This window comes from Falco biarmicus, chromosome 7 (genome assembly GCF_023638135.1).
Source record: "Falco biarmicus isolate bFalBia1 chromosome 7, bFalBia1.pri, whole genome shotgun sequence".
NCBI lineage: Eukaryota > Metazoa > Chordata > Aves > Falconiformes > Falconidae > Falco > Falco biarmicus.
The window spans coordinates 61,288,183-61,360,271 of NC_079294.1; the positions used below are offsets into that span (position 1 = coordinate 61,288,183).

At 45.3% G+C, this 72,089-nt stretch overlaps 1 protein-coding gene across 4 annotated transcripts; it reads right to left on the bottom strand.

Moving 5' to 3' along the window:
* Positions 1–21,262: 21,262 nt before the first annotated feature.
* MINAR1 (membrane integral NOTCH2 associated receptor 1) lies at positions 21,263–55,138 on the bottom strand. 4 transcript variants are annotated; one of them, XR_008823141.1, is made up of 6 exons: positions 54,982–55,138; positions 46,029–48,373; positions 44,289–44,543; positions 35,868–40,472; positions 26,695–34,926; positions 21,263–24,976 (listed from the first exon to the last, which is right to left on the bottom strand). XR_008823141.1 is itself a non-coding variant. In XM_056347143.1 (4 exons), exons 2-4 carry the CDS (start codon positions 48,324–48,326, stop codon positions 40,275–40,277), a joined length of 2,751 nt encoding a protein of 916 aa, XP_056203118.1. In that variant the 5' UTR covers positions 48,327–48,373; positions 54,982–55,138; the 3' UTR covers positions 21,263–40,274. The 4 variants fall into 4 exon arrangements, 1 of the variants encoding a protein (XP_056203118.1); XR_008823140.1 differs by having other exon boundaries at positions 35,034–40,472; XR_008823139.1 differs by having other exon boundaries at positions 26,695–40,472.
* Positions 55,139–72,089: the final 16,951 nt, after the last annotated feature.

Consider the following 72,089-nt stretch of genomic DNA (forward strand, 5'->3'; position numbering starts at 1 on the left):
AGCTCTGACATAACATTTAGTCAGGCATAGCATGAGTTAGGCAGCAAACCAGCAGAATCAGCGTATTTTCTTTTGTTTCTCTTACAAACTCTCATGTCAACAGTCTCAGCAGTTGTTCTTTGGAGGGCGTTTATACTGTTGCACATTGCATTACACTGCTATTTATTCTTCCCTGGCTTTGTGAGAGGAAAACAGAACAGCAGACAAAGGCATGTGGAATTAACACATCCAAGAGAGCAATTCAGGGAGTGAATATTAAAGCAGAAGAGGTATGCAACACATCATCACCCTGAAGCTGTAGGTTTTTCCACTGAGGTAAAAGTGCTGCTGCCTGCGCGGAATTCATGCACTGGCATTAACATGATGCTGGTGGCATGTTAATTTGATGAATGCTCAAGCAAAACTGGTGGTCTCCCTGGCTGTCTTAATTGCACAGCATAGAACAGAATCAAGACTGGCTTTATGAACACAGATCGTTGGCTGTGTTGGCACAGACCTACCATTGCAACCACACTGAAAGGTTTCAGCTTGCACCGCCATCACATACCCTGTCTGGTACAGCTTCCACCCACCTGGTTAATAAAGTTTGTTTATACACGTTTGGCCTCCAGGACTGGCTTTCACATGAGCACAGCAAAGCTTGGAGGCTCCCTTTCCAGGGATTTTTGTTCTGGGGTTTTGTCACATCCACACCATACAAACCACACTGTTTTTGTCAGCTGCTGGCCCAGTATTCCCAGCTGGACCAGTACTGGCCAGCTTGGGATGCTCCTGTTTGGCTGACGGAGTAGGTGATTTCTTTCCAGCTCCCAACAAAGCTTCGGTGGCTGCCACTACACAGCCAAGCACTGCACCGCTACTCCTGGTCACAAAAGCATGAGAAGAACCTTGCTGGAGCCCAGCTCCCACGCCAGCTCCTCCCTTGTGCTGTGGGATATAGTGAAAAACAGTTCTGAGTGCACTTCAGCCTCTAGATCTCTCAGTTGTATTCCCCGATACCCTCTCCTGTCCGAATGGGGAGACTCAGTCTTTTCTCATAAAGTGGCAGTTAATTCCCCTCAATTATTTTGGACTACCTGTTTTTCCCTGCTGATGGACTCCTTGGACACAGATTCACAATCGAGCCCAGTGGCCAGAAAACTACTGTTATTTCAGTCCCAAATCGGTGTCGCTGGCAGGCTAACACCTAACTAGATGTGATATATTCATGACCTACAGCAATGAGAAGATCTGCATGAGTAGTTTGTCAGTTTAAAGGAAAATTTGCAAAACACTATAAGATTTTCCAACACACTACTGTCTTTGGAGCACTCCTTCTCCTCAGACCTATGAGTAACACAGATTTACCCAGAAAGGGCCATTCTCCAGGTGAAATAAGATCCCGATGCAAAGCAGTTGGTTCCAAATCAACAGAGACAAGAGAGCCCTTGGTGAACAGCTGGGACCATGGCAAAATAATGCAAAAAAACCACCCAGTTACCTCACCCAGTGTTCATAGCAACTCCTCTCTTCAAGAAGATGGATGGTCTTGGAGGTCACATAAGCCTTATCTACCACGGTAACAGCTATGGCCAAAAACAAGTGCTGATTGCTAATTGAATTTCCACAGGCCCCTTTTTGTGCCAACTCACCACCTCATACATTCACGGGTAGGAGTGCTCAGTCAGTACAGAATCTGGGCCATCTATACTGTGGGGTGCATCATTATCCTGCCACCCACGCCTCGGATACTAGATTATGGAGGGAAATAACCACCTCCCCCCTGTTCAGGTAACTCCCCCCCTGCAAGAAGCAGAGGTTTTGCTCCTTCCCCCATGGGCAGCAGATGGACCAGCTCCCCTGGAGAGCTGGAGGGCATGTGCTGGGCCAGCTGCAGGCTCTGCACTCCCAGAACAGCGAGACAGGCAGACACACTAAATAAACATCTCTGGTTACTCCTGATACAGCCCAACGGGTTCCCCCTCTCCAGTTGTCCAGCCAGGAGCCATTTCTCCATGGTAATGTCAGAAAGTTGTTTTATAGCATCAACACCATCATCAGTCTCAGAGTTCTTGGCCAGGCAAAGCACATGAACTGCTCATGCAAAGTACAAAATGGGGCAGCTGCAGCCAGCAAGGTGCAAGCAGACCAAGGGGATGTGTGTAGAACTACTAACCAAAGCAGGGGTCTAAAAATGCAACGAGAAGCAAGAGGTAAATTCAGCAAATAATCAAATCACTGCCAACACTGTTTCCTAAAGATGGCTTTAGGCACCCCAGAAAGTTAAAACAACATCAGAAAAAGATATGCATGAACACAAAGATCTGAATCTCTGTCCCCTTTGAGTGCCCTATTGCCAGGTTTAGGACTGACAGTAAATACACTCAGAAAGCACAGCTGATCCAGATGTAATGCCACAGCTGCCGAGTTGTACAGGCTGGGAAAGCATATTCTGTCTTGTTCTGTTCAGCTCACGTTTCCTGGCACAGGTAATCCATATCCTGACTCTGTACCCTAGAGCAGAAGCATGAGCAGCAGAAGTGAAATATTTTATTTATTATTTGTTTAGAAGGAAAATTTTCTTGCCTACTTCATGGAAACAAAAAGCTGGAAAGAACCTTAGCATCTCGGCAACTTACTTTCTCTAGTCCCTTCCCCTGTGAAAGCTCAGCCATGGCTATGTCACTCTTGATAAATATTTATCCAGCCTCTGCTTGAAGACCTCCAGCTGTGGAATCCCTACAACCTCCCCAGGAAACCCTCATCCTTGCTGTTAGAAGGTTTTGCCTCCTATTTAGTCTGAATCTTCCTTGTTGAAGTTTAAGCCATTACTTTATCCTGGAGAGAAGAAAAGATTATTCTCTTCCTCTTCACAGCAACCTTTATAAGTCTCTTCTGTTAAGCACTAGGTCAGGGAGACACAGCAAAGGCTGAAGCCCTGAAGCTGATTCCGCCCATTTTGGCAGTTCTCATTGAGGGTAATTAAGTGTGAGAAGGTACTTTCTCCCAGCGCAACAGGCATGTTGCTAACATGCAAGTAGGCTTTGTGCCATCGGAACAGATGCATATGCATGTAGGCAAGAAAAGGCCATGTTTGAGCATTAGGCATGAAAATGGAGTTGAAATTTAGACAGAAACAGGCTATTTCTAATACCACAGTTTTACCAGAGGTGAGCAGAAATAATGCATAGGTAGAACCTTATCAAACCATGATAGCTTCTTTTTTTTTTTTCTTCCCCCCCCCCCCCCCCCTACATTTTTCATCCTTTTGAAATCAGAGTTCAGTAAGTTGCTACTAGCACCCAGAAACCAGAGCCAGAGACACAGCATGGAGTGGCACCAATATTCCTGCAGCAGGTCAAAATGCCCATCTCCAGGCCCACCAGGCAGTGACAAAGCCCCCAAAACCTGAGTCACCAGCTGATGGGAACTTCTTCTAGTGCACCAAAGCACACGTGCCTAGAGCCATTTACCCCACATGCTGTAAGCTCACAAGCCACAGCCAGCCTGTAATACACACTGGTGCAACCTTGAGCTCTTCTACCAACATGCGTCACTGCCCACATCGCTGGCTGCCATCCCCAGGAAGATGGCAACGGTCCCCAACTATAATCAGGTCCCTCCATCTTTTCTTGCTCCCAGAAGCAACTGCCCAGTCTAATGCCAAGAGCTGCATGGAGCTAACAAGAACCAAAGAGGCAGCAGGTGGTTCCAGCTGAGTTCATCACATTTTTGCCCAAAATAATCTGCTGGACAGCTGTGAGGAGGAGAATCTGATCTGGCTGTGAACCAGCGTAAGCAGAGGAGATTGGATGTGGAGTCAGGCAGAGAGGCTGTCGTGGATTATTTATGGTTCTTTAGCGGATGGACAACTTTCCTAAGTTAATAACCCTGCAGTCAGTGCTTTTTTTTTTTTTTTTTTTTTTTTGGTACTTCAAGAGCAACAAAGCACATCTGGTCTCACTTCTCAAGCTGGCAAGTATTGGATTGCTAGGGAGATAGTGTCCTTGATGCTAAGAGGACTTTTTATCTTATTTTGCAGTATATACCAACATACTCAAGAGGCAGCACTGGGGAAAGTGAGTCCCGTGCAGTTTGTCTCTGCCAGAGATTGCTATATTATGGCACTTTGAGGACGCTCCTCTCTGCAGGGCTTTGCAAGAAGGAAATTGCCATCTTAGGCTGAGAGCGCTGCAGGTTTGTGTCAGACCAGGACTACAGAGGGCAGAGAGCAACTCCAATTAAAAGGTTTTTACATGCTGTCATGCACACAGCTTTTATGTCATCCCAGCTTTCAGGTCATCCCAGCTTTCAGGGATCACCCACCTTTGGTGTTTTCCTTGCAAGTTTCTTCACAGAGTGGATCTTTAGCCTGAATCATTCCTGAAAATAGTTTTTATTCCTCAACTGCAGGAGGAGATAGAGAAGATTGCAAGTTTTAAAATCACTCCCAAGGGTCACAGCCAAAGTATTAAGGATTCCCAGAGAATGGTTTGTTGGTTGGATGGAGTGCCCAGCAATTATCCCATGTGCTGGATAAGCTGTTCATATCACCTATCATTTCTGTGCATTAAGCTGATCTATGTTGACATAAGTGGGATGTTGAGGGGGTACGTACTGGAACCCCTGATACTTTACACAATGCAGACATGGATAATTGGAAAAGATGTTCCCTTCCACAAAGCACTGCAGGCCACATCATCCTTCTCTTTCTTTTCCTCCTTTATGGGTAAATTAAAAGTGAGTACGCTGCTTGCCTCCCACTGCTCTCCTCACTGTCTCCCTTTCATGCTACTGGCAGCAGAGCTCAATGTTGCCAGATAATCCAATGGGAGATGCGCATTGTGCTTCCGCTGTCAGGCCACATCGTGGCGGTGGCCAGGAGGCAGGTGGTCAGTCAGGGCAAACCTGTCCCGAGACAAAACCCAGACGAAGACCACTAGGAATCACATCTTGTTCCTGAAGGCAGTATCTGGATCCACCTTCCCTTCCTTCCAGCTCCTAAATGCTTCAGCGTTTGCATTTAGATAAAGCAGTTCTCATTGCACACAGCCACTGAAGAAAGCAATCCCCACAATCCCAGGCCAATGGTCAGGGATGCCAGATGAAAACAAGGACTCCAGTGCACTGGACCACCCCCACACACACAAACCTTTATTCCAGTCCTCTGCTCGGTGACCAGAGTAGCCATGCTAATACAGAAGGAAGGAAAAGCAGAAACACACTGCTCAGCACCAAGCTGCCCGTGCCCAGGCACAGGAATAACCAGGGCAGCAGCTGTGTTGTTTGCCACAGGGATTTCCCAGGGATGCTGCGAAGCTGGTACCATTTATGTGCCATAATCTACACCATCCGCCCAGCCTTGGTGCTGCCCGGCTCCGAACGATCTGTGGTCTGGGCTCAAGGGAGCTGCAGCTTTCTTCCAAGATGGTTTTGTGCTGCGTATTTTGACTGGAAGGTATGATTAACTCTGAATGTCAAAACGTACAGAGAGGTTGAGGAATAAGCTCAGGGGAGATGAATATAGTGAGACATGCTATTATTTAAAAATACCCTGGATGAGTTATGCAACCTCTACAGTCCTCATGCACCCCTTTGGTAACGCTTATGCATTTATGGACTTTAGTTTTCAGCTGGAAGTGAGGTGTTTCTGCCTTGAGGAGGAGATAAAGCTTTCTGACACTGAACAGAGACACGTAACCCACTATAAACCCAGTGCTGCATCTTCCCGGCCTTCTTCCACACTTAAGAACTAGAAGGTACCCAGTGAAATTATCAGGCCTCAAGTTTACAGCAAACAGGAATAAATACTTTTCCCCTCCATGCATAATTGAGTGACACTCTGGCCTGGGATTATGGAGACTGAAAGGATAAATAAGTTCATGGATGGGTTAGACAAACTTATGGAAGACAGGACCAAGTAATGGCTATTAAATGGGATGATTGAGATGCAGTTTCTGCTTAGGAAATCACCAGATTCTGATTGCTGTGTACTACAGCAGGAAGGGGAGGAGTAGCTGGTTGCTTAAGGAAGGACTGCTGCAGATGCTCCTCCAGTTCATACTCTTGTTTAAGCATCTGTTAATTGCAGGAGCTAGGGACAGAGGGATGACCAGTTTGATTCAGAACAGCTATATTTAAGTTCCTACCCCAGACTGGTCATCCCCCCCAAGGCACCCGCATCACGATCCCATCCCGACACTGACTCAGCCAAAACGTGCGGCTTGAACCGCAGTGAAGTCACCCAGCATCGATATCAGGGTGTGCATCACTATCAGCGAGAGGCTGTTCAGCGGCAGTGAGCATTAACTTCCCAAGGAAAATAAATTATAGAATTCATTTTGGGGGGTTATAAAACCAGTTCATTCTGCAGATATAAACATTATAAAATAAAACATAAAATAAATCATTAAAAATGGGAACACAGCAGGAGAAGAAAGGAAGCAAGGAGAAAGGAAAGGAGAGGTAATGAATCTGGAAGGACAGATAAGCAGTTGGAAGATGAAAGAGGAAAATAAAATTAGAAAACAGTCTCGCAGTGGAAGGAGAGTGTCACAGAAATACACATTTGAGGGGCAAGTTCATTTGGTGACTAAAGTCAGTGGATTTAATGTTGCCTGTGGATTTTCAGCTTAAACTTTCAAGGAAGTAAACTTCTCAGTGATTACAATGTCATCTAACCTTCCAGAAATATCACCAAGTGGCTAGCATTTATATATATGCACGGAAGTGTGTACATATACACTATACATAATTTTAATTATCTATACACACACGTATATATCATTTTTTAAGACTCCAGAAGAAAAAAAACTTTTTGTGAAAGTATCAATGTTTGCTGTTGTTGAAGAGAGAAAGCTACATACATTTCATCTGCTGTTATTTTCTAGCTGTGCCAGAGGTATGTCGCCAACAAGATGTTACCCAACAAAGCTTGGGAATATGACAACTTTGAGTGAAAGCTTTGTGAAAACAGAGACTGAAAGATTTGTAAATTAATCTGAAATGAGACAAGTATATAAAAAAAAATCCCCATCCAACAGCACAATAAATTTTAAACCTCAATGCGATGTCACCAGGGCTAGCAGTTTCTTGAAAGGTGCAATTGTGTGGGGAATGTGCCACAGCCCCAGTTCCCTGCCAGCAGGGCTGGTGCTCCGGGTGGGGAGAGGAAAGTCCCACACACACACACTCCATAAGTGCATAAGCCATTACTTTATAGCAGCGAGGCTTCTCTGACCTTTAGATACTGCATATCAGAAAACAGCACCTCATTATGCAGGAAGTTGAAGTGGTTTTCTTCCACTGTAAAAAGCAGAATAAAAATAAAATCCCAAAACCAAATAAACAAATGAATCCTGTCCTGTCCTGCAGCCAAGATGTATTCAAGTTCTTTCTTCGGTCTAAAATCCTTCTCTGTGGAGTAATACAGTTCAGTGAATAAAAACATCCCCCTCCTTCCTAATTCACTCCAAAGTAGAGATGATTAAAACCAACCATTTATCACGGTCTCCTCTGCACAGGGCCAACCGCTCTGAGCTGAGAGGAGAAGGTGTAGTATCACTTAGCAAGGAAATTCCAACAAGGACATGGCACACTTTCTTAGGACCAAATCTAATTAAAACATTTCCATTTTCATCTCCTGACCACCCAAAGTAAAGCAGAGTACATCTAGCGCCAGAGCACTTCAAAGCACTGTTTAATTGTATGAATATTTCAAATGTAACACCAGAGAGACAGATCCTCTGCTGCTCTCAATTAGCACAGCTTCACAAAGTCAGAACGATGCACACCCGTGAGGAGTCTGGCCCCAAATGGGGTTTAAGAAGAAAAAAAAAAAAAAAAAAAAGGGAAGAAAAAAAAAAGCACAGTACAGAAATTCAGCTTTTGCAGAAGATTTAAATATTTCTAGTGTTGCTCCTCCAAGTGATGCTCTATATAATGCACAAATTTACAAAGGTCTGATTTTAGCTGCCAGCCCTTTCTGGCAGGGCTAACCTTGCTTGTACCTGGCGAGGATGCAGCCTGAACACCCGAGTCCTGCAGACCCGAGAACACCGAGAGCTCCTGCTGCTGAGTAGCCGTGTGCCCTGCCTTAGATTCCCTGGCTGTGCAGGAATCTGGATCCTCAGCGATATGAGATTAACCATTTCTGAAAGTCTTAATTCTCCAGGCTTTAGCAGAAAAGATAATTTAAATACCACTTGAAATGTGATACGGAGTGCTCTGTGTTGGAAGGCAGCCTCATCTACTGCATGTCATGTATTGCTCTGGGGCTCTGCAGAGTGTTTCTGGTCCAGTGGCTCTTGGAGTCGTCTCATTGAAGGAGATAAAACAAAAAACACACTGAAAAATGCCTTCTGCTGCTGAGTCTGGCATTCAGAGCATTCTGAAAGGGCCAAACAGATTACGAAACAAATACTCATCTTTCCTTTTATGTGGAAAAGTGCAGAATTTCAGGATCTCTACAGGAAAAGATACACTTTGCAGGGAAACATTCAGCAGAGTTTAACAGATCACGTTACCGCAAAAGACCTATTTTGGATGGCTAAACCCCACCACAGACGGAGTCCAATTCTCTGGGTTTTTTCAAACCATTTCCATGGAAGCCCATTACATTTTTATAGAATCCTGGAAATTCCCTCTCTGGTGGATCCTCTGAGGTTTTGTCATTAAGGCAACTCCTGGAGGAGCGCTCTGCTGTTAGAGGAAGGAGGAGATAAAGCAAGCGTTGCATCCCTGAAGAGTCAAGATAGACACAGAGCATATTCACAGGGGCTACAACAAGCAACCTGAAACCATAAAAGCTGATGGCACAGTATTACTAAGTTGCTCTTCAGAGAACTTTGTGAAGTCTTACGCTTGTACCGGTGATAATGAAAGTGATTAGCACAGTATGATTGAATTCCCCATAGGATATCTTTTTAAAATAAAAGGTTGGAAGTGGAATTATCCTCTTCTATAATGACTTTTCGGTTTATACTGTCTGAGCTGCATGGTTTTAACTTGGTCTAAAAATATTAACCCATGAGACAAGCAGTAGAGGTTGGTGGTGTAATGAAGTCTCCAGTATCCGGTCTAAAAAGTTTCCTTCATGATCTTTTCTTTTTTCCCCCCTCCTTATAGGTCTTTACAGTAAAAATAAATCCCAGTTCCACATGTTTCTTAGTCTCAAGATATTCAAAGCACTATGAAGTGCAACTGGCCTCATCTCAGCCAGCTCCAGCTCCCTCGGCTTCAGAAAAAAGGTTGTTGAGTTAATCTGAGAATGGAAGGAAAAGAAGCTCATACTTTAAACAAAACAAAACAAAAAACAAACAAACAAACAAACAAAAAGCCTCGCAAAACCCCAAACCCCCCAAAAAACCCATACACAACCACCTCATTCTCAATGTGAAAATAAAAATCATGACACTGGGACTGGACACTTCACTGCACATGAGAGCGCTGGATGGGGGGGTTTGAAGCCCCCATGCCACGCAGTTGAAGGGGGCTCTTGGGTTGGGCTTGGCAACTTCCAGCCCTTGTCCTTCCAGCAAGGAGGGTGTTGTACCCCAAACCCTCACAGCTAAGGAAGGGGAAGGGTTTCTAGAACAAACCCTTCACCAGCATCAGGCTGGAAGTCCCTGAAGATCTGCAGGACCCCACAGGGCACTTTGCTCCCACCTAAGAGGGTTTCCACCCACACAGCCTTGCTGCCTTCCGAAGGAGCCACTTGACAGCCACAGCTACAGAGTCTTGCTGCTATAGAGCTTTAACACATCCATCTTTCTAATAGTTTCACATGTCACTGACAGAGTAGCCTGTTTAGCTTCAAGGCTTTTGAAGAATTAGTGCACACCAGACCCACGGCATTAAACAGACTCTCTGAAAGTTAATGGGTGCAAAACTGCATCTATTAAGTGCTGGGAAAATTGATCTGATGTCAAGTGGCGGAAATTTTTCCATAAACCCTCTTTTTGGGAAACAGCTAGAAGGAAAGGTCTCAGGCACCTCCTATTTCAGATTTGGTGGATCTTCTCGATTCCCTTAGTATCCGAGTTCCCCTGCAACAGTGTCCCAAGGACTCCTGCTGCCATCAGGCCAAAAGCAAAGCCCACAGGTGCATCTTCCAGTCCCCACTCCTGTTCTGTCCCAGGATAGGAGGGACCATAAATTCAGTTCTGAGCTCTCATGAAGCAGCAGCTTCACTATCCAGAGCAAAATTAGGGCTCCCACTACAGACCCAGATTGCACCAAGGAATTTTCTCACTGTCTGCTCAGATCCAGGGCAGGATCCTATGCAGAAGACTTCCCTTCAGAGTGTTATCTTACATCCCAAAATTGTTTTTCTCCAGACAAGAAAAACAAGTAGACACAGAGTCCATGTTTGTACTTCTCCAGATGCATTTCTGTGGCCAGGAGTGCCTTACCGATGCAATACTGGCCTTTTGCAAAAAAATTCCCCACAGCCTGAGGCAGCAGATGCTTTGCAACAGCCACCTGTGACCTCCTTGCCAACTCGTGCTGCCCTTAGCCTCCCTGCCAACTCGTGCTGCCCTTAGCCTCCCTGCTGAATCCTTCGGCACATCACCAAACATAAAGAGATGGGGGAAGGACAGTTTGTTATTCTGAGGTTGCCCTTTGCACGTCCTAGGACAGCATGTAAAATAACAGTAACTCAAACTTCCATAAGGAATTCTCCTGTCTGCTAAGGGATGGGAGGCCATGAGCAAAGCTCACTGTGCTGATGCACGGGATGCTGCCCGTTTCCCCCTGCCTGCACAGGGAGGGAGGGAAACTGCCGGGGTGCTGGAGCATCAGCGCTGTGACTTAGAAAGGAAAAAAAACCCAAACCCTAGGAAACGAGTCAAAATAGGGTGTAAGACTGGAAGTACTTGACTTTAATGGCTTAATGACACAAAGGGTTTGGCTGTGCAGGGACAGACTGCAGGATTTCTAAATCCTCACAGCCTCAGTGCGGCTCAGTGCCCCAGAATGAAGCTGCAGCAGGCCAGAACACAGCTCCATCCCACCCGTATGTGCACAGTAAGTCTATGTTTCTTCCTATCCCAGACTAATTCACTATGTATTGTCCTCCAAGACATATAAATATACTTTTTTTTAGTATCCTGATCACAGTCTTATTTAATGTGAAATTAAATCTCTGCTGTATTTCAGGATAAAGCAGACCTTTTAAAATTAAAAAAAAAACCAACAACCCACAACTGCGTCCTATATTGAGCTCCTCTCCCCTGTCTTTAATATTAAGATCTGATCTACTCACCTGCCCACTGAATTCTAAGGCACAAAACCTGGGAAGGGCAGGGTCTAGTATTTGCTGCTCAAGAAAGTGAGCAGTCTCTGTATCTTCCTGGATAAATGCTGCCTCTGAGTTTGAGAACAAGTGATTTACTCCCTAAATATTTGTGTAAAATTTTGCCAGCATGAAAACACTATTAGGCATCACGCTTTCATAATATTGTTTCTGAGAGCTCAGCTTTTCTTTACTGTTATTCATCAAATCTGCCACATTCTACTCTCTTGACTTCCACTGCACAAATGCCTCTCCTAGGAGGCAATTATATATGCTTTTTTAATATTCTTAAATGTTATCAGATGCTTCTGTAAAACACTTGTCAGATCTCTTACAAAAATCTAAGGGATTGCTGTTTTGCTTGGAGTGCCTTCGCTTATAATAAATCAGATTAACAAGACTAACTAAGTGCAGTTTAACTCTTCCCACTGTGACTTGAGACTTTCCTGAACTACATGCACTGCACTTTTCAAGCTGTGCCAGCTATTTTTACCCATTAACTGAAAATGAATTAGGGGAGAGGTTCTCCATAACATACTTTATTTCTCAAATCAGCATGAGGGATGAGCACAGTGGCTGGCAGTTGTCTTCTAACACACACCTCTTCCCTTGTTAGACCAAAGGCTACACCAACAAAAGGGATCGACAGCCCGAAGGTGGGTGGGGGCGATTTGGGTGCTTGAGTTGAGAGTGACCATCCTCAAAACTGCCCTCAATAAACACACCTTCGCTAGTGAATTCCTTATGTACCCTGTGTTTTGCCCCTGTGTTAGTTGCAGGCTGGTAGCACCCCAGCAGGGCAGCTCAGAGCCTTCCTCCCATCTGAGATGCTCAGCCTGAGGCATCTCCCTCATGGGCCCCCCCAGCCGCTGGCATGGAGACGAACACCAGCAACCCCAAGACACCTTCACCAGACCACACCACAGTTACTAAAAAGTGAGACCAGAGGTCTCCATCATCCAAAAAGGGGCTGGCATGAGTTACTTGGGAACTGGGAGCAGTGGGTTTGAAGGCCCTCAGCCACACAGGGACTTGTCCCCTGCTCTTTGCCATCCTTGACTATGGTTCAGACTGTGGCAGCAAGTGGAGCAAAGAGGAGCATCCCTGCTCCTTCCTTTGGCACCAGCCAGCCTGCAGCAGGATAGTGGCTCATCACCTGGGGACCTGGGACCAGAAGGAGAACACATACAGAGCAAGATAAGCACCCCAGATCAGGGTCCCGAGGTACCAGCAAACAAGGAGGCTGCAGAAATGCCCCTCCCCAGCAATCTAGGCAGGTCTCTGCCACGCTGGGGACCCCTCTCGAGGGAATCCCTCCTCGATCATCCTTTAGCCATGGGTAACAGGAGCTACACAGAGCACCAAGGATCCCAGATTATCCACAGCAACCTCATTATCCCACCAATTCAGGCTAAATTTGCCCATTCCTTTGCCAGGAAACCACCTGCACACGGTGCCTGGGGTATTTAACGTCCCTCAACCACTGCATAGCTCTGTTAACTTGCACCACCGATTTCCTCAGTTTATAAAATATAATAATTAAATCAATATGCAACTGTCACTTCTCATCTGTGACAATGAGCAGCGGCATCACCACACTTCATGTCCTGAGAAGGAAAAGAGCAGAGAAACAGATCCTGGAGAAGGTGCCATAAACACATAACCATCTTACTGGCCTGGAGGGAGGCCAGTGGAAATAAAGTAAAACAGTTAACAGCAAGACTCTCATTTACTTGAAAGGCGTTAACATTCCATCCTGCCTGTTTCAGAGCACAGACCTCAGACAAAGAAGCAAAATACCCGCAAGAACACCTCTCCAGAGAAGCACTGCCTTTTTAGACAAAAATGTGCATTCATAAGGAGGCAGATGTACAAAACTTAGAGCTACTATTTTCCAAATAAGCCACTCTCCTTGAAATTCCCGATGGATTTGTGTTCCCAGGTATTCTCTCAAAAAACACGTCACTGTCACCAGGGAAGTGACTGGGAGGAGAATGCACAATCTATATCCTAAATCAGAAGGATGTCAGCAAATGAGCTGGCCAAGGAACAGCACAAGGGGCATATGATGAAAACACATAAATCCGTCCTCCAGCAACCTTGATGTCACAAATTCCAGACACCCTCTAAGAGGACTGGACCTCTGGTTTCCACTTCTTTTTCACAAGTAATTCAAATTCATGAAGTGGACTGAAAACTTCAGCCGAACTCGTATCACCACACACAGTCTCAAATATTTAAAGGGCTTTTGCATGAATCGCTGTGCTAACCGGTGTGGTCCCTGGGCAGCTCAGCCATCTCTGGCTGCCCTGGCTCTGGAGGTCAGCTCACGGGGATGCTCAGGTGATTCAGAAGTCTGTAAGTTACTCTGCAGAAACACTCTTTATTAACCCCTCTGAACAATGACATCCAAAACAGTAATTTTAAGACAGGGCAATCCAAACGGCAGACACAGATATACTGGATCTGGACCACAAACAGATCCCGCCTCAACCTTCCCAAGGTCACAGCCCTGTGTTATCCCTGTGCCCAGGTGGGAGATGCTGCGGATCCCCAGCGCACTGCACCACACCACACCGGTGCCCGCAGTCCCCCCAGCCCCACATCCCACTCCTGAGGTGACACACAGCACTTGCACCGTCTTCATGTGAGCTGCCAGAGTCCCAGCAGGGATGGGAACCCATCACTCACCTCCTGAACTACCTGGCCCCAAGCATGAAAAATAAGGATGAGAACACAGCAAGAGCAACTTTTAAATTCACTTTTCCAAGATAAAACTCAGTGACTCATCTAAAATGTATCAAACTTACACCAGCTGCAAAGTCTATTCCTTCAGGCACAGTAACCCAGTGAAAAGGTTAACTCAGAAAAATCTCACTAAATAAGCTTCCCAGGCTTTTCCTATGCTCCTTGTCTCTCACCTGGGCTATTTCCTACTAATTGTTTAATAACAGTTGAGCCACCAGTGCCATAACCGGTGCTATGCTTCCATAAATGCTCTGAGCTGAGCCTGCCCACGAGGAAGCTCACTGAGAACAGGAGTTAGACCAGCTGTTCATTTGACCTATATATTTATTTTTTAAAAAAATATGCAATTGCAAATCTTATCTTTTCTACACATATGGCTCCTCTACAGAAAATACTCTTTCTACTAATAGAACCTCCAGGGACGTAGCATTAGCTGCAGGCAAGCAATGCAAATACTGAGATGTTTTATCACCATACAGAGTCCAAATGCAAAAGCAATGTCTGACCAAGAGATATTTCTCAATTTATTTTAAAAAACCCAGATGACTAAAGGCTTTCGTAGGTACATCCAAATAACAAACAGTACAATTTAAATAGCAACTGCTTACTGACAAACTACAGCCGATGAGGCATGGTCTTCAAAAATTTAATCACAAGCTGTGGCAGTATTTTTACATTTTCCCTTTACCATGAGCCTTCAGATAACCTGCAGCCATAAGCGCACCAGGCAGAAATCAAAGACTGGGGAGAGCTGAGGCAGGTTTCCCTGAGACAGAGAAAAGATGCTGTAGAAAAGTGGCAGGAGGAGGCTTTTTTGGGGGTCAATGTCCTGCTGCATGATTTGCACACATCAGTGCAGAGAAACAAGTGTTCAAGCAAAGGTAAGTTTTACACATGAACACAAGTCTACTCAAGTAACCTTCCTCAGGAGACTAAATTATTGCACTGCTTGGGAAAAAAAAGACGGATCAGGCTTAGTGCAGGCTCAGGGGCTCCACAGAGCAGTTTGGTGCAGGAAGCAATTACTGCATGCTGAAAGCTAGAGGCAGGCACAGGGACAGGGGATGCAATAGCTGAATCACGTCAAAAGTACCACAAGATACTTAACACGTTCCTCTGGGCATCTGTACAAGATGCCACTTAAAGATTTCTTCTGACAATTTTTTTTATTGGGTTTTGGACCGCAGTGTGAATTCCCAGTAGGTGTTCAATGAGAAGTTTCTGAGTTCATATATATGATGATTTGATTGAACCCAGAAACTCAGCTGGAACTGCTGAGCTTCATCCAATTATGAGGTAAACCAATGGAAAATCCAAACAGTGTCTGGGCAGCTGAGTCAAAGGTCAGAATTTATAACAGAGAGAAAACCCAAGGGAGTTTCCTGCAGTTTCAGGTTTCCCAATATTTCTGGCACTACAGAGAAAAGTTTTGATCTGTTCTTATGAATCCACAACTTGTTTTGTTTTTGGAGTTTCTTTAATATCCTTAAGAACCCTGAGCACTTTAGCACCTTGTTGTAGCTCCTATTACCCGTCTAGTTTTGCAGGAGACACTGCTGGGTCCTTCTGGAGTCTGTGTCCCATTGGATTTATGTGAACTTGGCCTCACAGCTGGTGAAGTCTGCCAGCTCAGTGGTCACCACCAGCACCGCTGCCCTCTCATTCTTGGCAGCTTTTGTCCAGCTGGAATATAGACTTTCACTGTGTGCAGTTATTGAGAATTAACCATGTATTGATCATGCCACTTAGACACCCAGGATTAATCACAAAAAGGTGTTACCAGTTCACAGGTTAGCAAGCATACCACAAGCCTTTACGGAGTGAAACTTTTTGCTTCTACTGCACATACTCATTATTTACCCTCTCAATTTATCTTTTGTTTTCACTCCACACCTGAAACACAACACTGTGGTCTTGCCAAGTCTTTCTAGAACTAACCCTGCTTATTGCACCACCTTTCCCAGGCACTGGCATTATTGCTGCTCATTTTCCAGGTGCTCTCCTTTCAGTGCAGCCATCATTATGCGTACAGGAGAAGTCCCTAAACCTCAGAAAGAATCATCTTATACTGAGGGCTCCCCATGTGGCTTAGGATACTGCCTAAGCAAACGTGTTCTCTTCAGTACATCTATATTTGTTTTTCTAAACCACTGAGGGAACTCCAACAAACTGAAAAACGCTCACAAGTGATTTTCTAAGACAAGCAAGTTGTCAGATTTGCTGCTAACATCAGTTTTGATGATCTCAGGTACAGGCTGAGCTTTTATTCTGCTTTTAGATTATTTCTGAAATCTATGAGCAGCCTGCCAGTGAGCTTGACTTTGAAAGGTACTGAGCCTGGGTCATCTTACCGGCAAGTTTCCACTTGGGCATCCTTTCTAGGATGAAATATCCCTATTTATCACACGAGATATGACATTCTTTTTTATCATTACAGTAGTTGGCTGATTCGGTATGATCAGAGGAATGACTGAGAATACAAGCTACCACTCCTTTTAACTATGGGGTAGAGCAAGAGAAAGATTCACACTCTCATCAGATTTTTTTCTGGTTTGCAGAAAGAATGCCTAGGTATTCACCAAGATGGGTATTGCAGAAATTCCGTTCCTCACAGTAAAGATTGCACCATCACTGATGATCACTAACGCTATAGCTTTATAATCAGCCATAACAGGTTACAGCAACTCTATGAAAATTATAGAAAGCAGGCTAAGAGGTGTTCATGCAAATCAGTTCAGCCAATCTTTTCCATTTTTGTATCCTAGTGCCACGGTGAATGTTCTGGGAAGGCACAGAAAAGTAGCACAGACCTGAAACTAGAGCCAGCTAAAAGTTGTGAAGAAGAGACTAGATTAGAGTTAGGGCAGGTCCATAGGCAGGAGGGGGAAAGGGCTTCCTATAGGCACAGGCAGGAGGGGAAAGGGTCTGCATACAGACATACTGAAAATCCAGAACTGCTCCAAGGCGTTACTAAATGTGTCAAGCAAATTCTAAGTCATATGTTTCTGCTCTCTAAAAATTAACAGGGTTAAAGCATCATCACTTTTTAAAGAGAGTTAATCTCTAATTTGAGATCAGTTAAGAAAATTAGGGTATGGAGCTATGTTCATGTGTAAGCAGTCAGACCTCATCAAAATTAACACTGACAGTGAACTTCAACCAAATGTGAAAAAGAAAAACTGAACAGGGAAGCTGAGCTGGGTCAGGCTGGGAACCCAGACTGCCTTACCTTGTATGAGGCCAAAGAAAGATGTGTTCCTGCAATTATGCGGTTGTTCATGTGAGCATTTTTTTTTAATGGATATTTGTGGATCTCCAGAGGCACCCAAGTCACAACGTTGTGTGCTCCATAGTTGAATTTCAAGCAAAGCACATACAAGCATCAAAACTGCTCCACTTCGTTTTCCTGTACACACTCCCAGAGAGTTTGCCCTCCCTTCTACCCCCATATGCTCCAGCCACAAGACAGATCCATAAATGATACACAAGATAAACATTCCCAGAAGTATTTATGTGAATTACGTGGGTTGTTCTGGTACTCCAGAAAACATTGTTCATCTTGAATTCAGCATCTGCGTAAGACCCTTTAAAACAATCCTCAACTATTTTGTTCCTCACCTACTCTTTCTGTTTTGTAATGTTTTATTTTGACTGCGATCATCTGGGCACAATGAGAAATCCTTTAAATGCTTTGATGGGTTTCAGAAATCCACATGTTCTTTCTTTTCACAGCCCACTATTTATCCCAGCCATTGGGGTTAACTCTCAGATCTTCACAGATACAGACAATGATTGCTCTGTTCTCTGAAAGCACACTAACCCGGGCTGCCTCTTGTAGTTGCCAGAGGACAGAAAAGTCCTCAGGCTTGATAAGGAGCACTTGGAGGCAGCACCAGAGAGGTTATGTTAGGGAAAAAACACAAGGCAGCTGGAGAATTATCATTATTCTACCATTTTCACTCCACAGTACTGATTTACACAAAAGACCCCCCAAAATATGTATCTTTACAATCAAAGACACAGGGTATTTAGTTTAGCTGGAAGAAAAACCTACAGTGCTTCCACCCTGACATTACAGCTCAAGGAAAACATCTGAGCTGTATTTCAGGATTTTCTCTTGACCCTGCCTGTTAAAAAGGACACCAGAGGCAAGAACCTCAGCAGAAAGGTCACATCTTCCCTTGGACAAAAATCCACAGATCAAAACCACCGAAGCCTCTGACCTGATCTGGTGGTTGTGCCGGCCACCAGCTGAAGGCTACGCAGCAGTGAGCATTCCTGCAAACCACCACACGCTTCTTTCTTTCTTTCTGTTGCACTTGCAAACCCAGCTGCACTTCCATGACACGGCAAGAAAGGTGAAGACAAACAAACCTCCTTATATCCACCAACTCGGGTCCTAATGGGAAAAGTTTCTACTCAGCTCCCTGACCAAACCACTGTCTCATGCCTGGAGGAGCAGCAAGAGAGCTGCAACCCACAAATAAGTCTGCGCAAACAGGAATAAGGAATCTGCTCATGTCTTTGCCTTTCTGGCAAGGAAAGAAAGACCTAAATCCCTGGCCAGAGCAGGGCCTTACCTTGCAGCCACAGCAGGAAGAGTCCCCAGGAGCGCTGCTGCCATCCACCTCCCACCTAGCAGGGGCCAGCAGGCTCAGCTGCTGCCCATGAGCACATCACAGAGGGCACAGCCCAGTGCTGCCTGATGGGAAACGGGGCTTGCATGTTTTCACTTAAGAAACAGCATCTTGATTGGAATGCTCTGACCAAACCAGTGCCCTGCCCCAGCCCAGAGCAGTTTGCAACTCCCTGTCCTGAAATCTGTTCCAGCCCCAACATTCCCAATGTCTCACTCATCCCTTTCTTGTTACCCACCTTCCTGTTGGACCCTCCCATCAATCTGTGTGATCTCACTTTATGTCCTCCTATTCCACCAATCGCTCTCCCTCATCCCAGTTTGATGAACAGAAAAAACACAGCTGACCACATTAGCGGAAAGCATTTTGAACTTTATACCTTAAATAAAACTTCAGTTAAATGAGTGAAATAAAACTTCAGTTAAATGAGTGATTTCTTGTTTAAACCCCTCGTGGGAGCAGGGGGTGAGAACGTTGTTGATGTCGCCTCGCTCACAAGAGAAAAAAACCCTGGGCCATGTATGTGTGTTTGTTCAGACATGCGTGCATCGGGGAGAAAACAGCAACCAAATAAATAATGATGCTAATCCTTTTATTAGCATTTTAAAATTGGAAAAGCTGTGTGCATCTTCAGGGAATACTTAAAGCAAGATCTTACAGTATGATACGTCTGGAGTCCAGCTGTAATACACAGTAACGGTGAGAGGTGCCAAAGGAAAAAAGCAACAGGTCTGAGCTGGGAGTCCCGAGCACAGCACCGGCTCTGCAGCATCTGCAACGCCTCGCTGGCATCAGGGAGCACGTCTATGCAAGGGCCTGCAGTCTGGATATTATCCATATTTTTCAGACTGAAGGTTATTCCCTCGGTGCGCCCTGCTGCCCAGGTTCCTGCACCCACAGAGAGAGGGGGGAGGTGGCCTCTGCAGCAGCAATGCTCTCCCGCTGCCATGAGAAAGATGCGGCTGTTCCTCTTCTGGGTTACAAATCACGTAAGCACTATCTGCTTGTCTAAGGTTTTCCAGGAAATCTCAAGGACTAAAACTGAATCTAAAGCCAAATGATTGATTTCAACCCTGAACTGAAGGTGCTGAGCAAAGCACAAGATCTGCAGGACCCCGTCTTGCACTGCTGGAGAGGGTGGAGGGGCGATATCCTGAGTCTGCTGAAGTTATGGGTAAAAAGCCCTGGGGACTCCAGGATTTCACTTTCCAGGCTTTGCTGGGGGTTTCATGCCGACAAGCTGGGCTGTTGGCCCTGGTGCCATGCCGTGCGGCAACTTCTGTTTGAGGGAAAAGTCCTTGCCCTGTACCCGAGCTGCTCTGCAGCGCTGCCCTGCAAGGGGAGCACGCAAGGGGGGTACTGCCCCCCTTCTGGCTTTGTGCAAGACTTCAGACAGTGAGATACCTCCTAGAAGAGCAAAATGAAATGCATTTAGCAAAAAAGAATAGCAGATGTGTGTATTGGCAAGCAATAGCTCTTCAAGTGCCTAGGTGATAACAGAGGACAGCAAATTAGATGTAAGCAATGCCAACGTGAGAAACAAAGGCGATTTTAGCTGTGCACTCTTCCCCCACCTGAAGAGCACAGTCAGCTGCTTCTCTCCAGGGAGATGCAGGTACAAACCCTCTGGGAATATGGAGATAATCCAAAACAGGCTCACTAGAAAAGCAGCAAGAGGAAGCAGCAGCTCCCCTGGCTGAGGAAAAGAAATGTTTAAGGTAAGGAAAATAAAGCTGAATACACACATGAATGGCAGAATACCGAAGGAACCAGTATGTAGCAGCTATCCCCTTCTCCACCTTTCCTCTTCTGGTTGTCAATGGCATTGGCTGAAAACCAAACTCCTGGGCTTCGGGCAAAGCTCTTTGGGGTCTTTGGGTCTTAGAAATTCAACGAGAAATTTGGCCTGTTGCATTTGGTGAAAACCTAGTGTTTTATTGAAGAGGAGTCCTGTGGATTTTGGTAAGCTTTTCATCACCAACAGTGAAGGGCAGGACTTGCCTGTGCTTCCCAGGTGGGAAAGGAAGACCCTGAGGAAACTGTGTCGGGGGACAACAGATGGTCCCCATCACACTGCGGGATCTCCCTCCCTGCAGCGGGAACCGAGGTGGTTATGAACAGCCACATAGAAATGAAACACTGGGGTGGAGGAAGGAGAAGAGTGGGGGCAAACAGCTCTAGCACGGTGAAGACAGCCACAAACTCCCCCAGGTTGGTGCCCTGCCGCCCTGCACGGCCACGGGCAGTTTGCAGTGGGGGCACGGGGCAGCCCCGCTGCCCGCTGCCTGTAACCGCTGCATCTCTCTCATCTATAATCCCTTCCAGATGGTTTGGACTCACTTGCTGTGGACAGCGATGAAGCTGGAAGATGAAGCTGTTCCCAGCAGCCACCAACAGCACCAAGCACTCATTAGCGCTCCGCAAGCAGAAGCGGTCGATGCGGCGCCTGTTGACGAAGGTGGCCGTAAGCAGCAAGCAAAGCAAAGATAAAAATTATCAACGGAGGGAATTAGAGAAAGTTTCTCCATCTTCTGGCATGACAAAAGCAAGCACCTTCCACATCTAAAAAAAAGGCATTTTGTGACTGCAATCACACAAGTCAGAAGTTCATAAGCTTTTATTGATGGCTCAGACAAGAAAACGGAATGTAATTAGTGAACGCTACAGAGTCAAATCGGGAACGCCCTATCTTTCCAACAACGTGTAAGTACGTAAAGCTAAATCAACTGTTTTGTGATTTTGGAAGTACAGTGGGTTGAAACATATTTCAAAGGAATTAACACGGCCAAACTAATGCATTGTAATGTGTCAGGCCAATGAACCACATGGCTAGAGAGCGAAGAGTGAGAATTTAGCTCACGGGGAACCAGTGCCTCAGCTTTTCCTGCTGTGCTCCACAAATCCTCTTATTCAAACACAGGGGTAGTTAAGATTAGTATTTCTATTTTCTGTTCCTAGCTATTTGGGTTGGGGCACTTTTCCCTTCATAGTGCAGCACGGGAATCACACCACATATTATAACACCACTGTAAAGAGAAAAAACGTAGTTATTCAGTGGTATGGTCATGACCATTGGAGAAAAAGGTTCACCCTCTTCTCTCTCTACTCCCTTTTAGCCTCCAGATATGGCCAGAAGGAAGATTCACTTGAAAAATGCAGCAGCTCTTTGTGTTGTGAACTGCTTGAAATAAAACTTACCTGCCTTTGCCTATGTTTGCAGTTTAAAATGGATCTGTATTTAAACTAAATGAAATATTTACCAAAATTATTATGAACATTTTTCATTTGCATAAGTCAATGAATTATATCTTTAATGCTGTTTCAAGGACTGGCACATTTTTTGCAATGCGAAGTCATGTTTAGGCAATACTAATTTTTCATATAGTTAAAAATCAGCTGGTTTCGGCAGAACAATTAGCATCAGACAAATATTCAAAGCAGTTCTGACAGTTTCTCATTATTGATAAATACTAGACTCCCAGTTTTTAAGACTTTTGCCAATTACTAAGAAACTCCAGCATTCAGCTCTGCATTGCTAAAGCTCAGACCTACCTTCTGATGCAGTGGGGAAAATAAATCCCTGAGAGAAACCTGTTGCTGTCAACAGAGACACCAGAAGAGAGGAAAAAGGGGAGAAGAACAAACACATTTAGAAATGGGAATATCCACAAGAAAGCCAAACTCGCAACTGGTATAATTTGCTCTCTGTCTCCAAAGCCTGTGGAGCATCATCGTGTCCCAGCAGCTGAGAGTTTGCCCACACTGCCATGCTCAAAGCCACACAGCAGAATGCTGGATTCCCTGCTCTACACACAGTATTTCTTCTCTGGCAGCTACTCTGTCTGTTGTCATGCTACAGCATCTGAATTTGCTGGTGTGCTGCCAGAAAGGATGTTTTCTTCTCTGGTTGGAGAAACAGTTGTCTTCCAGCTGATCCTTGATCTACTGAGCATTAGCTGAGGTGCCCTCCAAAGACAGAAACCCCCCTAGGAAACAGTTTTTTGTCAGCCTTTGTCTGAAAAGGTGGTTCAAACTCTCTGATCCAGCTGTGGGCAGCAGCTTTTGGCCCCAAACCTTCTGTTCTTGTGCACGTTTGAATGTGAGCCTCACAGGGAGACCTTATATATTTACATTGTCCCAGTGTTGTCCTTTGCTGTAGGAAATTATGGTGGTAATAGCACCAGAAATGCTTTTTTCCCAGCACCGTTTATTACATATTGTTGTCAGACTCCCTGCCTTAGCTTTCTAAAGGGAAGAGGTGCTTTAGAGTACAACAGCAGCATGGTAGCATTAGGGATGCTGGAATAATCTTTCTAATTGATCTTGGAAGAGGTGGGCAGTGATTTCCTTTGAGTGATTTTCATTAGCTGAGCTCTTTGTTATTGCTTGGGTGTGGGTTATGAATATAACAGTTTTCACATGAGTGTACCTTCAGTTCAAACACAGTTCAAACACAATATAATCTGCTTCAATAAAGAGGTGGAAGAATGCAGTTTTCAGTAGCATTTTTATTAAGTACTGGCAAACCCTTATGCATGTTAATGCTTGATAAAAATACAGCTGACCCAGATGCAAAACACTGTGGTGAGTTAAGGCATATGACAGGTGAAGCAAAATATATTCAGTACCACCTGACACCCACCATTCCTGCAAACTCAGTTCACACACACAGGGAAGTGGGAGGGGAGCCTGTGCTCCTCAACATGTTCAATTTTGACCATCCACTTTTCAAAAAAGGTTATTTCACCGCAGAAAAGCTATCTAAAAAACTCCATAGAGTAACTGGATTAGACATCTGCACGAGGATTTATGTTGTACTGTTGTTGAAGTTATTTTGTGGGAACGTGTTGATAATGGATCATTTCATATCCGCATTTACAAATACAGGCAGAAGAATGAAAATTAGATGCTCTTATGGCCTGTATATGCTAAAACCACAACTGTGAGTTGGCAGTTACGGTTTCTTGCTATTTGACACACTTTTCTTTATCCACTTTTGGTTATATATGTAACCTACAAAAAGATGAGCTTAGGAAACCACTTGGTTAAGCAACCAGCGGTGTGTCCTTGACCATAAACAGTGGAGAACATGAGCAACCGCCCACCTTGCATGACAGTTCTGTGATCACTTTAAATTGATGTAGGCTGGCCTTGCCACCGAAACAGCCGTTCCTGTCCTGCCCTGCTTCATCCTGTCACATCCATTTGTTTCAGCTCAAGCACCTCTACAGCTGCGTAGCAAAGCAGAGCAAGGGATCTGATCCAGATTCAAACTAACCTGCTGAAAAACAACAACTGTGGCTTATGGTGATGGTGGCCCTAAGGGATCAGGAAAGGTGTTATTCCATCTTGTAAGAAAATCTTACAGGATCTTCCCAAATTTACTGTAGTGCAGCATTTTTCATGCCTGTAAGAGTAAGATATTTCTATTGAAGCAGTAAATAATAATCCTTCTGCAAAACCACCTCAGGTTCCCTGTTGTCATTGTACATTTTGTACGACAGCGCTCATTTCAGAGCGCTGGGGCAGACCTGAAACCTGATGTGGTGTGAAGAAGCGCAGCTTCCCCAGCTTCTCAGGGCTGGTGCCGATTTCACTGGGGACATGCAATCGTGCAGCGCCTGGCACGTGAACGTGAGACTACGCCCTTCACCCAAGGCACTCACTTGTGACTGAAGCCACCCTGGGATAAAATCCATGGATTTCACAGGGTTACACCAACAAATGCCCTTCAGCCCAGGAGCTGGATAACAATACAAACAGCCTGAGTTGCAAAAGCAAACAGAATCAGTGAGCAGTTCAGAGATGCTCTTTCAAACAGTTGTTTTTGCTACATTACCTCATCGCCGTTTTTATTCTTTTTAGACTGTGCTGTTATGACGCTCTCATATAGGGTCATTTCAGGTTTGCAAGGAATAGCATTGGAAATGGGAGGAGGGAGATATTTTTAGGTCTACTGAGGAAGACATGAGTAAGCATGGGTGTTTACAGTAAGGCTAAAGAATGGTACAAGGAGGAAACATGAAAATAAAAAGATGTTGCTACACATCTTTCCCTGATCTTACCACCCGTAATAGCAAATCCAGATCACTCTGGCAGGCAGAGCTGTGAGGGGAATGGAGTTGAATTTAACTCCACCACGTGTGACCCGCTCTGCTGGACCCAGCTACTTTTGGCTGTGGCAGAGAGCGATGCTTCCACCGGGGGTCCCAGAAGGGATCCATCAAATGAGGACTTTCTGGGAAAGATGGTGGAGCACCATGGTATTCCTCCTGCTGTGCTGAAACGAAGCCAACATTTGCCAGTTGACTTCAGCCTGTAGAAGAGAGAGGTACTGTGTGAGAACCACCGAAGCACAAAACACAACCTGCCCCCACACCCCTAACTGTCACTAACAATTAGTTACACAGGTTGGGAAATTATTCTGCCTCAAATTCATACCTTTGTGAAAACAACTAATTCTTATACCCTTGGTGGCAGACTTGTTAAAGTCACTCCTCCATACATCCACTTTCTCACCCATTTGCTCTTTCTCTTTCCACCCACAACCAATTACTCCCATGGCACTGACTGCACTGCGGAGGGCTGCCGTACACTGCACTAGATGGATAGGTCAAACAGCTAAAGGTCAGAAAAAACTCTCTGGGATTATTATTTTTTTGTGGGTGGGTAGGGGTGGGTGTTAATTCTAACATAATTCTAATCTTCAGAAATCTGGTTTTGAAAGCAGCCACAAAACCCCACCAACATCACTAAGTGGGGAAGTCTGGTAGGGCAGGACAGCCTGAAGTCAGCTCTGCAGCTGAGGCCAGTGTGGACCTGCCCCCTAATTTCATCCAAACTCCCTTCCCAGCACGGTGAGTCCATAGAAAAACCAGTGCCAGTCAACATCGATCATAACACTACTACAAATAACATGCTCTGCCCACGATAGAGCAGGGGCAGGGGAGCACAGTGTTTTCTTGGGGGCAGTGGACAAGCCAGTACACGTAGTTTCTTGCTTGTGTCAAGTTTTCACTGTGCTGCTTAATCAGGACTGCTTTATATTGCTGCAAGCAGGGACTGTGGGAATGGGGGATGTGCTAGTGCTTTTGCTGCATTCCTGCTGCAGGGATACTGTACCGGTTACATGCAAAATTCTTTTCCCCACAATGACACCAAGAAACAGGGATTTTAATGCTTGACAGTATTTTTACCGTGCCACTGAGAGTACGTGCAAGGGCAAAAGCAGCTCAGTTCAATTTGTGTTATTTAGGAACTACTCGAAACACTGTTATAGGATGATGCACTGTAATTAGGCATGAGATCAGAAGAGCTCCCAATACAATAAATATCTTATTTCTGAAAACATCTTTTCCTGTTCATTAGGAAAAGCAAGTGTTAAGCAAGTAATCTGTCTCTTCAGTGCAATTCCAACACAATATATGTCATGACTTGTCTTACAAAATGAATTACCGGGCTTGCTGATAAGGCTTCATTTTACTAATAGTAAAGTGGCTCCATACACCCAATAGGGCTTTGTTAAGATGGAAGCATATTGTAGCACTAATGAAGCATGAGTTCAGCGTAATTAACAGGATGGCAACAGCAATCATACAGCCTTTTCATTTACTTTTATACATTCTGTCAGAGTAACAAAGTTGTGTTTGACACTGCTGGAACCCTCTGGCTTTGCTCCCTATTTGCACGCCTGCTAATCCTGCTGCTTTGTTCAGACAGGCCGGGATCCAGCCCAACGCTAAGCCCGTATAATCATAGATAATAAGGCAGGGCCCCCGGGCAAGCGCACCGCTCATCCGCCCACCTGCCAGCTCCCACTCCTCACATTTAACTTCCAGCACGAGAGCCGATCCCTCGCAATCAGCAGGGCCACTCACCAGTTTCCAGCTCAGTACATACTAAAGTGCTTTACTGGATTAGGGCCATTCTTCCATTGTAAGAGGAAGAGTCACAGGCAAAATTTATTTGTCTGAATAACCTATTTCGCCCATGTTGGAACACAATAGCATTTTCATTACCCACTTCACAGCTCACCTGAATGAATGGGAAAGGCTCCCTGCCTCCAGCTGCTCTTTCATTTGGACTTGTAGGCTGAGCCTGTGAAGGGCAGTCCCGGGTACACCACTGGTGAGTTATTTGTGTCTGATGTGGGCATGACAGAAGAGATGTCCAGACAGAAACTAAGTTTGTTTCATTAATTTCAACGTGTTCTGTGCAATCTTTCATTTGAAGTGCTGAAAGTAAGCCCGCAGATGGGGAGCCACGGATCCTCTGCCTTGGCCTGGCTCCAGCTAGGGTAATTACATGCCGTCTGGCTGAATCCCCTCACATGGCTTCAAATGGAAAAGTCATTCTCCACTTTTCCTCCTGAAATACTGCAATGTAGCGCAGCAGTCGCACAACGGCAGCTAAGCAGTACCTGCAGTTCAGCAGCGGTGGGAACCATCTCTTAGGGACTAAATAAAGGCTGAATTCCTTCAGCAACCACCACAGCTCCCCTAGAGAAGACTGTCTTACTTCAGGCTATGGCTCCTGGCCCGTAAGAGCTTCCAGATGGCTCAAAATGTAGGTGTGCAGACAAGGCTGGCGGGAGGGTTCGCGCAGAGATACCCATTATACCATACAGTTTGGGGGAAAGTTCATTTACAATTGTGAAATAAGGAAATCTGACTGCAGAAGGTCACCTTTCCACTTTGTTATAGTTGGTAACTAGCACAAGGATGTTCTCTGGTGCAGCCCTGCTGTCAGTCACTTGGCACATCCTCTCCACAGCAACTTCTCCAAAATCATTCAAGATCTACACACGACTCAAGCCCAGAGATTGGCCATCTCCCGCCTTCAGAATGAGTTTGTTGTTCCTTGGTTGAAGTATATCGTACACTACATTTTTACATAGAGTAACTTCATAAGCAGCAGGAAAAGAGATGAAGGAAGTTGTGATCAAAGTCTTCAGTAAGACTACAGTCACTGAGGGCATCTAACAAGTTGCCAGATTTTGCTCGTGTTCGAAAGTGTTCTTCAGAAGCTGCATTTTTGTTTGATCACACATTTAAGTAAAACAGATCACAGCAGCAGAACTTATTCTTGAAGAATTGTATTCAGTTCTACCACTTAAAACCTATGGCAAACTGATAGGAGTAGAAAAGATAACCCACTGTTATTGGGGAAAACCCGAATAAAACGAAATTCAGGCAGGAGGGCCAGACAGCTGCATAGACTGACAACGTGGGGAAATATCTCTCTTGACTAATGCGTTTCAAGTCTCACAGTTACTACTGTTTTGACTTTTATTTGCATTTTATCTGCAACATTTCTGAAATACAAAGAGTTGATTCCTGCAGCCTTGGCACTTCATAGGCTTGGTAAGTCTTGGCAATATCACCTCAGCTTCCTGCAAATATCAACATCATAAACTCACCTCTTCCCACTGGTACCAGCAGACAAGCCCCATACTGAATAAAACCAGGCACTAGATTACCCTCTTACTGCTAAAGGTTTGTAGAGGAATTGTTCCAGATCAGAGATACATGATGATAAAGTAATACATTGCCATGCTGTCCTTTAAACTTGCCCTAAACATAGCTCTTCAGTTTCCAGGATGTTCTTTCCCTTCCATGATTACAATCCAACTAAAAAAGATACAATTCATTTGTACATAGTGAAAAATAATTCTTGTGTACTACTTTGTCACAGAATAACAGGAAAACCTCATTCTCTGGTTAGTTTTTTTCATTACTTTCATGGTGCAGCAGAAATGCCTGCAGTGAAAGCAAGATGAACAGCTCCAAAAATATTAGTCACTTAAAGGGTCAAAACCCCCATGAAGAACAATTGCTTTCCAAGTGCTTCAGTTCATACTAACCTTCCAGGAAAGGAGCATGACAAGTTTTTGCTAAGTATGGCACAAAAGCAGAGCTCAGGAACGCTCAGGACATTTTCAGCAGCAGGCCCTGACACAACATACATCTTTATTTGCAGGTATCTTCCCCCACATCTGGGTGACAAAGGAGTGCTGGGGAAGATCCTGAAAACAGAAGAAACTGATGTAGGAACAGAACGTACTAATATATTACAATGAAGCCTTTTACAAATGGATGTCAAACCATTTTTGTTGAGCTGAGAAAAATATTCAGGATAGGAAACCTCATTAGAAATGAAAAACTTTGAGGCAAAATGTGTGCAAGATCAAGACACAGAAAAATAGTTACAAAATGGCTTTATTAGCCCAGGGAACATAGCACCATCAGCAACAAATATGTTGCATGTCTATATTTATATTCCAAACAATGTTATTTCCCGTAAATCACTGGTTCTACATTTGGCTGGGTTTTCTTCTTTTTTCTGAAATAAATCATATCCATTAACATAACAGCATAGGACATGTTCCCATGCATCGGCAAAGTGTGCCTTTCAAATCCATCTAGATACCCCACTCCCTGGACGTTTTGATTTATGTGGCAGTGACATTCTCACAGCGTCATTATCAAATCACATGCAAAATAACTGGTTTTCTCACCAAATGCTGCCTGTGCAGATGGAGCTAGCAGGTCCATGGCTGAGGGAAGAAGAAGAATATGAGCTATCGTGGATGCCATAAGAGCATGCAGGGCTGGCTGGATCCGAGGACAGTCCCCACGACACAGAGTGCAGGTGCCCCAGAGAGCATTTTGGGTGAAATACTGCCTCTTCAGAAGCCCTGGGAAGTTGGACTTCAGTGGCACCAGGATTCCACCCTTGTAATTGAGAAGGCACTGATTTTCCTGTTTTACCTATTTTTTCCAGAAAATAAAGCAGTTGCTCGCTCTCGCTCTCTCCTTACTTAGAAAGATACAGGGGGGGAAATAATAAGTAACACTGAAAATACTATTGGAAAAACATTGGAAGTAGAAGTGGGAAAGGTTAACCAATTAATGTTTTAATAAGAGCTCCTGCTCTAGACATTCATATACATTTCAGCACATGTTAAAATACTCTGCAGTTCATCAGTCCTCCTTTGGCCCAAAGTAACAACCATGCTGGGACAGGTAACCCAGGTCCCCCATGCCCAGGTGCTGGGAGCTGAGGTTTCCTCATCCCTTCTTCCAAGCAACCAAGTCCTCTGCTGAGCTCCCCTCCTGCCTTACGCTGACCCACCTCCACTGGAGTAGGCAGACCATCAGGAGAAACTGTTGGTTGTTATCTCAGCTCTTTCACTTTGAAACCAGATTTCAAGTGGGAAGCAGCCAGGGCAGAGAGAAATGGGGGACAGTTACTGCAAGGACAAAACCCTGCTGCAGTGGGTGCGATGGAGCAAGCTGACCCATCCCATCGCTCACCAGCAGCATCAACATGAGCTCCTGCAAGGAAAACAACAGGGGAAAAGGCATTCAAGCTCTTTTTAGAAAAGATCTTCCCTTTTTCTGAATTTCACAGCCCTCTGTCTTTGCTCTCACTCTTTCTCAGGTAGTTGATAAAGGAGTTTTCCCCTTCACCCACAGCTGGAAATGAGAAACCAACAGAAAAATCCTTGTTGCCAGCAAATGGCTCAAAGACTTCCCCAGCTAGGGACCAGCCAGGGTAGGGAGATTACAGTAGCCAGCATCAACAGATTTGCATATTCAAGCACTGTAATTGAGGAATAAGCAGTAATGCCATTATGCAAATCCCCAGGCCCTGAGTGGCTGACGACAGAGATCAGCATACAGCATCCTTACTGACATAAGTACCCGTGCTGACAATGAGGCAGCACAGGGGCAGGAGCAGCCAAGGAGCAGGGAATTGCTGTATGGGAGGAAAAGGCACTATAATTCATGAGTAACTAACTGTGCTCAGCCCTGAACTCTGGCGGCTGGGGCACCTCCTTCCCACCTCAATAACAGATATATTTGAGCTCACAGTGCTCTTCTGGGTCCATGGTGAGCTAGAGAAAAAATTATTGCCCGCAACTGAAGAAAGGCCATAGAATTATATCAATAAAACAACATCCTTTCATGTGCTACCAGTGAGCTAAGCAGCCATCATCATGGATCCTTTCTTATTTTTTTCTTAACCCATCTCAACATCCTCATCAGCAGAATTGAATTCGAGGAGGCGTATTTCATCCAGCAGATTAATTCTTCATCAACTCTGCCTGTGAACTTACGTTTCAAGGTCAACAAAGGTTATGGAGAAATGAGGAGTTCAACTGGCGCATTTAAAAGCAATCAGTAATTATAGCAACATTTTTTGCTTAAAATACCTGAAATACAGCCATGCTTCCAGAGGGATTCTGTTCAAGTCTGTCACACGTTATTTTCCACAATATATGGCTGACTCTGCACCAGCAACTCAGTTCACCTTGATTCATTAATAACTATCCCTCACTTCCTACTGTAAATACAATTCTAAACATATGGGAGAGAATTTATAGTGAATTAAGGTTGTACATTATCACCATGATTAGCTGCGTTTGTTACCCAGCAGATGTCTGGGTAGTAAAAAAACCCCATGAGTACAGTATCCTGGAGTTTCCCAATTTCTTAGTAGCTGGTCCAAGAATTTCTCATTCCTGCTGTGCTCTGATCCTGGTGGCCCAGAGCAGATGCTCGCTGTCTGCCTGTCTCCTGCAGCACTAATCCCACTCTCCCCACGCTGCAATCCCAGCAGAGCATCGCGCTTCCCCTGCTTTTCTCTCTCCTCTCAACCCCCACCCACCCCCAAAGCTTTCCTGGTGATGTTCATCATTCTCATAATACCAAAACACTTTGACAAGCTGAGCCAAATACCTCCCAGGCATTGTATCGCTGATTACCACCAGAGGTACAAATCTGATGACGGATCTGGTTATAACTAGCTGTGATACCTGTAATGCCATTGTAAGCATCAAGACGATGCCTGTAAGATATCCCAGCCTGTGTCTCCCCTCTTTTCCAGAGCACCTCATGACCACACAGCCAGGGAAAAGCTCTGTTCTAAGAAAAAGCCTGCAGAGAGACATGATGAATAGCTGGCACGAAACTAAAGCCCACAGAGATCAAATGACTTGTCCCAAAACATGGAAGACATGCAGTACTGCCTTGACAGCCTTCACAAGATTACCTTTCCCCCTGCACCGGTTCCTCCATCCCAGGGATACCTTGCTTTTGTCAGATCATGTCTTCCAGCAGAGAGAAAAAACGTGTCACTGCCCCCACAAAGGCTTTTGCTCCCAGAGGCTAAGACACTGTAGATGCTCCCATACACGAACAGATATTTTTGTCCTCCATCAGATCTTTGCAGGCAGCCGTCACTGACCACTCTGCCCAGCTACTGCTCGATGTAAGCACTGGGTCTGTTGTGGTTGGAGCCCATTTTGTGGGACCAGTGGGCTCATGCATGGTGTAACTTGGACTGAGCCACCAGACGTTCACCTGCCCTGGAGCTCCAGTACATCTCAGCCGGTCAACACTTCATACTTTCAAGTCCCGAGGGGTTGGGTTTTTACCTCTAACAGCAACGATCTTGCGCATACCCCAAACACCAAGTTATTATACAAGACCACAAGCACTCTGTTTTCTTCTGGCTGTCAGACAAAATTTTGAAGAAGAAAACAAGCACTGTCAGACACCGTCCAAATTCCTCTCTCATCACCCTGAAAATATTCCTCTGATATCTTCTCTTCAACCACCATAGTAAGAATAGATAATGTCATTAATTTACCATTTACTGAACCGTTATTGTTCACTCACTTCCAAATAGCACAGGGTATAAATCACAGGGTAGCACAAACTTCCAGTTCAGCCTCTCCAGACCACAGTCATGGTTAAGAGGCACAGTGCTAATGCGCGGCATTCCGAGACATCTGCTTCTGAACCTTAACTGAACTAACCGTCACGCAAAGGAGCCGATACCCAACTGAACCAACTCACAAGGCTAAGATTTTCAAGGCTCTAGTTGCATAAGTAAAAATACAGAAAAATATGTATCTGCATGTTGTGTGTGTACCCTTTTTTAACCATTACTTGGCAAACTCTTCAAGGCAGGGCTGTTTCTAGGAATTAAGTGCCATAAGGTGAGAAAAGCGTGAGCCCTGCTGTATCGAACAGCCATTAGCCATACTAGAAACTGCACCATAACATTAATTTTGCAGCTACAAGACGCTGGCCTTGAACAGAATTAATGCATGTGCACACATTTGCTACACAGTCATAAATTCTAGTAATGCAATTTTATGAGCCTCTTAAAAAGTAACCATTGGAAAAAAACAACAACAACAAAAAAATAGTAACGGGAAAGGCACGGTAAAGTTCAACAGTAATATTTCTTTACCAAGACAAGGAAAGAAGACAAATGACTCAGCCTCCTTAGTTCCCCCCTCTCCCCCACCATTACTTGGGGAAAAACACACAGCACAATACAGATCTGTTTTATTGTATTAAGTGTATCAGCCTGGCAGGACTGCAGCTCAGGAGGATTTTTCAGTACAAGTGGAGATCCGTCTGCCACTAAAGCAGAGGTTACAGCACAGCTTTTCAATAGGGACCAGACTCCCCAGTGTTTCCAGGGACAGGCAGAATAATTAGCATTTCTCTCGTCCCTCTCCCAGATCAGGCTGTTTTACCGTACGTAATCCCTTCTTTTCCCCTCTTCCAGGGGGGACACCTGCCGCTGTGGACACAGGCTGGAGCCCCACCACCACGTGCTGGGGGACAACATGCAGACAGCACACCACGTACAGGCTCAAAATAAGCGTAGAGAGAGAAATAAGAGTAAAGAGAGAAATTTTGTTGTGGATAGCAGGATTTTACATTTTTAAGCACCAGCAATCAGAACTGCATGTCCTTACCTGAGCAGTTCACCCATTTATTTTCACCCTTAATAAAAAAAAATCAGTTTTCAGCCCTCTGGTTGCAGAGACTGGCCTGGAAATGCAACTCCCTCAAAGCCCAACATGAAAGAAAATGGGAATCATCTTCACAACCCTGCCATTTCCAGCGTGATCTCATGATGTCTGGTCTCATGATGGGGCTGGGTGAGATGGAGCACCAGGTCACATTTCCTTAAGTGCTGCCAACCCCACCAGCTGGACAAGGAGAACTCAGACCTCAGGGGATTGTTTTAACTGAGGCCAAAGCATCAACGTCTGGGAGAAAATTCCGTGTATTTACTGAGGAAATCTGGTTAGCTTTGAGAAAAGGCAGGATCTGAGCCTGCACTGTGTGTCCAGAGACCTGCTTGGTGTCTCAGAGGAGGCACTGTGGGAGGGCAGGGAGAAACAGGATCGGGGACGGGTAATTGCTGCCACAAAGCTCTTCATTTCTAAAAGCCTCCAGCTTCAGCAGCAACCGTCTCTCCAGACACCCACCGTTTTCTCAGATCTACACTGCATTAAGCCTTGGGGACAGCTTCCCCGGTCTGGCAGTGAGTTCATAGAATTATAGAATCACAGAATCATTTAGGTTGGAAAAGATCATCAAGTCTAACTCTTGGCCCAGGACTGACAAATCCACCACTAAACCATGTCCCTAAGCACCGCATCTATAGGTCTTTTAAATGCTTCCAGGGATGGTGACTCCACCACCTCCCTGGGCAGCCTGTTCCACTGCTTGACTGCCTTTTCAGTGAAGAAATTTTTCCAATATAAAACTCCCCTGGGGCAACTTGAGGCCGTTTCCTCCGTCCTGTCACTTGTGACCTGGGAGAAGAGACCGTCCCACCCTTGCTGCAGCCCCTTGCAGCAGCTGTGGGGAGCGATAAGGTCCCCCCGGAGCCCCCTCCTCTCCAGGTTGAACACCCCCAGGTCCCTCAACCGCTCCCCATGGGACTTCTTCTCTAGACCCTTCACCACTTTGTTGCCCAAGAGTTTTGCACATCTCCCCGCATTCACTGCTGCTCCACCAGGACCAGCAGTGGCCAGTGTGGTACCGTCTATGGGCCAAGCACAGCTGCTTTCCTGTGCTGGACTCGTCCAGGACTGTTAACTAGTCTAATGGTCTAATCTAACTAACTGCTGCTTTCAAAAGAGCTTATAACATTAGATCTGTAATTCCCCCCTCCAAGCAATGTCACAATACTCTCCTACATGTAGTTTGTGCTAAATTGCAGAAAACAAATAAAAACAAATGGAACTTACTTATGGGAGGAACTTGGCTGCTGACAGCCCACTTTCTTTTTGGAAGATTTTGCTCCATTTTCTAGGTGAACATCGTAGATTTACATAACAGCCTGCAAGATATCCTGTGGTCCATGGTCTCAGAAGTCATCCAAAGTAACCAAGCTTGCTGGAGAACTACTAGCAGAACAGCATTTTACAAGATATAGTGCTCTTTCCTGAAACAATAGCAAAGGAAAAAATAAGATGAAAGTACATACCTAATTTGCATAATTACTTCCACAGTTGCTTGCCTTTTCCCAAAGTGCACACCAACCCATCTGACCTTTCCTTTCAATAGGACCACACTGCTAAGGGCAGGCTACTGGCTACTTTCCTTTCTTCCATGTGCAGATTCAATGGGATGGAGTCACAAGAGCACCTCAGAGGGCAGAAAATGGCCTCGAGATCCAATATTTTGCTTGTGACTCTTCTGTGCATCAGGCAGAGCCATTCGTCAGAGCTAGATCTGAAATAAAGAACTTATTCAACCAGTACAATCGATTCCTGTGAGCAAGACATCCAAAGCAGCACAGAGATCACGGGGCTGGGTTTTGGTCACCAATACAGAGTTGCGTAGCGGAGCTTTCTTCTACCTTGAGACTCAGCAACTCTATCCAGCAGCTACTGTAGAAACCCGGCAGCTGCCCCATCTTCTAGCACAGCAATGACCCAGATGAGGTCTATATATCCTACATATCCAGCGTCTTGACTGAGGCATGCTGTGCTAGAGTGCTTAAGATTTTTTGTCATGAGCCTGGTAACACTTAGCATTTTTGTGAAAGTTCCTGCTCCGGGATTCATGCTGTAATGTAAAAATCCAGAGGGCACTTCTATCTGTAAGCTTTTAGACTTGATGGGTACAAGAGAAAAACATTAAATTCAGGCAAATCTATGCTACTATCTCCAAAACTGAAACCAACGCTAAATTGTGAATCACACTCCCTCCTAAGGAGACCTGTGATGGTTTGCAGCCCGACTCACGGCACATGAGCACCTGAGGCTGGAGCTGGGGGCCTGGCCTTGCAGAGAGCATTCAGCACTCCCATCCTGACCAAGGCTGCTAAAGCAGTGCATTAAAGGTGTTTATGCAGTGGAGATGAGGAAATCAAGATCTTACATTACTATGCTTTCATGTCATTGTTCATTATTTATACATGTCCTCTTCTCGGCAGCTGCCCTTTGCAACCTCTGATGCTCTGTCTTTGGTTCAACAGCTGGAATTTTAAGACAAACTGGTTTTACAATTAACAAGTCAAAAGCAGCAAATTAAATTTATATAGAAAACCTAAGCAAACTGCCTGTTGATAGGTGACTATAAATAGTTATCTGTAGTACTGACTTAAAAGGGACAGTGGCTGTATAAACATGTAAGTGAAACATATCAAAATATTAGTCGTGACCTTATTAAAACTGTTGATACGGCAAAACCCAGTCATGAAATAACCTATAAAATGAAATATTATGATTAGTGTCAAGAGCTAATCTGCCAGAAGCCCAAAGAACGTAATGCAAAGGAGCTTTTAAAAGAAACCCAACAAACTCATTTTTCATTATCTTCTGCCATCTTATTATTTCACAAGTGAGAAATCCATTAGCAATTCTGCCAAGAACTAAGACAGGCTGCTTAGTTATCTAACACCGAGACACTCGCATCCCATGGCTATCTTGATGTCCCTGGGAAAAAAAAAAAAAGAAAAAAAAGGAAAAGCAATGAAGTAATAAATTATTATAACTGTTCCATTAAAACTTAGGACTCTGTAATTTTCAAGTTTATTTGGTATTATATTTAAATGAACCAAAAGGCAACATTGTACAGTAACTTTATAAAATAAAATTATTACATAGTACATTAAAGAAAGCCCCATTAAAAAAAAAATCCTAAAAAGTCATTTGGGGACAGATCCTGTTCTTGCTCATCTTCACACATGATTTATTGAGCTCATTTCAAGCAGCACTCTTGTTTTAGGAAAAGCAAATGGGATTTGCCCCCAAAATGGAGTATCTTTTTTTATAATTCTTGCAGTTTCATTTTATCATGTGTAATATATCAAGTTTATAAGGCATAAATACGAAAAACAGTTCAATATGCTCATCATTATTTTAATTAAGTAATACAATCTAGGACACTTTTTTCAATCACACCAAGGATTACAATGTACCTATAGCTTTAATTTGTTTAATTTTTTTTTATACAAAAGTCTATCATATAGTATACAGTATATTCTAGTTGGTAACTGGTTCACAAGGTTGATCACAATATTCTTGCAGGTTAATATTGTCAGGATTTCACCTAGCTTGTATACTCTGCGCAGAAGAGTCTCTCCTGCCCAGACTGCTCTCCTGCAGCAGCAGCATCCCACCACTCCATCTCCTTACCTATTTTAACTGAAAAGAGTTCTGTGCCAGATGCAAAACCCACTGGGAATGGCTAGGGATGCGCATCCCGGTGGTGCCGAGGAGCTGCAGAGGAGACAGCAAGGCAGCAGCTCCTGGAGGTATTTGCAGAGGGGGAAGGCAGGGATACGGGCTCTGCTTTCCCCGCTCCCCTCGGGCTCCTGGCACCATGGAGATGATCCCAGAGATTGCAGGAGCCAAATGAAGCCCCAAGAGGGAGATCCATGACAAACCACAGTCTGGCGTGTAGCAAAACCACTGCCCCAATAACGATGGGTGCCAGTGGCAGCTTGTGCAAAGTAAGGATGGGCAAAAGCACCTTGATAAATTAGGAGTTGCATGGATGCTTGGGATGCTGAGTGCTTGGGTTGGGCCAGCTCCATGTCACCCACAGCACCAAAACCGGCCAAATCCTCCTCAGGATTTTGGGCATCTCTAATGCAAGGATTCACCCGGTGCCAGCTGGATGAGTCTTGCACAGACAAAAAAAAAAAAATTATTCCTGCACAGACAAAACAGGGGTTCTTACATCTCTTCTAACACATCAGTGCAAGCACAGCCCCAGCCCGCCCCTGTGATCAATAACACCTCCTGCACCCTTCTCGCATCTCCACTGAGATATTGTCTAAAATCAGATTACTGAGATGCGATGGAGGCAGTGCTGCTGATGTCGGGCTGAGGGCAGCAGGGTCAGCCCACTCAGGCTAGCAGAGGGGGACTGGTGAATCTGGGGGGGGGGGGGGGGGGGGGGAAGTCTGCCCCGTGTCCATCCCATACTCACCCTGCCCCTCCAAGGGACTTGTCACTGCCAGCGTGGGCAGGCAGGGGACTGACTGTGCCACCACAGGGCCACGCTGCTCTTTCCAGCAGCACCTGGTGCTTGCTATCACCAGGCCAAGGAGGGGTGTAAAAGGGCTTTCTGACATTACCCGGAACCAGGAATGGGTTTTTTCACATATACAATCAACTTAAATTGTGCATAAAGTAAACTGCAGAGCAATGCCCTCCAGAGTGTATTCACATGTCTAATATTAGATATCTTGCTGGCAGCTCTGAATCGTCCCTGGAGGTTTCTCTACCTGTCTATATTTACTACATACGGATCCTGAGCTCCTAAACTCAGGTACTCTGAATCACACCATAACCAAAGGCAGCTTAAAATAGACAGTGTGAATTGCTCCCTCCCTACTGTGACTCCATCCTGCAGCATCTGGGAGGAAAGAGAAATAATCTTGGTATTAGGTATGGGCCAAAGCTACAGAATTTGGATCAGGATTCAGGCCAGGCAGGCGCAGATTTTGGTCTAGGGGCTTATCCTTGTTCTGTATTTGCTGACGGAACACCTGCCCCTGTGCTTACAACTTGTTTTTCTGATAGATCAACAGTCCCAGGGATCATCTATCCCTAAATAAAATACAGCACACAAGCAGTGTGTAAACAGCTCTCCAGCTGCAGGAAAGAACTGACATACATCTAAAGTCACAACAAAGCCTTCGCCTCCCACACGCTCTTTCCCCACTACTTTTTTTAAACCACCCAGAAACAAACAGCAAGTGCAGCACATCCCAGAGAGCCGGAGGAATGAGCATCTGATGCTTTCCTAGCTGCTGTGTCATCATGTAGGGAGGCTGCTTCTGAGGAAACCAAATTACCCTACATAAAGAGCATTCACTAACAGAATCTCCTTTCCCTTAGAGGACCAGCAAGATCACATTATTTCCTGAATGACTTTTTTTTTTATTTATTTAAACTTTTTTTTTTTTAAACTTTTTTTTTTTTTTTTAGATCTATACTTGACAGAAGAGTAATACCGTCTGGGTATTTGCTTTCTTTAACCATGGCAGGTAATTTCTGTTATAGCTTGAGAATTCCTTTGAACCTGCTATTTGCATTTGGGATAAAGCATCAAATGGACATTTCCCATGGGACACAGACTGCTTGCTGTCCAGTAGAGTCAACTATAATTCTTAAGTACATCAGCAAGAGGGAAGCAAAAGGTCTCCCCATGCTGAATGCATTGCATTAACAGCAAGTTTCCACTAGTGTTGAAAAATTGTGCCCTTAATACAATGCTCAGTACCCACCAGCCCTGCAGAGTGAGGAACACTCTGAACTGTATAGAAAGCTTGCGGGAAAAAAAAACCTCCATTAGTACCCATTATGCTGTGATTTATGTTATGGGCTTAAAATAACAAAATTAAACAGTTCTATTTAAGCTGCAGTCTAAAAAAAGGCACAAAGACTTTGTGAAAAAAAAAATTATAACTGTTCAGATTACATTTCCAAGAACTTTAACAGAGCGTTGCTTTGATTTGCCAGCTTTACTTGCTGGCAGGAGTGAAACTGAGACAATTTCACTGTCTGCGGAGGTAAAGAATACCCTTTTGGCAAGGCAAGTTTGCCAGCTTTATCCAAATGTTATTCAACAGAAGCAACTAAAACCTCTTGTGATTGCTTTAAAACATAATCTTTTTGGTCTGCAGCACATTGCACTTATCTAAGTACTCAGTGATGATAGTGGGTCTTAGGGCAAGACCAAATACAAAGAGCACTTTTTAATCTGAACATAGAAATGAACTCTGTTCATGGCTACACAGTCTGCTTTCAATCAAATGGTTATGAAATACATAAATACTATAAAAAAAATACAATACATTCAAAGTTTTCTACATTGTAGAGAGCTTTAAGACTTTTCCTAGCTCCCCAGTGTAATGCATACAGAACATTCCCTTCTATACAGTGCTACCTCCATGTACCCATACCTCTGTTAAATGCAACATAGCTCAGACAACCTTCCTCTTTTGCCTGGATTCTCATCAGTCTCTGGTTCTGTAAAACATAGTTTCTTTAGGAAAAAAAAATTGCACTTTTAAAAATGCATAAAAATTGAACCAAGTTCCCACTAACTCCACCTCACAGTCTGTTATTTAAAATAATACTTTTTTTAAAAAAAAAAAAAAAAGTGTCTCTAGTTGTTTTGTGTTTTGCCTACATTTACAGCATTCTCCATCAGGTTATCCTCAGAACATTCTTCCTTAGCAAATCCCTTACAGTTTTGCCACCAGACGTTTGAAACACAGCATGAGCTATCTGATATACACGCGGCCGGGAGTCACGGGTCTCCGCAGGTTCAGGATTTCATTGTACAAATGGGAACTACAATGACCAGAATAACCGTACAAGCTGCTGCTGCTATCAGGGCAGCTATCTTGCAAACCTTTGCTCTTCTGAACTCGGCTTCTTTGCGTTTTAATAAGGAATCATAGCCAGGAGTATAAATGTCTTCCATCCAGTACTCTAAGTTGTTTGGGTTTAAAGATTCTTGAGTCTAAAAATTAAAAGGAAACAGTTGTTAATTGTCTGGGATCTGTCATTAAGAAAATAAATAAAGCAAGCAGATATGCCTGAAGGCCTCCCAACTGCATCTGGCTCTGCTGTCAGGATAAATTGCCACTTCTCACATCCTTTCAACTCTTGGTCCTAGTTCCATAAGGCTAACAAAAGTGGCAACAAAATACAACAAAAATTAAACTCCTGCAATAGTATAATTCTGTTGCAAAATCCCTCACATACCTCTGATTTGCTGGAAACTTCGTCATCTTGGATGGCATTTAAATAAAACCTCTTTAATCTGCTAGAGAGCAGAGATGACAGCAACTAACGGTCTGTTACTGCTTTTTAAATTATTAAAGCCCAGCTGATGGGAAGGGTTCTTACCACACACTCCTCATGCACTACATCTTATAAATCTAACCCTAATTTTGCTGCTGTAACTTGCTTGCAGGGTGCGACTGCCCAGCTCCGGCCCCCAGCACCCAGCCCCTCTGGACGGGTGATCTGCAGACCCCCACCAGAAGGGCAATGCCTGGGGGCAGCGGCCCTGGCCCTTCGCGCCAGCGGGAATGCACAGCCACAGGCAGCAGGTGCTGAGCACCCCGCACAGGCAGGTTGCAAGCGGATGTCCATGAAATCACCCAGGACAGAACGATCCTCAGATCTGGGCTCTCCTTCCAGCTCCATCTTCTGAAAGTCATCTGAATGCATGAGACTGTCTCAGTTTTAGGGGCAAGAGGAGAAAGGGAACTGGACACCTGGTTTAATATTTGCTACCACACATTATTCTGGACCATCTCCACAGATGAGACCATTTAACCCCAATGGCACAATCTGTATTTCCACAGGAGGAAACACTCTGCTTGTTGCCAAAGTCTGAGTGTCTCCAGGTTGCAGGTGATTTCAAAAAACATGCTTAAGAAATGGACAACTTTGCCCTCATTTCACACAGGTGAGCAAAACAAAACAAAAAAACTTAAAAGGAATGTGAATTGGTCACAGAATGAAAGCCAACCACCTGAATGTTTTTGTTTTGGGGCTTTTTTTATCTTTTAGTTTTTTCTTCCTAAGATTTTGAAACCTCTTCAAGCTCTGCATTTCCACTTTGCTTGTTTTCTTCCCTTCATCCTTTCTATTAGGAAAATGGGGGGAAATAAAAAACTAGGCATTATATTGCACTTACCAGCAGAAAGGAATCAAGTAAAAAGAACATTCTGAAAAATGACAGCTTTTTCTCAAAGCTGCCTCCTGTGTCTGGGGCTCCAAAAGACCATTTATTTAAAAAAAAAAAAAAAAAAGAAAAAGAAAAAAAAATCCACATACAATGTTCCAGTAAGCATACTCTAACACACACCATTTCTGTGCTCCTAACGGACCTGATCCAAAGCTTGTTGGACTCCGCACAAAGAAACTCCAGCTGACTTGAGAGGGATTTGGGTAAGCCTTTAATTGGCTAATTCAGATTTTGTGACCATGAGCTACTGGCTGAAACCTTGCTTTGCCTGAAAGCAGCATTTGCTTCACGTACAGAACTACTACAGGGAGTGATATTATAGCTACCCCAGAAACAAACAAGTAAAATTAAGCAATGGTTTTATCATTGTTTAACAGACAGCTCTACAATAGCACTAGTATGCTGAAACAGTCTGAGAATGTACCGTTCGGGCTCTGAATGACCTGTCCCAGCTTTCTAAAAACAATCAGCAACATCGTCTCCAGAAGCATCAGAAAATGGCCTGACAATGCTTCATCCCAGTGGATCATCATACACAGAGCAAAGCAGTGACACCTCACACAGACCCCACACCTGGGACAAACTTTGGCCTGACTGGCTTTGCAGTTTCTCTTTTTGAAGAAAAAACCAGCAGACTTGTCAAGTTCCAGGAGAAATTTTCAATACATAAAGGTAGAAAAACCCCAAAGATAGCCATGCTACGCTTCAAGGAAATTACACTTTTGGACCTCTCTGCCTTGGTATTGACCTTTTAACTACTTCAGAAGGAAGATACATTATTAAAAAGGCCCATTACTGTTAATCAGCTTCCTTTCCCGTTTCGTTGCCATATGTAGGAATGTTCATTAAAGCGTAATGTATTTACTTTCAGTTCTAATAAACTTAATCACTGGGAAAAAAAACCCACTCATCAGTCTGTGTCTATTTTTTAAGTTTGTCAGTAAGCTCTATTATAAAGTCTAGACATGGGCTTTGTGGAGTAGCTGCAATTCTGGCAGTCCTTTTGGAGGCAGAGAATCAAACCAGTAAAGTTTTATCACCTTTATCCTAAAGATAAATGATGGCAATAAGCCGATTTCTCTGGTTTGCTCACAGTCGCACAGAGCTGCTTACGGGGAACGAAACAGCCCTATGAGGAGCAGATGGAGAACACTTCTCCCAGGGGAGCTTTGCTCCCAAATATCACCTCCGTTGCTGCCTCTGCGCAGCAGGTAAGGGATGCTTTGTGACTGCCTGCTGCAGAGGAACCCCTTTCAGCCTTTTCCTACTCTGGCACAGAGTCTGCAATGCCAGCGTTAGGAATTCAGTAAGCCCTTTAACGCTGATGTGAAGCAGCAGGTCTCGGGCTCCTGCACACCACCTTCCCTGGCAGACAAGCTCTGGAGACAAGCAGACTGTTGGCTGGGGTAGGGTTGCACTAAGCAGACCGCTGGTCACAGAGCCAGGCTAGTGCCATGCTGATGTGCCCCGAGCTGTAGGCCAGTGTACCCCAACCGCTGCCGAGCCTGTAGCGAGCTGAGACAGCTTGCTGTGCTCTGGGGCACGCATACACATGCAAGGAGCCCAAAACACCCGTGGGCAGCACCAGTCCCCCCACTGATTCAGCATGCTGCTGGATAAGTGCATGTAAATGATACACAGAGATCTGCACATCAGTGTGGATTTCATTATGTGGTGCGTTTTGGGTTTCATGACCAAATACTGCAACATTTGTTTGGTCTTTACACGTTTTGGATGTCACTCTTCATGCTTCCTCTTTAAACCTGTACTCAGACATCTTCCTTCCCAGAAGATGTCCTGTGTTTATCAGGCTAGACATGCATCCAACATGGCACAGAGTATCCAACATGGGCACTCAGTCCCGGGTCCAGGCAGCCCATTATATATCAGGATTGTGATTTCAAATACACTACAGTTTGGGAAAATTTAAATCAAATTTTGAATTTGTCTCCCAGCAACTTCCTCTGCTCTGCTTGTTGCAGAAGAACCTGCTCCCTTCCAAGCTGGACTAAAATGCAAACGAGACATGCCCATTAGCTGATCTGCTCTTCACATGATGTTGGTTTCCAACAGCCACTTCAAAGCTGCAACAGTGATGTGTTTCAAAAACAGTCATGGTATTGAATGCCATCTACAAGTATTTTATGTCTTATGTTCCTAACAACATGGAAAAAGACCTAACAAATTCTCCGTGAATAATTCAGGCAGAACAAGGATAGAAGAGAAAGCAGCAATGCCAGCTCCTGCACCATTCTGCCTTGCTGCAGTTTGGGACTGGTTCAACTCTGCATCCCTTTATCCCTCAACTCTTCTTTAGAGCTACCAACACCATGAAAGCTTAGCAGACATCTCTCCATTGCAGAATAAGCTGGGAGCACCAACCTGTCAAGGATCACCATTCAGCAATTAAACATCCACATTCTTCTTTGTCCCTGGCCAGGATGGATAGGGATCAGCAAGATTAGAGGCTCAACGCTGCATAGCTCCTTCCTGAGCTATCCAAATCCCTTCTTAAACACATATTCTAGCAACATCCATTTGCAATCAAGCCATTCACATTAAACAAATGGGACTCACTTGTAGATCCAATGCTGCAATCTTGCCTTTATCCCCTGAATTCCTTGTATATTCCTCTATGGTCCATGATGGCTGGGCGCGTTTCACTTCAGCCAGCTCTGTCAACCTCATGTCTGTGTAGAGCGGGTTGCTTTTCATGTGTGACTTGAGTGATGCGGGGTAGGGATGAGGACTAAAGACTTGCTCAATCAAGAAAGCATCTTTTGGTTGTTTAGAGAGTCTATGTGGCTGTGGGATTTCATATTGCCTGTCTGCCTGCAATAGGGTTCAAAAGAATTTGAGAGAAGAAACAGGACTATGAGGGGGTTAAACACAAAGGACAGAGATATTCCTTTCAGAATCACCATTTTATTAAAAAAGTACCACCTAGGACAAAAGTTTTGGATGGCCTTAATCCATTTGCCCACCTCCTCACAACCAGACCAAAGAGGTATTTTACAGCTCATGTTCACTATAATATGAACACAAAGCTGATGCAGCAGAAGAAATTTAGGTTTTGTACTGTTTACAGATTATAAAACAATCCTGAAAACGGCCCTGGCATCCAGAGAAGTCTAGCTGATCTGATCTGGAAAAGCTGAGACATCCATGCACACTTCTAGTTTTCTGTTTCCAGATCAATCTTAACATGAAGAAGTCTTGAGGAAAGCCCCCATGCAGCACGCCCTTGACACCATACCATCCATGGTACCCATCCAGTGCCAGCCATGGTCTGCTGCAGGAGTGAGGACTTGCAAAGTCACCATTTCATCCTGGGCAGTTCAGTTTACAGAAAAGCCAAGGTTTGGGCTTACTAAGGGTAACCTTCTTCCTCTTCTGCAACCTACTAACAACCCACGGTTTATAGTTCCGTGTTTACCCAGCTACACTTATTTCCACCAAACTTCTTCCTCTCCTTTCTCAACCCTTCTCTGCCCTCATTCCCCATCATAAGGACAGCATGCCCATCATGTGGTCCTGATTGACAAGAGAGCTGAAGGACCCCCAACCCTCTCCACTGTCCGTGAAACAGAAACAACTGCCCACACCATGCACAGTTTCAACTGAGCAACAACCAGAGCCCAGCACAAGGATGGCCACAGTAGCTATGGGGTCTGTGAAGACAGTGGTGGGCAGCTGTTAGGAGGGATGGGCAGTTTTTCTGACCAACCGAAACAAGCCCACAGCTATGCTGCATTTCCACAATGGGAGGCTTAAGACTCATTTAAATGACCGTGAAAGTCAGATATAGAGAACATTACTACAGTTAAGAGTCTCACGGTACACGTACAAGGACTCTTTTCTTGAGGGATTTGAATCCATGAATCTATTTGGTTGGTTTTTAAATATGCACATACTTCTCTGATAAAAGCCGTCACAATGCAGTTTCAAAGTACCCCTTCTAAAACAACCACTAGAGAATTTCAATTTTCCCCACAACCTTTTCACCAAGTTAATTACCCAGCCCCCTTACATAGCCACTGATGATGAAGAATACCATCACCTTCCAAAGACGTCACTCACATTACCCCCCCACCCCCTTTTCAAAAGAGCAAAGCTTTTAGAGAACAATGTGACCATATTACAGCTACCAAGCCAGAACATACAGGTACAAAATCGCTCAATTATGATAACAATAAAGACAAGCATAATACGGCAGGGCAAAATGTTGTCATACCCTGAGGCTTGTGATGACTATGGAAGACATTCATAACTAGATTATTTTTAAGTGCTTATTATGTGAGTTAAAGTTGAAATTACCTCTTTAGATTTCCTGTGCCAGTCCTTATTTTCTCCTCCATCTCTCTCTTTCATCTCCTCTTCTGTAATGCCAACTTGGTTGGTGTAAGTAATAGCTCTCCAGTCTCGGGGAGAGTTTGAAATACTTGCTATTTTGGATTCAGTTGCACTGTTTTCCTCTGTTAATGATCTCGATGACCTCCTCGTAAACAAACTTTTTTTTAAGGCTTTTACCCGAAGACTCTCACTATTACTTCCACTGGCATCCGAACAGCACCATTCTGGATTATTCTCCAGTTTGCCTCCATGAGGAGTATTGTGGCACTGAAATATCTGTGGGGAGTTACTCTCATCTGATGCAGCCTCACTCGTCAACGAATTGAGATCTATTTGTACACTGACCTTCTCTGGCTGTTGAATTTTTTGATCCAACTTGCTTAATTTTCCCAGGACTTGGGAGATTTCTTCTCGGACGCCTGAGAGAGATTCCAGTTTCTTTTCTATTTCACCAATCCTCAAAACTAATTTGCAGACACTCGTTTTTAGTTCATCATCTGTGTTGCTGATATCTGCCCGGACCACTTTATCCAATTTGTTACAGGCATTCCCGTTGGAGATTTTAGTCAAATTGTGCTCAGGTGAGCTCTCACAGTCTGATTTATGCACCTGAGACAAGGAACCAGTGCTGTTGTAGCACGAAGACTGCATCACTCCTGTGGACCCACTGATACTCATGTCATCCAAAAACCGAAAAATGTCACTGATGTCATCACTCACAATTTCGGAGTCATCATCTGACTGCTTGAGAGAGTGCCGCTCACCATACTTGGCCTGGCCCGCCGCACACAAATCCTTGCACTTCTTGTGGTCCAGACCTTGCTGCTCTGTTTGTGTCCCAACACTCGTGGTCCTGTCGATGCTTAAGATCTGAACAGAAGTACAATTGATACTTTTATCCTTAAACTTTTTGACTGGCTCGTGTTTCTCCACATCTAGAATGGAAGGGATTTCCTTGGGTTTATGCCCATTTGGTTTCACAGCATAGTTTGCTTGCATAATTGGTTGCTGCTCCTTCGTGTTCAGGTAGGACTGATGCCTGTCAGCTGAAGGGAAGCTTGGAGATGGATTGTTTGAACTCTGGTATCGTGGCTTCTCTTCAGACTGCTTCCTATTAAAAAATGACCGTTCAAAGTCAGGTACCTCCTCAGTATTTAAACTCCAGCTTTTAGCTGGCCAGGCAGTTTGCTTGGCTGGCTTTCCAGTCCACTTTTTGGTGTCCTGGGGCCCGAGAATGGTAGTTGGGCCAAAATACGTTGAAGCTTGAAGATCATCTAAACTTTCATGCTTCACTCGTCTTTTGTCTGGTATAGGAGAATAAACTGGATTCAAGTACTGGCTGCTGTATGGCATTTCAAAGCTGTGGTTGAAGAAAGCCTGCTTAGAGCTTTCTTTCCTGTTCTGAGGCTCTCTGTGTCCATCTTCTGACTTTTTGTTAGACGGTATTAAGTTGGGAGATATTGTAATCAGATTATGAAAATCTTCTTTGAATATATTTCTTTTCTGGACACATGACTGCATCACGAACGGCTCCTCATTCGAAATGAAAGTTTCTTTTATTCCTGCACTTATAGGCAAGGAGTCCTGGTCTGAAATAGATTCATTTTCAATGTTCATGGGGAAGTACGTACTCTGCATCTCACATGGTGGAGACGTGGCGATGGAGTAGGATGCCAACGCCTGCAGCCTGTCCAGAGAAGCAGCCCGACCCTTCATCTCCTTATTAACCCCCAGTAAAAAGTTGGGTTCTGATGAGGGGACAAACTGCTGGCAGTCTTTGCAGTCCATCTTTCTGCATTTTGAAGACCTTCTAACTGGAAAGCCCCGATTGAATTCCTGGTCATTCAGCTCGCAGTTGGGCACGCAGTCTGCCAAATTGCAGATTTCCGTGTCAGATCTACAGGACTCAAAGGATTCTTTCTTCTTCACTTTCTGCCTTGCAACTGGAAGTTTCTCCTTGGCCACTCCCCCATTCATTTGTATGAGGTTGAATATTGTTACTATATCTGCTGCAACCATGATTTTCTTTGATTGCTGATTGTTTACAGTGCATCTCATTTTGTCTTTGAACAAAGTTGCTGGGAAATTAGGATCCAGGCAAGCAGTGTAAAACAGCACACTTCTGAGCTTCGCCAACTGGGATAAATCAAACCTTGCACATAGGGACTTGCAGAGGTCCTGGTAAGAAACAGTATTCTGCTTTGTGTCCAGCTCCTCCAAGATCTTCACCAGGAAGAGCGAGGAATCCTGGTTGGACTCCATGCCTCTAAGCGTATTTTGTGGTTTAGTCTGGGAACTGCGTTCCACTTCTACAGCAACACACAACAGCAAACAAAAAAAGATTCTAAGTCACCCACAGATAATATCCAGAACCTTGTAATTCAGCCACAGATGGGACCTGACTCCCTAGCCATGCATTCGAGGGCTTGCCTGTACAACCCATCATTGTATTTCTGGACTCCAGGCGGTAATCCTAGCATCGATGAAATCAATACTTAAATGGAATCAGGATTTCATCCAAGGAGGCTCATTTATGTCAGTGTCTACTAAAGTGAGCAAGTGAATAAACAGCAGAAGCTTTGGAGGGGCTGCACTGATGGCAGATATACAGTCCCAGCCTGCTTGCTACAGGGCTTTTACAGAATTTCTTACCAACAGGCAAGAGGTTGAAAGTACACACACGTCAAATTGTTTGATAATAATTCTAGGCCTAGACTAACCAGAGATGATCTAGCACACCATGACAACCCCAGCTGTTTTCATATCTGACTGCAAATGGCTCTCAGGAAGATTCTTCTGACAATAAACTTCTGACATGCTTTCAGAAGTTATTTGAGCACATAAGTACCATCTTGCTTATTTTAAAACATTATTTTCTCCTCTGCTCTACCATGACACTTTTTCCAGAAATATCTTTTCTTAAGTTTATGATTCAGTAATGAAAAAGCTGCCTGATCCCATGCGAAAAAATCTGTGAGTCCCATTTCAGCTATAAAGTGCAACATTTAGAAAAGAACAGAAAGAGTTAAAAAATTTCCCACTGAACCTTGAAACCAATCCAGCAGATGCTAGAGGGCTAGCTGCCAATCAGGGTAGCTTTGAAGACTGAGAAATATCAAGGACAGAGAACATCCTCTTCAGGGATGCGCTCCCAGAGAAACCCAGGGAGCGCAGCTCCATTCACCAGCCCAAAATGATAGGGCAGAGGTGGAGAGCAAAGGCTGCACATTTATGTGGATAACAAGAATAGCTCGGACAAGCACAGCTAATGCTAGCAAACATCTTGGGAAGGATATAAACCCCTGCACTTCCAGAGCTGAAACCAACCTCTAGGTATTACGGATTAGGAAAGGATGTTGATGGGGGGCAATTTATTTTTCATCTGCCTACTGTGAATATCCTTGTTGGTGTCTCTGTTGTCGGCTACTAGGAGAGACACAGCATGGGATGATGCAGCCTGCCAATTCCTGTGTTCGCTCACTTTGTCTTTGTTATTCTTACTGATAGGAATGACAAAAATATTTTCCCTTCCCCAAAAAGGTATGGTATCTTCCCCATTCACTGCCACCCTTAGATAACCCCTGGAACTAGTCTCTCCATCTTCATCAAATGCAGAATATCCACCCAAATGGCGAAGCACAAGAGTCAGGCTTCCAAGGTTTCTTATGACTCATTTAAAACATCACCTCCCAGCCAAAAACCCAGGACTTCTGAGCACCGCTGCAAGAATACAGGGCTCCTGTTCCCCTGCTTGTAGCCTTTCACCTTGCCCTGATATCACACGCTGGTGATCACTATCTGTGTCAGAAGCCAGCGTACATCAGCTTTCATAGGAAATGCCACAGCAGCATCTTCAGGAGGTGAAAAAACCACTGGGTTGCCCATAAGAATATGAAACAAACCTCCATGCGGACTTGGCTGTTTATTTAAGTAGCATCTTTCCACTGCGTATGATCAGAAGTTGAGCAGCAGCAATGTGAATGTATGTCTGTGATTGTAAACACAACTCTCAGAAACCAAAGGCTACAGGGATTTTTCAACACCTTCGCTGTATGCATGTTTGCTTTTAAAGCTCCTCTATTGTGCATAGCAGCACAACTCTCCTGCAAACTGACAAAAGAGAAAAAATGTTATATATTGCTCAGTGCTTGGCTCCAGAAAGTAATACTAAAAGCCGGAGGAGGATGCTTGTATCCCTTTTTATCAACAGTGTGTGCCCAGAGGAACAGCCTTTTTAACAGCCTGCCTTTGTATTGCTCTGACTTGTCAACGTTACACAATGAAGCTCCCAAGCTAGGTCCAAACTGTCCTGCCTGCCACCAAACCCACCAAGCACTCCCAGAGTAAACTTCGTATGTGGGGCTCAGAGGCTTTCCCAGATGCCAGGGGACTGGCACTGCAAGTCAATTTTTTACATGTTATAAATCTGCCATTTGGGGCCTGAGTGGAAATCTGTCTTTTTGTTGCCTCCAGGCTGAATATCAGCAAAAGCAACTATCTTCTCCCATCTGTAACTCCGCAGCTCCCTGCAAAACCCTCACCTGGACATGCATCTTCACAGCCTGATATACACTCTGTGCTGTCCGCACCCGCCTGCCAGCACCCTGCTTTCTCCCCGCTCACACTCCTGCTAAAATATGCAAGTAGTCAGTTTGCAATATCATATTTCTTAAAACTGTCAACCCATTTTGTTCCCTACCTTTCTGCCTTTACTCTCTCATCCCAATGAGGATATCCTAGGTACAGTTTCTTGAACTTTTTTGTTTTGTACCAAGCCATTCTTAGCATACCCTTCCCATCAGAGGTTTTAACTTCAATTCAGGTTGCTAAGCCCTCTGGATCTTGTAAAACTTGGGTGCAGCCTGATTTTCAAAGGTGCTGAGTGCTGACAAGTTCAGTGGAAGCCCTGCATACCCCAAAATCTTGCATTGCTTTTATGTAGCACGGACAAGGAGCCTTGGTCTGGGGACTCCAATCCATACCCAAGCAGTAAGGCAGTGGCACTGAAGCACAGATCCCAAGCAGAGGAGCCCTGCTAGACCTGCTTTAGCTCAGCGTTGGACCCTGTGCTCCCAGACCCCAGCCTGGGAGGTGGCAGTCAGCTCTACAGCAGTGAGAGGACAGGGAGGTGACAGAGGCTTTAAAACAAGGGTGACCCGGAGAGAGCTGAGCCTGCTGACGTGGGAATTCGGCCAATTTGCTCAACTGAGGCTCACCTGCGGGAGGTGGGAATTGAAAAGGCAGGTTGCAAAATCATAGGTAGACCTTGAGCTAAGAGTTAGAAAATTTTCCTCTTCACTCCTTGGCTGTTGACAAACAGCTTTCGGGTGTGAGTGCACTTTAGGTGTGAAAGGTACCTGCCTGGACATGGAAATGCGTGCTCCCTTGTGCCCGCGCATCAGAAACATTGCTAGTGGAGCATGTGACAGATTCAGGCTGTGAAGAATAAGCTGTACTACCCCATAAGGATAATATATAAGGGCCTCGAAATCTTGTTGCCTGGGTCAAGGATGTAAAAACCCGGTGCCAAGGTTTTTAGTGGCACATTAAGCTCCTCTGTCTCTTGTCAAGCCTCCTAACAGCCTGCGACAGAGACAGGTACCTCTTGGCAAGTCACCCTGGGAGCTGCCACATCCCAGGTGCCAAGCACTTGGCCACGCACCATCTCAGTTGTTATGTCCACATTCATTCATTATCTCTCAAAGCAGGACCAGAATAGACCTGGACATGGCACATAAATGCAAGGCTCCGAAATAAGCACACGAAGGCCTTTTAAAGAGGGTACAGGGTCATGAATCAGACAAAAGCAGCAAAGCAAGTGAAAGCACCCACAGCAAGAGCAACAGCACGGGGTCTCCTCGGATGGCCTCAATTCCACCAACGTCCTCATGCCTTACCTTCACTACCAGCAGCCATATGCACCCTTCAAATCACCCCCAAAATTACTTTGGTCCCCAGAGACATGGAGCTAATCAGACACAGGGACAGGATCTAGCTTATTTATCTTCAGCAAGACAGCCTCTGACCAAAGGAGCCACTTAACATTTCATCTTCAATGATTTTGTTATATTAACACTGGGAGGGTCGCTTTGAGTCAGCCTCCTAAGATTCAACATTGGCTGCTCTAATAGCACAATTCCACCCCAGCATGGACTTGTACAGCATCATATTGCACGGCTATCGATGGGGTCTGACTCCCTTTGCACGCAGATGAGCTCCAGGCTTACCACAAATCAATGCCGTCTTTCCCTGCACCAAGAGCAACAAACTGAGCTCTCATCTTACCATTAACCCACTGTCTCAGCCTCTGGAGGAGAAGACCAAGAATATTAAGACTGCAACCTCCATCCCTAATGGTGCTTTCTGCTGCACAAAGGGAATATACTGTTCTATTTTCTGGTGTCTTCAGGAATCAAGCCTCCGTGAGACCTGTGGTCCTCCAGACCTGGGGAACCTGCACACTCTTTCATGCAGCTCGCTTCCCCGCAGAAATGCCAGAACGCGCTTTCCCTCCTCACCACCTCCCAAATCAGTGCTGGGGAAGGGGGGCCCCTCACCTCCTGACTACCCTAAAAATTCACATTCACAGGAATTCATTAAATTAGCACCGCTCCTCAGTTGCCCTGGCTGCTTTCCCCCTAGGCACCTTCAGCCCAAACCCTGCCCCACTCACTGCACAGGCTAAGGGCAGCATACACTGGGGCAGATAAATCCCAGCACAGGATTCAAGAGAAAGTCCCACCACTCGAGATCCCTGAGCAGCTGCTGGGTGGCAAGGTGCCTGCGTGAGCCTGAATCATGGCCACTGGCAGACAGACCACGTTATCTTCCTCCGTTATTTCCTCCTTCATTTCCTTCCCTGTTCTTTGTGTCTCTGACATTTGCTCTCCCCCTTTCCCAATATTCACAGCAGGTGCAGCTAATACACAGATGCAGTTGCTGGAGTCATTATTTCCCCTCTCCCTTTGATTTACCAGCCGAGAGGGAAACAGCATCCTTGTTTTGCTTCCCCCCATGGTGACTAACGGGCCACCCTATAATACCATTACGTTGCGACAGACAGAGCGAGTGATCCTTGCATAAATTCCCCCAGAAAGAGCCAGCTACTTGAGCGCTGGAGAACATTAATATAGAGTCTGTGATATGCTGGTTTACTATTAACTTGAGCTCATAAATCTTTCAGCCTGTCTTCCCAACGCCAGATACTATAAAACAAGGCAGGCAATGCATGCCTCACATGGAACATGTAACACATCGAGATGGAATTTAGTTTTTGTTTTCTCCCCACACTCACAAATCCATTTCTCTGTCAAAACATTAAGAAATTTCCGACGAACGAATGAGCACCTTGAGCCTTGTCTGGCTCCCGCCGCGCACACACATGGGAGCTGGCACTCGGGCAAACAACACCCGTTTCCGCACACCTTAATCCTCCTCCTCCCCCTGCCTTCTGCCACTCATTAAAAAGAAAACTAAAAAGCGCACTTTGGAGCCCTGCCTGTACAATGGCAATCGCTTCTCTCCACCTTTCATTGAAGAGAAAAGTCCTCCTGAACATCCCAACATGGGCAGTCTCCTTCAGACTGTTCCCTCGGCTGTGTGGCAGCGGGGTGGGCTCTGGTCCCTGGGGCAGGTAGCAGATGTGTGTTGGCTCCCTGCCTCGCTGGGGTGATTTTTATTCACGGACAAACGCCTGCAGCCAGGGAGCTCACACGGCTTGTGCTCCTGCTCTCACCAGCGGCTCGCTGCCGTTCTGCCCAGGAGCAACGCATGCTTCGCACCCTCCCGGGCACCCCACCGCTAACCTCATCCACAGTTCACTGGGGGGACTGGTGGGGACGGCACTGGAAGAAGTTACTATTTTATGGCTCTCAGCTTGTGCGAGCAAGCCATGGAAAACTACGCTTTACAAACCCAGCTCTTTAACAGAGGCAGGCTCTGCTGTAAAGGGACCCTGCACAACACTTCAGCACACACAAGCATCCCACCCCCCAAGAACTGAGCAGTTTTTAAAGGCTCCCAGTGCATAAATTAACTGTGAACTTGTGGATAAAGGCAGCGTACCCTCACAGCCGTGTCAGGGCTCAAGTCAAACAAGGTTTGCCATTGATTTTTCTTGCACAATAACATTAGGCTATTTGTGTTGCTCAGTTACGCAATCCAGGTTAAGATATCTATATGATCTGGGAAAGTGCAAACAATCATTCTAAAACTGCAATAAATTACTTGAATTATTACTGCATCATACGTTCATGGTTATTCTTTGCCAACTATTGGCCCATATAAACACACACAAATTCCGTCCTTTCAATGCATTATTAGAGTGCATCCAAGTCACATTTTTCCCCAAGAAATTCTGCATAAGGAGACACCATTGCAAACACTGACAAACCAACACAAAAAGGTCTAATCGAGTTAAACCCGAGTGATTTATTCCATCAATGGGCAACCTGGATTTCTCCACAGCAAACCTCTAACAACCCCACTGCCACCGGACCTCGCTCCGGTGGGTCTGGATTCTCCGGTCCCCATCCCTCCAGGCCTCCTGCTTGGGGTTTAGGGGTCCCGGGGCCCAGGCCAGGAGTCACCCACTTGGTCCCCTCCAGCTGTGCGGGACTGAAGCGGAGCCGCCAAAGTCGCAGATAGAGTTTCAAGATTTTTGAGTCCCCCCCTTTCCCGGGGAGCCTGACAACGAGGTGGGACCCCGGGGCACCCGGCAGGGACCACAGGGGCTGGGGGGCTCTCTTACCTCCACTTACCCCACCTGCCCTAACCCGGCGGGGGGGAAGCCTGTGCTGGAGCCCCCTCCCCGGCAGCCCCGGGAGATGGGGGGCGGGGGGCGCTCCTCCTGGGCGCCCCTTTCAGCCCCCCCAGCCCTTCGCACATCCGTGCCCCGCTCCCCGCACCTGGGGCTCACCTGGGGGCTCCGCCTGCCTCTGGCCCGGGGAGCGCGGCCGTCACGGCCGGCTCTGCCGCTGCACCAGCCGCTTCCCAGCCCGGAGGAAGAGGAGGAGGAAGAGCCCGAGCCTGAAGCCCCAGCAGGATGCCATAGCGCCGGGCTGCGCTGACAAAGGCGGCAGCAGGTTGGCATGGGAGGAGGGAGAGAGGGGAGGGGAGGGGAGGGGGGAGGGGGCTGCACAGGCCGAGCCTCCCTGCGCCGCCCCCCCCCCCCGCACCCGCCGCTGCGGGAGGGGCTGCCCCGGCCGGCCCCGGGCGCTGCGGCAGCGGGCGGGCTGCGCTGCCCGCAGGGACGGTGCGCGGCGGGGGGCGGCGGATCCGCGCTCCGGCCGCTGGGAATTAACCATTCTCATTATCTGTGTTATTAGTGCCTGGCCAGCTGGGGGGGGGGGGGGGGGGGCGGCTCGGCGCGGGGTCCCGGGGGCCCCAGGAGCCCCCCCGGCGCTGCCAGCCCCGCTGGCGTGTGTGTGTGTCCCGCTCCCCAAATCCGGGCAGAGGGTGCCAGCACGCCGCAGCCTGCTGCAAAGGCGTGATTGAGGGGAGGGGGCATGCCTCTGCCCACCTGGGGACATGGCACCCCGGTGCCACCCTGTGTGCCCACCGGCCCCCGGGTGGGTGCAAAGCCGGTGATGCACCGACCTGACCCCCGCAGGCCAGCGGTACCCTACCCCCCGCCCCGAGACCTGCGGGTCATGGTGTTCGCAGGGATGGGGACCGGTGGGGTGGGTGGCCAGCGCAAGATGCTGCGTGGGGTGCCCAGTATGGGGGTCCCCAGCCCGGGCTTGCTGCGATGGACATGCAGCGCCAAGGCACACTCGCTGCCAGTCCTGCCAGGCAAGAGCTTACCTTCTGTCAGAGCACTGCTGCTTTCCTCGTTGATGGTCGGCTTACCATGCCACCCAGGAAACATTGCAGAGAGTTTTTAATAGAGGTGTTTGTTGCTGGGGGAATAAAGCAGTCAGATGTCAAAGGCTTGACTTTTCCTCTCATTAGTACTGTTTGGGAAGTGGACTATCAGCTTGTCTTTCCTAGATGAACCAATTCGAAGGGCTGTATGCACAAACACGTCATGGCCATCAGACCTCTGTGGACAAGCTGGCATAAAACTATGGGTTTACTTACTCTGACAGCCTTGGGAACAGACGTCTCTGCTTTCCAGGAAAAAAACAAGGAATTGGGAGGGGGATTTTGTCTGCAGCCCACTGATGTGCAAGTTCTTCCACTGACTTTGAGGAATATTGTATGGGATTCAGTGTATATATAGTATCTGTAAAGACAACACGCATAGCAGCTAAAGAGGAAAAGGTAAACATACAGCTTTGCAAAGGGAAGAAAAATGTGTTTATACTACATTTATTCTTACCACTACTTAACGTCATTGAAAGAGGCAGTGTCCTTGGGCCCCATTTGCCATGCTTTTCTTAGGTTGTTTTATGCTATAACCAACCATTTACTTGCAGATTGCATGGCTGGATGATTTCAGCCCTATACCGCTTCCTATAGAACATGCCTTCAGGTCATCAGAATAAGCAGAAAATCTCTCCATACCCTTCAGAACTGCAAACACCACAGAATAAGTAGGAAACATTTCTTACGGCTAGTCCAGGTCTAGCTGACCTTATTGTTTTCCTCCAGGTTCCAAGTTTTCCAGAGTTGGCTCCCATAGCAAAAGCCGGTCCAGCTAGAAATTAAGCAGCATAATAAAAATAATAATGAGATCAGTAATGCATTCCCTGCTTATGGAAGAGGATGCCTGATTAATGATTCCCTGGTTGACAAGAAGTCCCCAACCACATAATCCTGAACTCCTCCTGGGAGGAAAAGGGACCATGTGGCTGAACTGGTCGTGTACCAGCCAGTGCTCCCTTGGCACGCAGTCCTAGTGTGTGCTCACTGGCCCAGGCTGTAGCTGTGACATGAAACTGCCTGCTACAAAAGCCTGGTGAGATTTTCCAGTGACTTAAAAGCTCAAGGTTTCAGCGGAAGGGTTGCTCTTCAGCGCACATCCTTTGCTCCCCTGTTGCATGCGGCATATTTTGCGCAGAGTGTTGTTCCCTCGGCTCCAGACCTCTCAGATCTAGGGCAACTGGGAGAAGGCATGCCCCAAAGCCAGGTTGCAGCCAGAGGAAAGTTTGGTGACTTTGCCTTCCTGGCTTCCCCCTCCACACATGGAAATTACATTTAATTGATGGCAAGGGTTTCATTAGCTTTATGAGGGCTGTGACTAGTAGCATATAATTAGGAATCACCTGCAAAAATTGATTTGAAACAGTTAAACATGGTGCAGATTCATAAACACAAGACATTGATTTTACAAAAAGACACTGGGTGGTGTGTCCCAGGCTGAAGTCGATGCTCAAGGGGCAGGGGGTGAAATAGTGCCTGTGGGCACCAGGGCTGACCCCCCTTGGGGTCAGGGAAAACATCTCTGAGCAGCTTGGGGTGTTGCAGGTCTGCAGTGGCCCCCCCTCTTCCCGTGCTTTCCCATCTGGACTCTAACTCTCCCCCGTACACCTGACCAGGTTTGAAAGCAGCTTCAGTGGGAATTTCATCCGAGGGGAGAGCAACAGAGCAGCTCTCCCTGTCCCCGTTCTCCATCTAATTTTAGTACCATCATCTCTTATTTCCCCACCTTTCCTTGATGTCTCTGCTTTGTTCTCTGCTCTTCTTTTCCCTTTCATCTCCTCTTTCCTTCAGTGGCTGGCACATTTACCTTGTCTGGCTCCCTCATAGCCTCCATCTTCCCCTCAGGCCCCCCATCTTCTCTCCCCTTCAACAACACCTTCCAAGTAGGTGACCCACTGGATGCAGGAGATGTCTCCTCAAGACAGGGGTGTCCAGGGCTGTGCACACCTGCATTTCCCAGCTTGCCTGGCATCACAGTGCTGCAGAAACAGTGCCCAGCTCCTCACAGGGGCTACAGTCTCTTTCCTATGTAGCATAACCCTAATATAAAGATATTTCAACCCAATTTGCTTGCCAGGGCCAGAGCATGTTCCTCACTCATACATGATGATTCCCAGCTACAAAAAAAATGAACACGTTGCCACTGTCTTGTCCACTCTCACAGCAGCAGGAGTGTTCTTTGCACGCAGGGCTGGAAACCCTGAAGCTGATGGATGCTGAAAGAGAAGCTCACATTGAGGGCAAGGTCTAGGAAAGAAAATCTGACTTCCATCACTGCAACACTCACTAGTTATTTCTCTGGAACTTTGGAGCTCCCTCTCCATGTTGGTAACTTCCCACAGGGAGGCAGGTTTTTTTCCACTTGTGTCTTGCACACGCTCTCTTGCAAAATTTTCTTTCAGCTGCAGCCCCTCTAGAGCAATGTGCCTCCAATGAACGGGTACAAACTGCAGCAGGCCTGGACTCAGGGCTCTCCCTTTGCCTTATCTCAGGTGCTGTGGCTGTAGCACCACGCAGCTGTTAGGTGCTCTACCTTGCAAAGACTTACACGAGTGATTAACTTAAACCAAAATGCTTGTGCCACTGACAGCAAAGGGACTGACCCAAGGGCTCGTTTTAAAGCACTAAGAAGTCTTTATGCAGCAAGCCTGCTCTTCACTTTTCTTATTGCAACCTCTGGGCAAATTTGTGCCATTAGGAAAACAAGAGCTCAACACACCAAAGCACCCTTCAACCAGCTTGGTGTTTTAGCTGCCCTCAGGAACCCTCAAATCATTTCCTGATTAATCTCTTTTTCTGAGAGGTAAAAGAAAACAAATTTCATTTTAACTGGGCCATGACCATACCTAGCACCTTCTTCAGCACAGACATTTCTTAAACAGCTAGCAACAGTGAAATGGTATTAAAATGTAGAAAAAACAGCCCTTCACCAATATAGCTTACAGTACAGAGATTGGTTTACATTGCCAGTGTGCCAACAGCAAGTCCATAGACTCTCCTGCATTTGCTTTTAAGAGAAAGATAAAATCTGAAGTCCAAAGCATAACCCTATGCTGGGAGTACAAGTAGTTATGCCCCAGTTAGACAAGACTGTCTGAGCCTGTTGTGCTCCCTGAAGTGTTTAACCAGAATTTGGGGAGCAAGGCAACCTCGGGGGGAATGGCTGGGTAACCCAAGGGGTGCTTTCTTCCCCTCTCTGTCACAGTCTGGATGAAACATTGGATTCCTTCCTAGGTGAAAGACAAATACCAAAACTTTCTGCATCATTAAATAGCACTTAGCAAAATGTAGCCTGCAGATTGCTATTTTTATCAAGTACTCTGTATTTGCACTTCCTCTGAAGTCTCAGTAGGGTATCAATATTGCTGAAGTTGGTTTCTGTGGCCAGCCTGCAGGCAGGCTATGCCTGGAAAGATGCATCCTTGAGTTGGCAGTGGTTATCAGCGAGTGATTGATAATGGGCAAACTTCTTGTTCAGCTAAATGGGTTTTGGCACAGGATCACTTGAAATATAACAACCACCAAAAAAAAATCAGCCTGTTGAATAGCATCCACCCATACCAGATGTGCTGACGGGAGAACATGCCAAATTCTTCAAAGCAGTACACTTGACAGCAGTCCTAGGCAGAAGTGATTTTTTTCCCCCAATATATTTACAAACAGAGAGAAAAGTAACTGTGGAGTGGGACGGATAAGATAAAATATTTTTGTGAATATTGGTCTAAATTTTTTAATGAGATTCCCTCTGCTATGTTGAATTTCTTTCCAGTGGGCGTGGGAACGACTGGCTTTTGCTGGCACAAACGCCTATGAGAAATAAACCCCCCATACTGGATGTCTGAGCTTTTGTAAAATGGACTTTTAAGACCAAGTACAAAAACACTGATGATTGAAGTGATCACAGGCTAATCCATCTGAGAGAAGAAACTTAAATATAAAGTTGGTTTAACCAACTGAAGCAAACTCAGAACAATTTGATTATTTATATTCATGACCAATATTTTTATAAATGAGCCTTCACCTGGGCTTTTCAGTTTGTTTCTTTCTGAATGCGTTGTTAACCACAAGCAAAAGGGGTGAGATTCAGACACTTCTCAGGCAGCAGTATAGACAAGCTCCCTTTCTCAAGTGAACACACACAGAAGCACAAGTGCAGCTGATTTTAGGTCAAAAGTGGTGGGAAAAAATAATCAGGGACTGCTTTTCGGCTGCAGCCCCTAGGAGGGAGCAAGCATCTTGCAGTGCTGGAAAGCTGTGCAGATGGAGTCAGAGCAGCTCACGTTTATCTGCACTCAGCCATTGCTCCGGCTGTTTAGGCACCGGTTCCTCTTGATCTGACAGGTGAAGGCAGCAGCAAGCATGACAGGTAACCACCTGTCTACTTCGCAAGGTTTCCTCGACCACAGCTCAACAACAGGCTGTGTAAGATCTCGGGTCAGGGCTGGAGACATATTTGTTCCATGCGAGCTCTTGGGAAGGTGTTACCTTCCATACCGAGTTCCAGAGAGGAGAAGGTGTTTCCAAGCTGTTGAAAGTACGTGCTGCTTTCTTGCATGTTCAGGTGATATTCTATGCAATCTGTCTCTCTGTTGGTTACTGGCTCATCCCCAAGTCTTGCCCAACAAGGCTTTCTAAAGGAAAATCAAAATAACCTTCCCATGAGTGTTAAAATGTGAGGGAAGATATTTCACCTCCAGCGATGCTCTGAGATGGAAGGTGGCACAGCCCTGCCTCCCAGCTCTCTTTAGCCCTCACATCATTTCCACAACCACGACCTGACCAAATGCCCACTGAAACCAGAGGAGACTTTCCAGTCATATGGGTGGATGTCAGATTGTGCTCACTGGCACTTAGGTAATACGTTAAACTCTCTTCAAATTTCTTGTGGTCACCAAGGAATTCACAAATGTCTTAGCTTTTACCGTCCTGAGTAATTATTTATTGGGATGGCCTTTTTATAGAATCCCCTTAAAAAGTCCACCCAGATTTTAAGACCAGCAGAGACGATTAGCTCATCAGTCTGCGGAATAACATAGCCCATAGCATTTCACTCAATAACCACCATGTTTAGCTCAGCAGTTAGCATTGGATTAAAAAGTATCTTCCAGAAAAGCCTGCAGTCTCCACTGACGACATCAAGGAATGAAGAAATTACCATTGCTTTTAGTGGTTCGTCTAGTGTTTGGTCCCCTCTTGGGTTTAAAAGCGAAAAATATCCCCACACCTCTGAACACCTCTGGACACTCAGCTGGGGAGCACCATACGTCTGAACCCCCTGTCCATGGTCAGCCTGCTTTCATGTTTGCATCCCCCACAGCATCCACATAGGGTGTCTTGCAGAGGAATGCCTGGCACTGTTCTCCAGGATGGAGCTGTTCATCCTAATTTCAGCCTTGCAGTCTGGAAAATGAAGGAAGAGTCTTTGCAAATCATTGCTGAGTGAAAGGACAAGTTCTCGATTCTGCCAGGTAGGCCCAAGGAAAGCAACCATCACTGTGATGGAGAGGTTTCATCCTAACTCTTCCTCCAGCAGATCAAAAGTTGCACCTTTTTGCCTTTTGCTCTCTCAGTATTCCTTTCTTGCTCATTCTAAGCTTTAGTTCCCCATCTCCGCTGCCAGTTTTGCTCCAGGAAACAGTACGTCATTGTGGGACCAGTCCTAGGTCCAGCTTGTCCATGTCTGATGGTGGGCAGGAATGTACTTCCACTTAACCTTGGGCTTCATTGGCCCTGCTTTTATTTGTAACCGTTTCCTGGATCTTCAGCATGGGAATAAGGATCACGTATCAACCAGATGCTCCAAGGCTTTCGCAGATTAAGCAATATGTTCTGGCTGAGCCTGTGCGAAGCAGAGAGTCAAAAGGGAAGGCAACTGCTGTGCAGGGGCCAAGGGCAGGTTCCCTGGGAGGGGACCTTCTCCTGACCTCCCACATACCAGGCCTGTGTGGGGTGATTTGTGGAAGCACTAAAGGAGCTCTTTCACATGTTTTGTCCCAAATCTCTGAATTGTTCACGGCTCCTAGTATCCTCTCCTCTGAGCTGTGTTTGTTTGCCTTAAAATCCTCTGAAGCAAGTACGTTTTTGTGCTCCAAGAGTGGAGAGTAGGTCAGAACTTCTCTATGCATAAGTCATTCCTTGCTGGCTTCTTCAGGCCACCTTGTACCTCAATCTGGTGCAAAATTTGCTGACTGTGATCCAAAGATCCAGGCAGCAGCACACATCAGGTTTTGTCTGTGGTCTTGGCTGGGGTTAAATCACTCCATTTGAAATTGCCAGCAAAAAGCCTATCGATCTCAACAGCCCTGGGATTTCTCCAGTGGCAGTAAAGGCTGGGGGAGGCCGTGGGACACGGTCTCACTGCCGTTAGAGAATAAGAGAACAGTGCCTTCGCATATTCCCACTCTCTTGTTTTCCTTCCCCCTGCATCACAGCCCTGTTACAGGTCAGTGGATCATTCACATGAGGTATTGCATGATATAAGATGCATCATAACAAGATGTCTTTATCAGCCAGGAACTCATGCTTCCCTTCCCCATGCTAGAAAAAGCAGCAGATGAAAGACAGATGACCCATATGGATCACAATAACTTAAATTACATTATGAAGACAGTGAACTGCTTGTGACACGTCCTGTACAAGGCTCTTTAACCACAACAAATAGATTTAAACCTTTCTAGCGTTTAATCTTTTCTCCCTTTGACTATGGACAGGTTGTACAGAAAAAGAATCTCTCTTCCTTCTGTATCTCTATTAAATTTATTTACGTTTGCAAGGTTCATTCCCTGGGTGAGTTATTCTAAGTCCTTACACTTTCCCTGTGATGCCTGGGGGGTTATGCGCACGCTGCAGCCTAGCTCTGCCATAACTGCTTTATCAATGGGGACAACGTAGAACCACGTTTCACATGGCAGTTTTGACACAATTTGTTTAGCACGTGGGAAAGATATAATACTTAAAGGGGTCACTTTTCTGCTCTGTACCAGGGAAAACCCATGAGGTGTGTTGTATCTGACCTGCTTGTGCACATCAAACCCAGGAGGACTTGGGAAATTCTCGCCAGGAGATACAGAGAGAAGTCCAAGGAGCAGCATCCCAGGGAAGGTGCAGCACCGCAGCACGTGCTTCAGTCCGAGAAGCTGTACCTATTTGCCGCTGGGCTGGAGCTGAGCAGGATTGCTCAGAGCAAAGAAGATAACAACAACCAGTCAAGCACAACTCCTGATGCCAGCTTCTGGGCAGTAAGTTTCAACGTCAGGGCTGTTCATGCTCTGTGGAGCAAAAGTCTACGCCTCACAGGCAAAGCTGCCATATACTGTGTTTTCAGCTCCCAGCTGAATCTGGGAAGGACAGAGATCAGCTACCACCTCCCACCTCTCTGCAGAGGGAGGGAACAGGGCTCACACTGCTCTCCCCTCTCAGCCCTATCTGAGCTGCCCTTGAGATCTTTTTGGAGAGTTTTTTTCCCATTGCCACCATGGAACATCTGCATATAGCTCAGCCAGAACTTACTCCTGAATTTGCAAGACAAAATTTTAGAGCATCTTCATTGCATTTAACACTTACTCAGAGAGCCAGAGAAGATGATATGGGAGACATTTTTTTCTTCCAACATCAGTACTGTAAAATTCATCGCCAGCATGTATTAACAAAGGTTGAAAGCTAAAAAGGATTGTTAATGTCTCTTGTAGACAATTATACTATCTAGACTTGGACTGATAAGTATCAGAAGCATAGATGAGTTTGGGGAGTTGTCCAAAGATAGAGAGGGGAGCAGAGATGTACAAAAGCAGTGATGAGACAAGTTTAATTTCTACCAGTAACTGGTTGGTCTGGTTTTGCTCTTTCACGGCTTACTCTGACCTCACTTTGGAAGCACTATGATGGGGGATTTCTTAGATGAAAATTAAGCCATGACAGTGCATTTCTGCAGTGCTCTCTAAAATATCTGTTGCTGGCCTTCTTGGTGACAAGATCTTGCATTGGAGGGATCCTTTTGCTCAAACTGTTATGGCAGTGCCCCTGCTGCTGTGCTCCAGCAGGGCATGCCAGACTGCATCGAAGGATAAGAGCATAAGTGATCCCACAGAGGAAAAGAAAGCCTGAGGTGAGAGGCACGCACACAAACTGGAAGAATACAACATTTACGCTTTTACCTAAATTAGTGGTAACTGCAAGGAGATCTGGAGAGGGGTTTGGTGATTCTTGTGTGCAAGAAAGCACCCGAAAATTGTGCATGAAAGGAAGGGCAGCAAGGTGGAGAAAACCAAAGCCACCAGGAATTAGCTACGCTTACAAATAGGCACAAGGGATAGTGGGCAATCTTCCTGGACATGCCATTTTGGAGGTGTCGGTACATAGGCTGAGACTCATCAGCTCATTTCACACTAGACAGTAAACATACTTTGCAGGACAAGCTTTCCTGACCTAGGCAGGATTTGAGGAGGTAGATCAGACACCCACCAGTTCCCCAAGCACCCTGTCCATCTGGGGACCATTTGTTTTGGCTCCAGTGGCAAGTAGCAATATGTGAATTTATCATGGTCAGACAAACTCTAATAAAATGTCCCAGGTTAAAGCAACAGTGATTTTTCTGTCAAACTGAATAAAAAATAAACAGCAAAATTTCATTTTCTGCTGTGGAGCTGGAAGGACCAAGGTGTAGAAACACAACACGAGCAAATAACATGAATTCTTTGCAAATAACTTCCTCTCTTCTAAGTGCATTTCCCAACTAACCTCACTTTCGGTATGGCTTGTGGAGGTAACAGCTATTGATCTACAACTATTTTGACGAGGAGAGGTGCTGTAGAAACAGCAGAAATCTCATCAGGTCATTGTCAGCTAATCTGGCCACACAGTAAGGGAGCAAACAATTAACACCAAGCACTACCTGCTGGGCTCATCATTATCCAGCAAGTATAAGGTCCTCTGAGGACGTGAATTCACATTTGGGTCCAGCTCATAATGTAAAAGCCACACCTGAGTAACGTGTGTCTGCAGAGCTGATTTCACAGAGTGCAGAAACACCAGCACAGGAGCTGCAAACATGTTTTCCATTGACTGGAACGTACAACGTCTTATTTATCGTGAGTCAGTTGATGGCTAAACTCACCCAGCAAACTCATAAAAGCATTAGTTTGCATTTGTTGTTCACATTCAGAGACATTATACATCAAAAAGGTCAATGCTTCCTAACAAATTCAATTACAACGCAGCCATCTATCATACTAGTTCAGTTAATACCACATTAGCTTGCAGTTTTTGGAGAATGGTAAAAGTTGGAGTGTCCATATAGGATATTCCGCTTTAATGACAAACCTCTTTGTGATAAGAGATATTGCAAACCTTTCTGCAGCCGTTCTTTGCCAAACACTTTGTATAATATCTGAACTGCTAGTTTTTGCAGGTGCAGGGTGGTGAAATGCGTTGAGAGACAGTGCTGCAGCCTGAAGCCATGCTACCTATACAGAGCTTGAAAAATGACGAATCCTCAAGGGTGTTTTATTTGCCTGCATTTGTTATTAAAGGCATGGTGACTGGGATTCATTTGTCAGTCTTTTTTCAATAGATTTCATCAAAGAACCAGCACCCTCCCTGCACTGGTTTGGAAATCTGGATGTAAGATAGCTACAAGGCAAGGATTTATTTAATAAATCTGTGCCATCAGATAGAATAAGAAAATATGATATTCCAATTTTTTTTGGAAGTATAGACAAGCAATCTGGACAATGACAGGCTCTTTAGTCTGATTTCACAAGTAAACAAGGATTTTTAATACACATTGAAGGAAAAGGCTCTGGAAGCAAAAGGTGGCAGGAGAAAATGCACCAAGATAAATCACATCCAGCTACATCATTATCTTTCTCTGATAAAAATCCTCATTTTTTTAAAGCAGCACATAGAACTTATCTGGACTTCAGCAAAACAGCTGACATGGAAAATGAAGTTCATTGGAAATTATTTGGATTAATTCACAACTGCTAGCTAGCTCCCCACCCACCCTGTAAGAGAAATGCTGACATGCTGCTTGGGAAGGAGGATGAGCAGGCTGGGTGGAGGTTACTAGAGGAATTCCTCCAGGACTGGGACCCACCGTGGTTACTGCTTTCATAATTACCCCTGGAGAGAGCAGAAAGGCACTAGTGCCTTCAATGGCATTAGGCAGAAAGCTGGGAAGCGTTCTTAGAGAAAACCTGAATATTGCACAGAAAGAAAGGCAGCGGGATGGGTCTAACACTAACACAAAGAAACTCATGATTCTGTACTTAAGGACGGGCGAGAATATCAGCGAGCATCTGGAAGCTTATCAGTTGGGAGCAAGGGGAAAAGAGAAGTGTTAGTCTAGCACAGGATGTTTATGAGTGTTTGACACACTGTGGCCATAGAAAACCAAAGGTAATGTGATGAGTAGCTCTGCACACAGGTACTGCAGAGGGCTGTTGATATGTTTACAGGGCACAGACCAGGATGAGCATCACTGGGAAGGACAAGTACAACCTCGCTGGGAATACCCTGCCCTGAGAGGTCTCCTGTGCTCAGCAACGTCTGAATCAGAGCAAGAAGTAACTGGGATGAGCTGGTGTTGTAAGAGGAGACTGTACAAACTGCTTCATTTAGCCTTGCAGAATGAAGCCTGAGAGGGGCTGTGATTATTTTCTATAAATACATCAAGGGGGTAAACACAAGGGAGAAAGAAGAGCTATTTAAGCTGAGGAAGAATATTGGCACAAGAACAAATAGATGTAAATTGATGAAGAATAAATTTAGACTGAAAAAAATTCTTCGGAGAAGCGAATTTTTGGAATGGCTACATAGTCAGGGAGCATAAACTTTCCTTCCTCCCTCCCAGCCTTGCTCAGGTACTGAGCAGGTTTGTCTGGCACGTTTGGGTGGGCTGACAGCACACTGCTCTCAAGCCATCCTCCCAGGTCTAGACTCTCATGCCAAGCAGACACAAGACACGCTAACTGGTATCTCTGATACCACAGAAGTCTCCAAGCCTCCATTCAACCCATAGCATCCACAAAGTTTCCAAGAGTTTCATACTTTCTTTTTTTAATCAATGAGGTTTCCACCAAGGCTGTGGTTTCCTGGTCATGGGCCAGTGGCCAGGAGGACCATGGAACATCCTGCCCTGTACGCTGGCATCTTGGTTGCCATGCAGGGAAGTGGCACAGATGCAACCAAAATCACACATGCCACAGACAGGGAGATACAGCTGATTTCTAGCCAGACCAGTCACCAGGTGCCCTTTTGCTGTTCAGGCTGATGGAAAAGCAAAGCTGATGGTGGGGAACACGCAGCACCTCCCTGGCAAAGCCTGCAGCTGGGCTGCTTTAAAGCAAAACAAAACATCACCCTTGGTAAGTGGGCAATGCGTTTCTCAGGAAGACTGGAAGCCTAGATGCGGCATGAAAGGAGTACCAGGAGGAGGCAAGAAGGACAATCACAGTAACAAGGTTGACACCACAAGGGAAAAGCCGCAGACCTCTCAGCAGGCATACCCTGCAGAGCTCAGTGGGGCTTGGCAGATCCTGCACTAGGGCAGAGCACGGTCAGGCCAGCTCAGTTTTGCTGCCCACAGCCTTGCTATGGGACCACAGATGGGACGTGGCCCAGTGCTGACTTGCAAGATGCTCGGATCCCCAGTGAAGACCAATGGAGCCACCTCCTCCTCTGCTTACACCCTCCTCTACTGAGGCTACCAAGATGCTGACGTCAGCACAGACACCTGGGTCCCCTCCGCCACTGCAGGACCAACCTGCTGGTTTCTGCCCCAGGCCTCTGCTGACAGGTGGGTACCCAAAGGCAGCAAGGCTTAACAAGAAAGGTTCATGCAAAGGAGAGCTCAGAATTATAGGATGTTTAACGTTAATGGGGATCAGAGACCATAATGCTAGGCTCAGTTCTTATGCTAGTGGTAAAGCAGGCTTTTAAATCACAGAAAAATAATTATCCATAGTTATACAGTAGCATTGTTATTAATAGACTCACAAAATACCATGCCTAATTGTAATGTACCACAATACTAAATGTATGTGGGAAACTGAGGCACAGAAAGTCAATGTCAGAACTCATCAGTACTTTGATCATCCCTTCTCTGTTGAATTATCATGTGCTATCCTTGCAAGATGCCTAAAAGTCACTGCTGTCAAGGTCAGCGGGGTCAGCACCAATGTTAGGAATGGCGTTTCCCAGCTCTGTAGTGCCTTGCTCAAGCTGCAGCTGTGACCGCCCTCCCCACAGAGGCACAACAGCCCAGGGAGTCATTTTGTCATGCTGAATCTTTCAATGTAGCACATTCACACTTGCTGGTTGGATGGTCTTCCTCCGTCAGGCAATTTATTTTAGCATCTTCTCTAAGCAGTTTTTTCTTAGAGCAAATACAGCATTTTTTCAAATATTTTTACATTATCGCAGCAGAGCTGATCTGATGATAGCCAACTAATATGGGACTTTGCTTTTACATTTTGTGCAGTCTGCAATGAAATTAGATGGAGGGCTCCTGAGACATATGCATTTTAAGTCCTTGCATATTATACCAGATAGTGCCAACAGATATAGCAATGAATGAGTCAAATTCAGAAGTGGAGACTTAAGAGTATACTGCTGTTTCAATGAGTGGGGCAAAAGCACCATAATTTCTCATTACTCTTGCTCTGAGTCACGCATGAGAACTCTCCTGCAGACCCAAATGAGCTCATATACCCCTCAAGTGCAAATAGGAAATGCAGTCCTCTCTTCTGGACATCAACTACCAATTTGTGTGTTGCTTCTTACTATTCAGATCATATTGTGAGCTGATATCATCACTTTTGCCATTAAGTTTATTGTTTTTATTTATACCAGCTGGAGTAATTCTTTTTAACAGAGGCTATCGCTGTTCTTTATAAATCTTATCACAAGGATAAATCAAGAGTAAAATATATTTTTTGCTAGTCTACGAATCCATAATTGTCATTTACTCTCTGATGGTTTATGCAGATGAGGATCTTTCCCAATACATTTCTACACATACAAAAAAAAAAAAAAACAAAAACATATGCTTCTCTAGAAAACCCAATGAATTTTAAATTGAAACCTTCCAGATTTTCTGTGCATGAGGGCTGATTTTATTTGCACATTGAACAAACTCCTGGAAGAGACACACATTCATTTTAATACCTACTGCTGGATCTTAAACCACATTTTCTTCTATATAAAGGAAGTCTTCAGGAAAAACAAAATTAATAGAGTATTTGCTCAAAAGCCCTTCTGGCTCCGTGAACTTTCTCTCTAAAACACAACATGCTTAATGCAGCTGGGCATCTCTTACAGTTGTTGCGGGGGTGCAGGTGCCATTGAAGGATGCTGTGTGACATGGGGTACGGGGTCCCAGCAGCTCAGGCCCACACGCCCCCACCCCTTGCTTTTCCAAGCATCAACCCAGAAACTCCAGCTGGGCCACAGCTCAGTGATGGCTCCAGCTGGTGCAATGGTCACCGGGACTTGGGCAAAACGGCAGCAAAGGCAGCCTCACACACCCAAGCCCTTGCTTTTAGTCTGGTGCAATGTAAATCTTCCCAATGTACCACTGCTTTAGGAGAACATAAAGGACCTTATTTTAATCTGAATCCATAGCAGAGAAAACAAGGTTTCATGAGCGTGGTACTGTTTGGGGGAATATTGTAGCTTCTTCTTTTTCCCCTAGTGTGATATAAAGGTTCTATTAAAAGAGAAAATATCAGTTTCTTAAAAAAAAAAAAAAAAGTAAAATTGATGCCCTTTCAAAATGAATAAATGTCAGTCCAAACTGATGGCTTAAGTTAAATATTAAAGATTAAAAAAAAATAATAAATCCCCTGAACTAGAGTTTGATTTATAAAGTACTGTTCCTTCAGAGAGGATTTGTGGAAGCAAGAACTCACTCTGTGTTGTTCTTTGTAAAAGAAAAAGAACAAAATCAATTTTTATAAAGCAAGATTATTTTAGGAGTCAAGTTATCAGAAACACCAGCTGTATCTGGGACATCTGTTTTTCTCTTCCCCATCCTTTCTCTCATAAGGCAGCGACTCCGGAAAAGACTGAAAAGGAGACCAGAGCCTGCCCAAAACTAGGTTATTACTGCTTTTCTTAGTGTGATTAGGCTCATATTTATTGAAACCTTACCCATTTTCAGCTAACCCGAGCAGCAGAAGCCCAGCTCTCTTCCCCAGACCCACGTATGCTGCAGCCAGCAGCATCCCTGCTCCCACTGGCTCATCTTCTCACGCTGTCCTCATGCCAACAGCACCACACCATTGGGCACATGGGCATCCACCACCCAAAAGTCACCTTTCTCCCGAGGGGGACCCTGCTGTGTACGGGAAGGCACTTGTTAAGAAAGCAAAAATACTTAATTATTTCTCCAGAAAACCCTGGACTCCCGAACAGTTAATTACAGGGTGATGTATGATAGCAGTTATGAACCTTGTGCCCCCTTTTCAAAACCAACACAGGCACAAGACAATTCTTATTGGACTTTGAGCTCCTTAATCTCCCAGGCTCTTCTGGAAGAGATATTCACAGCATCTAACACTGTTACACAGGCTTTTGGAAAACATCCCCATCTTTCAGGAGCATGTATCAGGTCACAGCCCAGGAGACAGCGATTATTAAAAGCCCTTTATGCATGGCCAGTGGTTTACATCATATGGGTGGCCTGGTACCAAGCCTTCAACTGCCCAAAGCAACCCAGATCCACTGGATCTGATGAATCAGATCCGGATCTAAACTAGGTGAGGAGGTGACCCAGGTGCCTAGGAGCAGATAGGAAAAGATGAGTGAGGGGAGCTGTTGTGGGGCTGCAAAAGGCAGCATGGGGTATAGGAGAGCTTAAAAGATGTACCTTGCTCCTTCGTGGTGGACACAAGCTGCCCATGGTAGTGGAAGAGTTAATCAAATGATAGCTCCCATGTGTGCATGTCTCACAAAGGCTGTCTTTCACTGGTAGAAAAAAAATGAGAAAACAGCTGCTAAAGAGAGAAAAAACATGCTATATGGAAGCAGCATTAGAGAACTCCTCTGGGCTTGCAGTAAGTCACTGGAGCAAGTTTGTTCTTAAATGTGTCTGAAATGCCTCCAAAGTGAAACATGTTATTTTAGAGAAGGATGTTTTTATATGGAGCATAAAAGGTATTAGCTGCCAATAGAAGAGCATGGCAAAGGAAAATACTGAAGAACAACTGGAGACTGTATTAGTGGTTATCATGCATGTCAGCAATCAATATTAGAGTCTTGTTAATGCTGCCATGCATGAATTTAAACGTATTAAAAACTCAAATGGAGTTAAGGGAACCCACATGAGTATAATGAAATCAGTTCATTCACCTGCCCCCAGACAATTTAGAGAGCAAGTTTTCACTCCTTCCATCCTGAATCTGCAGCCACTTGTACAAGTCAGATCACATCAGGATTTCAAACATCTGGCAAAACCCAGAAAAATGTTCAGATCAAGTTGGGCTTGGCTCTGTGGCTGCAAACACAAATCCTGTTACATGTTGCACACTGACAGCAGGATAGAAACAGCACGAGGAACTGCTGGGACCTTTGGTAAAGCAACCCGCACAAAACTTGGCCTGGCTTTCCACCAAATGCCCATGTTTTCTCTGAGCTCAGAAAGAGAGAGGCCGAAGGGCTGTCCTTGACTGTTACTGTTTTCTCCATGTTTATTTTCTCTCCAGAAAATGTTAAAATACTTATCCAACTGCTGCATTTTAGTGCTGTCTATGCCAAAGGGTCTGGGACTATTTTACAGCTCTTTCAGAAGGTTGGTTTTTTCTGGAGGAAAAAAAAAAAGCACAAACTGAAAGGAAATTGAGGATCTGAACAACTAGGTACACTTCAACTTGAACTTATCTGAAGTGCTGTTAGGCAAAACAAAGGGAATTTATTAAAGCAGAGATGTGCCTCTTGCCATGTGCCTTCCTGAATGCTCCCAGATGCAGATGCTAAGGCTATGGGAAGTGTATCAGGGATCCAGCCTGATCCACGCTAATCAGCACTGGGCAAAATACCCCTTAAAAAGAAACAAAACCCCCAACAACAACAAGAAAATCACACTTGGAAACCTTGAATATTCCTAGGCAAACCAACCCAAAGTTTCATCTAGCTCTGCCTCACCAAATGAGCCCAAAACCTTTA

What these genes read in the sequence shown, in the direction of transcription:
- MINAR1 (XM_056347143.1), bottom strand. Translation starts at nt 48,326, where the DNA reads ATGGAGTCCAACCAGGATTCCTCGCTCTTCCTGGTGAAGATCTTGGAG. An exon ending in GGCACAGGAAATCTAAAGAG is followed by an intron (nt 44,544 to 46,028) that starts GTAATTTCAACT and finishes ACCCTATTGCAG; the next exon opens with GCAGACAGGCAATATGAAAT. An exon ending in TTGCAGCATTGGATCTACAA is followed by an intron (nt 40,473 to 44,288) that starts GTGAGTCCCATT and finishes TTTAATTTTTAG; the next exon opens with ACTCAAGAATCTTTAAACCC.